The sequence below is a fragment of the Amborella trichopoda genome, chromosome 9 (assembly GCF_054954075.1).
Source record: "Amborella trichopoda isolate Santa Cruz 75 chromosome 9, AtrichopodaSantaCruz75HAP2 v2.0, whole genome shotgun sequence".
Classification (NCBI taxonomy): Eukaryota; Viridiplantae; Streptophyta; class Magnoliopsida; order Amborellales; family Amborellaceae; genus Amborella; species Amborella trichopoda.
In genome coordinates, this window is record NC_142344.1 from 47008826 (window position 1) to 47080914 (window position 72089).

Consider the following 72089-nt stretch of genomic DNA (forward strand, 5'->3'; position numbering starts at 1 on the left):
AAATGCTTAAATAGTAGAATGACATAATGTATAATTTTAACTCACGAGCTCTAGAGATCAAGTCACGAGCTATTGCTAGATCCCATGATACTGGTGTACTAGAAACATTGTAAGGTGTATCTATTCAAGAAAGCCTCTAATCCAATTTGACATGTATATCCAAAGTGTCATCACGTGACACCAAGCTAAAATTAATATGCCGGGATTAAAGCTCCACATCGCTTAGGCTCACCTTCTATTCAATATTAGCCACCCACATCGTGCGATGCCAATATATATTGAGTATTTATGAAGCTCCATGCCTTTTTTTCCCCCTCCGAAAAAATAATTTTTGAAATGGCTTTTTCAAATAAGTTTTAATTTAAAGCTCCAAAAAAAAGCTCAAATCTCTCAAATCCACTGCCCATTCAATCGTACAATCTAGATTTGATTATGGCAACAATATTGGAGGATTTTTTAGGCCTCCAACAAGAAACATATATTGTTTTTGGAAATGAAGAGACTGACATGGAATCATTATAGGTTCCTCACCCACCTCAAAAGTGATTTTTTTAAGGTGGGAATCAAGTCCATTTATCCCAGGGATGCTTGCAAATGTTGGTAATCATGTGGATAAGACCAAGAAAACACACGAAAACACAAAGCAATGGGGAACAAACAATTACAAGAAAAAGCAAAAGATCACAACATACAGCATGAAATGAAGAATATTTAGGTTGTCATATAAAGAAAATCAACAAAATTAGGGCAGTGGTGACTCTTGCATTAGGTAGTGGGCGCACATGAATGCACTTTATTTTGTTGGGGTGCTTTTAAACTTCGAATATCGGCTCTTCATTATACCCAGTTGGCGATTCTGATAAAGACTGGTCAATTCTCTAGGGTCAAAAAAATTGAAATATAATACGGGTGTGGTTTCTGTAACATTGCAACCTTAAACAATCCAATTAAGAAGCACCTTCAAATTTTATCATAATTTTAAAGTAAAGAATCTTTAGGATTATCTTAAAATCTATTTTCATCTCTAATTATAAAATTTTAGACTCAAAAAATGTTTTAAATCAAGTAGAAATCTTGAAAATGGACGGTCTAGATAATGTGTTTCAAGATGCACTATTTATAAGAATCAAAATCATTTTTTTATTTATAATCATACATCTCGTGCTGAGATGACCAATTAGAGAGTTTTTCAACATTAAAACAACATTTTTCGATGGATTTTTTAGGTGCATGTGTAATTTTTGCATTTAAGGTTGCAACCTTATATAAACTTTTTCCATATAATATTGGGCGAATTATTCAGTCCGCCTAATTTGTGTTGGTGTTGGTGTTTCTGGATTCAAATCATCTGATTTTCTGATAGAAACAGGTGAATTTCCTTGTTTGCAACTATCAGGAACCCGAGTCCTAGTCTACTCAGGCAATTTCCGCATCAGGTTGTCGAGAACCACTGTTCAAGCGTATCATTGGCACGTGGCAATCGCCTCACGTCCAAATGTACGACGAAAAAAAAAAATTAGATAATTCACAGTAAAAAATCTAAAAAAATTATCATCCTATTAAGCAAAAAACTGTTTTGTTTTCCTTAACAATGTTCAGGTTCCTTGTTGGAAGCCCCCTATAGAAGCCCATTCCAATGTATCCATGCTTTCATAACTCAAATCATAAAACAAATAATAATCCCACTATTTTGATTAACCCTCGCAATGACCATGTTATTGTATTTTCTTGTATGAATGCTAAAAAAAACACAAATTTGGCCCTTTCAATCATGCCCAACCTCATATTTTGTGCTACATCAACTCAATATAGCTACTTCTTAAAAGATTCAACTCACAAAACCATTAAAAATCACAATGCTAAATTATTTACCCTAAGAATCACTACTTTACTTCTATGTTCTTAGGAATGTATTAAAAAAACACAAATTTGCCCATTTTAAGCATTGCCCAACCTAACATTTTAGTCCTAATGAGGCCCACAAACTAACCAATCAGACCCATATCCATAATTACAAACTTTGAAACATGAATCCCTGCATTTGAAGCACAATTGAAACTGAACCAGATCAAGAATGAGCCTCGTAAACCTTCAAAGTTAATAGCCTCAAATCATCCTTTAAACTCAACCATTTGACTCAAATCACCACTCATTTGAAAGCTATTTTTCTCCTCTTTCCATTGATCAAAGGACCACTTCCTGACTTCATTTGTAGAGAGAGAAATTTGCAGGCAAAGTGAAATGGGAAACACACCCTAATAGGCCTCTCTCTCTCTCTACTGGTCAAAGCGTTTCTAGAGAGAGAGACAATACAAGCAAGAGGGTACCCAAAAATACAAAAAAATTGATTGGGACCGTTGTGATGACGTTTGATCGACGGTTGGTATCCAAAGCGGAAATCGCATCGATCCGGGTGATCGAAAACCAACCAATAAGAGCGCACCGTTTCATCGCCTCTGAGTACTTAAACCCCCGCACCCAGAAGCCCAAATCGTGCAAGCGAAAAGCCTCTTCCTCTCTCTCTCTCTCTACGAGTTTCTTCCAAACTTATCAGTCGTTTCTCTCTCGAAGCTTTGTATCTCTCTCTAAAATTTCGTCTGCAAAAATGGCGTCGGTTGAGAACCCTGAGCCTGAGGTAGACATGGCTGCCTCCTCGGAAGCTCCCATGGAGGTTGCAGTCGTGGCTGAGAAGCCAGCTTCGAAACCCGTGAAAGAGAAGAAGGTGAAGGTCCCTAAGGAGAAGAAGCCCAAGACTACTGCTGCTCATCCACCTTATTTCCAGGTAGCTTTAATGGCGTGTTATTAAATGGAGGTTTTGATTCGATCAGTTTTATGATTCTCGTGTTTTGAATTGCTCCCTTTCTCTCTCTTTTCCTTGATTTGAGGGGTTAGTGATTTCATTTTAACACAGCACTTCTGTGAATAAGGGCTTTGAAACTGTTTTAGGGTTTTAGATCGTTTGAATTAGATGATTTTCCAGCTCTCTGTCTCTCTTTCTCTGATTGTGGCTTCTTTTTGTTATTCTCCTCTCACTCTCTCTCTCTGCCTTCTCTGTCTATTTCCTTCCTGTTATGAATCTGTTTCTTCATTGTTTCCATTAATTAGTTGCAAACATTCTGCCTGATCAATTTGTGAACACTTATATTTTTTTGCGTGTGAAGTTACTGTTATCATTGTTTTTCTTCTATTTTATGCTCATACAATTCTCTATATGCATATATATCATATCATGATTTACAGGTTTAATTTGGTCCTCTTTTTTTTTTTTTTTTTTCCCCTTTCAATTCTGAATTTTTAAGGGTTTGTTTTCCTATAATTTTGATAATCACTCATTCTCTTTGGACATCTTTCTGATTGATCAGATGATCATGGAAGCTATCCTGGCATTGAAAGAGAAGGGAGGGTCTAGCCCTTATGCCATTGCAAAGTTCATGGAGGAGAAACACAAGGCTGTGCTCCCAGGTAATTTCAAGAAAATGCTTGCCCTTCAGCTCAAGAACCACGCTGCAAAAGGGAAGCGCGTTAAGGTGAAAGCCTTTTATAAGCTTGTTGAAGAGGTGAAGAAAGAAGCTCCTGCAAAGAAACCCACAAAGAAGCCTGTAACTATTGCTTCAAAGAAGCCCAAGGCCCCTAAGGCCCAAAAGAAGTCTGCAGCCTCTGCTCCTAAAGCTTCTTCGAAGCCATTGAAGAAAAAGACCACATCTGTTAAGAAATCCCCAGCAACTAAGAGGGCAGCACCTGCTAAGCCAAAGCAACCAAAGTCCATTAAGTCTGTGAAGTCACCTGTGGCGAAGAAGGCGAGGAAGGTGGCTTAGGCAGTGAGAAGTTGATAGTGCCATGGCTGAGTCTTGTAATATTTGATCTGTAAATTCTTCTTCTTGACGTAGGAGCTTGTTTCTTTCTTCCCCTGTTCTGTAGGCTGGCTCGTCGGATAATGGTGGAAGTTTTTTTGATGGATTGTAGATCCTATATGTCCATGTTTCGATCTAGCAATAGCTATGCCAATAGAAAAAAAACTATTAGCACTGTTCGTTAAAAAAAAAAAAAAATTTAGAACTGTTAATCGACGTAACTGATGGCGCTTTCTCCGTTGATTCATTCTCTCTTCCTTCTCTCTCCATTAGTTCCTTCTCTCTCCATTAGTTCCTTCTCTCTTCCTTCTCTCTCCATTAGTTCCTTCTCTCTTCCTTCTCTCTCCATTACTTCCTTCTCTCTTCCTTCTCTCTCCATTACTTCCTTCTCTCTTCCTTCTCTCTCCATTACTTCCTTCTCTCTTCCTTCTCTCTTCCTTCTCTCTCCATTACTTCCTTCTCTCTTCCTTCTCTCTCCATTAGTTCCTTCTCTCTTCCTTCTCTCTCCATTAGTTCCTTCTCTTTTCCTTCTCTCTCCATTAGTTCCTTCTCTCTTCCTTCTCTCTCCATTAGTTCCTTCTCTCTTCCTTCTCTCTCCATTAGTTCCTTCTCTCTTCCTTCTCTCTCCATTAGTTCCTTCTCTCTTCCTTCTCTCTCCATTAGTTCCTTCTCTCTTCCTTCTCTCTCCATTAGTTCCTTCTCTCTCATTCATGCTTTGCTTTTGCGTTCACGTCTCTCTTCTTTTTGGGTATTCTGAATCTCTCTTTGCAAGGTTCCGTTTCCTCCCTTCTTTCGGTTTCGGTTGCAGGTTGCGATCGCCCACTCTTCAACTTCGCTATTCTTATAGAATGATCCCTCTTTCCGTTTCGGTTGATGGTTTCGAACGCCACTCTTCTCTCTCTATTCTTAGAAAAAGATGCAGTTGCTTAGGAAAGGAGCATCTTTTTTTTCTTTCGTGGGGAATAAGTATTTTTATATGAATATTTGCGGTTTATTGTATTCTGCGTCCTACGATTTTCTCTCTGATAGAGTGGATGGATGATGCGAAAGATGGGTGTCATGTTTTGAATGGGCATTGCCTACTTTCTCAACGTCCAATGCACATTTCCTTCCAAATACTTTTATTCTTATACTATTCTAAAAAATTGTAACCCAAACCAACCTATGTTATATGTGGCTGTGAAAATTTAATTTAATCTAACTTATGTTATACGGTACTTTCAATACTGTAAAATCATCCACGTTACTTTAACATTTTAAGTTTGGTAAAAATTAATTTATGTTTTACGGTATTTGAAATATTGTAATTTTTTTTATTTATATTTATTTATTTCATATCTCATTCATTTTATGCTTAGAGTAATTACACTATGAGACCTACCAACATTTTATGTTTGAGACATTACACTATGAGAGTATGATCTCAAAGGATCATCATTAAATTTTAATGTAGATTTTTAGAAAAGTTATGTGATATAGATCTATTAAATTTAAATATAGATATTTAAAAGAGTTAATGACATGGGTGTGTGACTTCCCACATCTACCTTAATAGGATTTTAAAGGAGCATCATTAAATTTTATAGATCTTTATAAAAGTTATGACATGGGTGTGTGATTTGGGTTGATGGGTTTATTGATACTTTTTTTAAAATTTAATGGTGATCTTTTAGGGATTTATTTGTATTGGGTATGGGAGGGTTTTATAGTATTATTACTTTTTATGTTTATATCTTTTTTCTCTCTTTTATTTTTTTAATAGGTATTTTTTTTCTCTTTAATTTTTTTTAATATTTATTTTTATTTTTCGCTTTATTTTTTTTTCTCTTCTTTCTTTCGCTAACTCTCTTCGAAGAGATTTGTATAACAACATTTGTGTATTTTATTCTCTCCTATAAAAACTCCCTTCAACGCCATGATAAATCAAATTTGTATCACGTTGGAATAGCGTTTGTTGACGGGATGAAGTAAGTAAAGAGAGAGAGTTAAGGAGAGAAAGAAGAGATAAAAATAAAATAAAAAGAAAGAGTAGATAAATATTAAAAAAAATTAGAGAGAGAAAGAAGAGAAAAAAAAAATTATAGAGAAATAAAAGATAAATATTAAAAAAAAATTAAAGAGAGAAAGAAAAGATAAATATAAAAAGAATAATTATAGAGATGAAAGAGATAAATATAAGATCAGTTTTGTAGCACGTTGGAATAAAGTTGGTTGAAAAATTAAAGAGAGAGAAGGAGAGAAAGAAGAGGTAAACATAAAAAGAATTAGAGAAATGAAAGAGATAAATATGAGGAGAAAATAATTTATTGAATGTCATATAACATGATTTAGTTTTTATTGTACTTAAAATATTGTACTGTAATTGTATTTCACTATAAGAAGCTTGGTATTCTGCTTAAGCTGGATATGAAAAAAGCCTATGACCGAGTAGAATGGAGAATTATGTTAGAAATTTTAAAGGTTATGGGATTTGGCGATAGATAAAGGAGTTGGATTTTTTGATGTCTTTCTTATGCTTATTTTTCGGTGTTATTCAAGATGAGTCTCATTGGTTATTTCAATGCTTTTAGAGGTCTTCGACAAAGGGTACCCTCTTTCTCCCTTCTTATTCACTATCTACGCTGAATGCTTGAGTTTAATGTTAAGTTCGGTGGAGAGATTGGGTCACTTTGTGGGCTTTAAGCTTTCTGATTCTAGTATTGTTATTTCTCATTTGCAATACAAAGATGACCCTTTAATCTTTTGTAATGTTGACTCTCTTCAAGTTAAGAGCATTGTTAGATTTTTGAAAGTTTGTGAGGTCAAGCTTGGCCTTAAAATTAATTTTCACAAATCTTCCATGGTTGGAATTAATTGCTCAGAAGACATGGTAGTAAAATGGGGTGTAAGTTGGTTCTTTCTCTGTCATATATCTCGATTTACCTAACTCTGATTCAAGGCATTCCATTGAAGTTTGGGATAAAGTGCTTTAAAGTGTCCAATTCAAACTAGATCTTTTGAAGCACAAGTATCTGTCGTTGGGTGGGAGGGCAGTGTTGTTGAGATCTTGTTTGGCTAACCTTCCGGTTTATCAGATGTCATTGATTAATATGCTCGCTTCGCTCCCAAAAAAAATCAAAAAAATGATGCGAAACTTTCTTTGGGGTTCTAGTACTGAGATGAGGAAATTTCATTTACTACAAAAGGATAAAGTATGCACCCCAAATACGGAAGGTGGTTTGGGTATTCAAAATGTTAGAATGGCTAACCAAGCTTTGATGTGTAAATAGTGGTGGCATAGTCTCTATTTACAAGACCATCTTTGGTACCAAGTTTTATTGTCTAAGTATGGGATGAATAGATATGATGTATGGCTTGGGGGTGGAAGAGGCAAGGAGACATCTCATGTGTGGAGCGCAATATTTAATTCTAGACCAATGATTTCGGGTTACTTTAGATGAAACTTAGGTTATGATGATCATATTTTCTTTTGGCATCATAAATGGATTGGGGAATACCCGTTGAAGTTTGTCTTCCCTACGTTATTTGAGATTGTTACTAGACCTAATTTGAAAGTCAGTAAGGCTGTAGATAGAAGGGGTCAACTTATTTCGTGGAATATTTTTTTGGCCTATAGCCGTTTGAATAATATTTTATTTTTCCAAAGGTGTGCATTGATGGAGATGTTGAATAAGGCCTATATTTCATAGAATGCCGAGGACGAGATGATATGGGAGATAAAAAGTGATGGTGTCTTTTCCATCAAATCGTGTTATAATATTCTTTTTCACGACCATTGGAGATGGTCTTATCCTCATATTGCTCAAATTTGGAAATGGGCGATCCCCTATAAAGTTCAAGTCTTTATTTGGTTGGCTTCTCTTAATAAGGGTTTGGGCCATTGACAATTTGATCAAAAGGGGGAAAAGTTCTGTGAAATGTGTGCTTCTTTTGCAAATCTGATGGTGAAACTAGTACGCATCGATTTATCTATTGTTCTTTCTCAATCTGTGGAGGGGATAGTTTCACAATTTGCTCTATCTCATCTGCCTAAGACGGATAAGGTTATTTGGAAGATAGCTAAAGGTGTCATCGTTTGGGAGGTTTGGAAGAAAAGAAATAGAATGACCTTTGATGGAAATTCTATGCCTTTTGATAGAATAATTTATATCATAATACTTTCTATTTGGTCGTGGCTATTAGTGACAAAAGAGAGATGGGGTATCTCTAAGGTAGATGTCATGGTTAATCTCAATAATCTTTTCCATCTTGGTTTTGTTAGTAGTAGACCGAGATGCATTTGGCTAGCACCTTGTGTTGGAAGTTTGAAGCTCAATTTCGATAGAAGCGCTTTCGGTAACCTTGGTTTAGTTGGGATTGGTGGTGTGTTCCGTGACTGTTTTGGAAACATTTTATTTACCTATGTAGGTCCGATAGGGTCATACAACCGCTAACTTTCCCAAGCTTAGTGCTTTGCTAATTTGGTTGAAGATCTTCATAGATTGGAATCTTGGTAATACGTGCTGAGATTGGAGGGGACTCTTTGAAAGCAATTAGATGATGTAATAAGGAGCTAAAAATTCATTGGGAATTTCGGTCGTTATAGTTGCAGATTATGGGTCTAGTAGCTTCTCTGTCAGTCTCATTTTTCCATGTTTACCGTGAAGCGAACAATGTGGCTAATGTTTTGACTAAAGGTGGTGCCTCTTTACCTTTGCTCATTATCTCTAATGATGTAATTTTCTTTTTGTAGTTATTAATAAAAGGAAACATTTGTCCAAAAAAAAGTATTCGAGATTTTATTTTGGACTTTAAGCTAAAACATTGGCATATTATTAATAACCCAATTCCAAATCTAATGGTCAATGATAATTGTAACTTCCGTACGTCAAAAATAAATTGTTACGTATATTGTGTATATTACCTTTTTGTTATCTAGTCGGGACAACATTTTAGAGAGTATGAGAGATAAAAACGGTCTAAACGACCCCCCATTATAGGTGTAGTTTCTGCTAATTGGGCCTCCAATGATTCCAAATGTAGGGAGATGGCCGGGGGGTGGGGGGGGGATTCGTAGCGTGTACAGATAGGTTTCAAATTTTAATGCTAGTAAACAAACCATGGAATTCAATTAAACATTATTATAAAAGTCAGATTTGTATAAGGTGTTGAAGTAAGGTGCACTTCAAAATTATGCTGAAAAATTTGGTGCCACAAAGCTTTGTAGTGATATGAAAATCTATTGGTGCCCCCAATTTATAAAATTCAAAGTTCTAAAAATGGTAATGATCTAGCACATTTATAAATACTTGAAAATCTTGATGATAGATGGTCTACATAATGTGTTAGAAGATGAACTATTTTTAGAATTAGAAATCTTTTTTTTTTTTTTTTATGTTTATGAATCTTGAGGTCGAGATGATCCATTTAAGTGTGTTTTCTAACATAGAAATAACCTTCTCAAGTTGGTTTTTTAAGTGCACCTTACTCATACAACATAAAGTTAACACCTCATATAGACTTTTTTTATAATTAATTATACGGAGCATCATCAGCTGCAATGTGCTTATTCCGTCTAAAAAGTGAGACATCGAATCAAGTAAAGATAGGCATATGAAATACAATATGAATACAAACAATATTGCAAGGAACAAATGCTTTGTCATAGTATTGACAATGTTGATGATCCAATTTGACATGCTCTTCTTGAAACCAGTCCATTGATGCGAATTGGGAAGTGCGGGTTGAGGAGCTTTAGGGAGGTATCGGTATTCGCCAAGTACCCTCTTTTTTTTTTTTTTTTTCATTTTTTGAGCTTATTTAATGTTTTTTTAGGTATTTTAAACATGCACTTCTTATCTTTGGGCTTCCCCAACAAAATAGCCGTCGATTTCAAAGCGAGATTGAATCCTTCTCTCGAGGTAAGTGACTTTGCGTTCCCCTGATTTTTTATTTCAGCGGTTTATCAAGCTTAAGCTCATCGAAGGTCCAAAGGAGTGCCCGAGTGGTATTTTAAATATTTTTTAGATGGGAAATTATCACAAATATACTTTAATTTTTACCTATTTAGAAAAAAAAACCCCAACTTTCATAAACCTTGTCCACACCTTTTTTTTTTTTTTCAATTATGGTCTAATATTACAGTACCTTAAATACCGTAAAACCTAAACCCTACGGCATTTTAAATTACAGTACTTTAAATACCGTAAAATCTAAACCATATTATATGCCATTTTAACTACTGTATGGATATACATTAGATACATGTGAATATGGATATCTATCTATCAATATGGATATCTATCTATAGAGACATATATTGATAAGGTTATTGGTGTTCATATCTCTTGATTATAATAAGATTTGGTATTTATCTGATGTATTTATCAGCCAAATACCATCAGTTATGGATAGATACCACCTAAATAAGCTAGGTATCTATCTCTAGAGATATATATTGATAAGGTTATTAGTGATCTCTTGACTATGATAAGATTCGGTATTTATTTGATATATTAACCACCAGTTAAGGATAAATACCATCAGTTATGGATAAATACCACCCAAATATGCTATGTATTTATATGATAGTTAAAGTACCGTATAATATGGCATACTTTTTATGTATTGAAAGTAGCGTAATATTAAATCAAGTGATTACTAGACAAAAATTAAGCTATATTTGTGATAATTTTCTAGATCTTCGATTTGGATCAATTTGGATTTGGGTTTTGAAACATTACTCGAAAGTATGTTGCCTTATGATGACCACTAACACGCGAAAAAGTTCAAGCATTTGCCTTGGGGCATTGGGAGGCTAATACAATTAAATGCATTTTAGTTTCGAAGAAATAATTGATGTAACTTCAATTTATTGTGTTTCTTTGTGCCGGATAATCTTGAGAGAGAGAAAAGGGAAAAAGAAAAAGACGAGAGAGGAAACATGAGAGAGGGAGACGTGCTAGACAAAAGAGATTTATGTGAGGTTCTCAACTAGTTACCATTTATATATTATTAAAAAAAGAAAATTATTTCATGCACGGCTGGACCGCATGACTACATATGCGGTCCAAAAAGTGTATAGCATTCATCTTAAATATGGATGTAAGTAGGTGTTCTATCTAAAAATAATGGAAACTAATGGTCCAAATGTTTTCTTACTAATATTATTGTTTCTAGTTTTTAAAAGGTTTATTTTTTCATATTCATGATCTCTATGATAGAAATTACATGTCCTTAAAAATTAAGTCCAAAAATCCATCTTAAAAATAGATTTATTAATGGGCCCGCATGTCTACATATGCGGGCTTGACTGCATAGAAACCGGGTCGTCAAAAAAATATGCAAGGGAAAAACTACTCATACAAAATATGAAAGGACACTTGGATCCTACAAATTAGATAAAAGGAATTTCAATACTCCCCTTCAAGCTAGAGCGTAAATTACACCTATGCCCCGCTTAGAACAAATTATTTCGACCATATTACGACCAAGGCCTTTGGTGAAGATGTAGCCCTTTTGATCCTTAGATTTTGCATTTGAAGTAGACACCGACTTACTTGCAATTTTTTCATGGATAAAACGACAGTCTACTTCAATGTGCTTGGTCCTTTCATGAGACGCTGAATTACTGGTGATATTTTATTATTACAATACATCGTCATAGGTCCAACAACAACAAACCCCATCACCTGCATTAGTGTTTTTAGCTACACCAATTCACATGGAGTATATGCCATTGCTCTATTTTCATCATTTGCACTAAATCTAGCCATAACGTCTTGTTTCTTGCTTCTCCAAGTTACCAAATTTCCACCAATAAATGTATAATAACTTGTGACAGACTACCTAGCCAATGGTGAACCTGCCCAATCAGCATATGAGTAACTTTCAATGGCTAAATGATTATTTGGCTTGTAAATCAAACCTTGATCTAGGACTCCCTTTATATACCTTAAAATTCTACAAACAACATCTCAGTGACGAATCCTCCAACCATATGCATAAACCGACTCGCAACACTTAACTGCAAAAGCAATATCATGCCTCCTAATGGTAAGATAAATCGGCTTTCCTGCCAATCTTCTGTACCTTCTTGGATCCCCAATCAATTGCCCCCTGATGATGCAATAATTTTGTATTTCCATCCATAAGCGTATCCATTGGTGCAACATCCAACATTCTAGTTTCTATCAACAAATCAGTCACATTTGTTTTTGGAAATTAATGTCATGCTTTGACCTGGTTGTTTCAATTTCGAGAAAATACCTTAGCTCATCTAAATCCTTTGTAGGAACATATTGTTTTAGATGTTTTTTCAAATGACTTATTCCTTCTTCATCATTGACAGTAAAAACACTATCACCAACAAATACACTTAAAACAATTATTTTACAGCCTTGTTTTCAAAACAACATTGAATTATCTACATGATTATGTCAAAATCCATATGCTATAATAATTTAACCGAATTTTCAAACAAACAATGCACATGGGACTATTTTAGGTTAGATTCGCTTCGGGGTCTTCTCCAGTTTGGTTAGAAAAATTAAACATCTCGGTGCTTTGGCCGATTCGGGAGCAGACTTCGGATTTTTTAATATAATATAAATAAATAAGATATTTACATGTAAAAATATATATAAATAATGGAAAAATTAAAAATAAAAATATAAAAAAAAACCTTTTATTTTGATATTCCTTTGCTTGGGCTGAAGCTTCAGTCGAATCTGCCCGAAGCACACTTGAAAATGACAGAAGTAGTCCGAATTTGGCCAAAGCAATGGGACCAATATATAAAAATAATGAAAAACTTAAAAATAAAAATTTCAAAAAAATAAAAAAAGTACTTTTATATAGATATATCTTTGTTTGGGCCGAAGAGGCCAAAGCTTTGGCTAAATCTTCCTGAAATAGATTCAAATCTAACCGAAGCGGCCCAAAGCAGCCCGAATCTGACCGAAGCGACAACACCAGGCTTCGCTTCGCTTTAGTTTAGGCCCAAAATCCGAAATCTTCGGCCTCTTCAGCCGAAGCGAAGTGAATTTGATGACACTGGTTTTGAGCTATAAGTGACTTTCTTTAACTTGTACACTATATCTGACTTCTACTGAGCAATATACCCAGTGGTTGCTCCATGTACACCTCGTCTTATACATCACCATGGAGAAAAACACTCTTCACATTAAGTTGCAACAATGGCCATCCCTTATTGGCAGCCACATATATAATTACTTGAGCTGAATTAAGTTTAGCAATAGGGGCAAATATTTCAGAGTAGTCAATGCCAAATATCTGCGTGTATCCCTTAGCTATCAATCTCATTTGTAATCTTTCTACAATGCCATCAGGTTGATATTTGAATACATAAACGCATCAACACCCAATGAACCCTTTTTCCAGTTGTTAACTCAGTGACTTCCCATGTGTCATTTGAATTTAGTGTATTCATCTCTTCTTCCATCGCCCTCTTTCACCAGTAGAAGAAACTATTTCTTGATGAGTATGAGGAATGGAAATAGATGAAATGACTAAAGCAAAACTTTAGTATGATGGAGAAATTTGTAAATGTAACAAAACATACAATCGGATGCTGAGTACAAGACCTAATACCTTTAATCAGCACAAGAAGGAAGTGGATTAGTAGACAAAGATGATGATTGAGTGGAAGGCTAAGTTGGTGGGGAATTTCCACCCTACATTTTTGTTCTAGAGTAAACCTTTATAGGCCGCTCCTGAGGAATATCATGACCTGTAGATGTACTAGATTCAATGGAGTCAGGTAAATGGGTTGAAAAGATCAACAAGAATACGTAAAGCAGGATAAAAAATATTTTATCAAGTACACGACTCCCTTTTAAAAAATGAGTGTTTTCAAACAAAGTAACACCGTCACAAACAAATTTCTTTTATTGATTAAGATGATAACAAATCTGGAAGTGTGAATACCTGAGAAAGACATACTTAATAGCTTGAGGTTCTAGCTTATCATTACCAATACCTAACATACAAACAAAGAAAACACACCCAAACACTCGAGTAGAAACAACAAACACTGAAACATCAAGAAAGAGAGTTGATTGTGGTATTTTTAATTTAAAATTGAAGAGGGCATATAATTAATTTAATAGCATGAATTCAACAAGGCATCTTCGTAATGAACCTTTGGAACATGCATTTTTATGAGCAAAGAACGGGTTACTTCAAGTAAGTGTTTATTTTTTTCTTTAAGCAATGCCATTTTGTTTGAGTATGTGAACAAGAGGTTAGGGGTAAAATCCTATTGTGAGCAAAATAATTATAAAATTCTCCAGAAAGATACTCTTTAGTATGATCAGAATATAAAAGTACGCACATTATTACTGAAGCAATGATTTCATGCAACCGTTGTATAGTAATGCAATAACCTTAAAAAACCATCTTATGACCATTTGTTTGATCCAAATTTTGAAATATACACGGTTTTCATTCTAATGAACAATCACAAAAAAAGAAAAAATTGAGAACACAACCTAGAAAATTTTTTTTTAACCCAATTAACATTGGCCGTTCATTTTGCTGTGATGCTTAGATCTAGGCATTAGAATGATTTTTTCATTTCCAATTTTTTGGATGGCTTTATTATCATTAGATGAATGATGTTAAAAAAAGAAAAAAATGATTTTGAGTTTATAAAGGCTAAGATCTTGAAATTTACAAAATGAATGGTTTTGGAGGGGACTCATTTTGACCGTATCTAGGGTTCAAATTGAATTTTTTTTTTTTGGGGCATTGATTATTGAGATGAAGAGAGTGTGTGCGCAAAATTTGAGGTCATACAAATACCACAAACATGATTTTCTAGAAGTGTCGTTCCATTATACTATGATACAAATGTTGCAATGGATCATTGCTCATTACTGAATTTAGTTTGGATCTTTTTGTAAAACAATTTATAATGGAGAAAATCTTGTATCTCTCATTGATTAAAAGGTGCAGTTTGCATACAGATGCATCCATAGGTGTAGACGTAAGGGGCACCTTCAAATTTTAACATGGTAAATAATTTTGATGTAAAATGTTCTTAGGATTATCTCAAAATCTATTTTTATATCTAATTATAAAATTTTAAATTTCAAAAATGATTAAAATCAAGTAGATCTATAAACATATGAAAATCTTGAAAATGGACGGTGTAAATAATATGTTATAAAATGCACTATTTCTGAGACTTAAAATCTTTTTATTTTTCATAGTCATATATCTCGATGTTGAGATGATCAATCAATGGGTTTTTCAACATTAAAACTACCTTTTTTGATGGATTTTTTTGGGGCATCCGTAGTTCTACATTATAGGGTAGCATCCTTTTATAAAATTTTTCCTTGATCAGATAAACTTTGTACTCTAGCTAAATCTCATACATTAGAATGAACCATGTAAATGGAATAGGTTTCCATTGTCAATTCTGGGACAAAATGACACCCTATGATGCTATCTCAATTGAAAAGCTCCACACTCTAAAGCAGATATAGATTCCAAAGAAGGAACTACCTTCAAGTTATTGAGAGAAGGATGACCCAGCCGACAGTGCCTTACAAAAGGAGAATCACCACAGTGAAGAGCGACACCAATTAGGATGTGGTCCAAGTAATATAGGTCGTCTAACTCGTACCTGCCACCGCTTGTCCTCTTCATCTTTAGATCCTAACAGACAAGAAGAATGATAAAAGGTTACAGAGCAATGAAGAGCTTTGGTTAATTTTCTCACATATTATAAACTGAAAGGGAACTTTGGAATGTATAATATAGTTAACAAAGAAAGGGAAGTATACATAAATGTACCCTGCCCTGACACATTTGACATTGATCCATCAACAATGGTAACAAAAAAAATTAGGAGTACACTTATTTAGATATACAAAAATAGATGATTAATTAGTCATGTAATCAGAGGCTCCTCAATCAATAACTTAGGAAGCAAATTTCTCCAAGGAAAGAAGTATAGAAGTACCTGAATTAACAAGGGTGGTAGTAGAAGAAGAGGGAACTATTAGACTGTTGGACTTGTTTAACAAGACTATAATATTCTTCTTTGGAAAGCACAATAGAGTCACTTGCAAAATTTGATTGTTGTTGGTGATCACTGGCTCCATTCAGATAAAGGTCATCACTCTTAGATGTGTAAGTAGCCGGGTTTGTCCAAGGAGGCTTACAAACCTTGTCCCAACACTTAACAATCGTATGATTCCTACGCCTACAATTCGTACACTTGTGAGTTCCTCCTTGCAACCATCACCTCGACCTCGTCCTTTTCCTGAATCACGAGCATGTCCTCGACCTCTACCTCCAACATCTCTCACTACAAGTCTATTCAAGGTTGTTCCATCATTAAAACTTGAGTCATACGTTGAATGCATGTGTAAACATTTGTGAGAGATGGGAGTTCACTGTTTGCCAAGATTTGTCAACATACAAAATGGTACTTAGGATTAAGGCCAGAAAAAAATTTAGCAACCCTAAACTCTTCATGATGCCTCTTTTGTAAATCTAGATCACCAAATATAGGCCGATATAGATTCAACTCCTCCCACATACCACTGAGGGTACTGTAATACTCATTCACACTCATTACTCTTTTGCAATTGAAACATTTCTCAAACAACTCATATACCCAACAGAGATTGTATTTGATAAATATGTTTCTTTCAAAGTGTCCTACATTTGTTTTAGCTGTATCAAGAAACATCACATTGGCACTTACTTGGAGTTCCATACTATACTCCACAAGCATATCATGATTATATAAATCTTCAACCGCCACTCTTCATATCGACTACCAGATCTACTACGCTTGTCCTCAACCAAGTATTTCAGTTTCTCCTTACACTAAGGGCTACTTTGACAAATTGAGCCCATACAACCTAACTAGAGTCATATCATTTTACCTAGGTGATTTGTATCCCACAATTTAGGGAAGACTAAGGATTCCATATTTAATTTCCTTATCCACGAATATATAAATAAAGGGAAACGAGGGCAACTAGGATCGGCACTACTCACAAGCCTAGTACAATGTTAGAAACCACATAAAGAGGAGATAGACATTTATCATTCAGATCCGGCTACGCTCTCACACTCGAACAAATTCTTGAAGCACCACATTAAACACATCTATGCATAGACACGTAGCCATCATTGAAACAAAGTCACAACCTCTTTGTAGATCTTGATCCCTAAAGAGAAAACACAGACACAACAATATTGCCATGCTAATAGTAGATCTACATGACCCTCTGCACACAAAACCCTGTGAAACAACCTTAGCATTTAGATGGAATAGTCCTAGGATACCCCTTGACAAGATCAACATCAAAGGGCTAGGGATTACTTTTTTTTTCTTTTTTTTAAAGGAAATGGGAAGATGAAAGTTTAAGGTTGAAGAAAAAGGGAAGATGGAAGTTCATGGTTTAGATAACGGGAAAGATGGAATTTTAGGATTTAGAGAAAAGGAAATATGAAAGTTTAGGGTTTAGAGAAAGGGCAAGATGAAAGTTTAAGGTTTAAAGAAAAAGGAATATGAAAGATCAAATCTGCTCTGATACCATGTTAGAGAAACTAGAGAGAGAAGAGAGAGATAAAAGACGTGAGAGGGAGAGAGAAGACAGTGACATGAGGTTCTTGACTGACCCATCACGAACATATTAAACCACTTATATATTATTTAAAAAATGATTGCATACAAAGAGACTATTTACGTTTAATACAAACAAGTCACAATTACTTATAACCATCCGATGTGCAATCCGATAGCTTGGGTGTGCCACAAAGTTCGAGAAAATTTCTTTTGAAGTTTTAACTTGATCAATAGAATAAATGTAACTACCCAAGTTCATATCCAAAGGTCAATGTCAATTGTAACTATCTTGTACCAAAGGTAAATGGTATCATTATATACTTTTTCATTTAAAAAAAAAAATGTGAGAAGGGAAACTGCCCATGCAAAATATAAAAGGACACTTATATCATAGAACTTGGATAAAAGGATAACACTTCCTCGAATTAGATGGAGTGAAGGAGAAAAAACTCCCACTGAAACTTGTTACTCAAAAGGGAAAATTAACAGTTCAATTGCCTTGCCACAAAAATGGAAGATGCAATAAAACTCTTTCAAAACTAAAAAATCAGAGTAGCTGATATTTGTTTTCTTTTCCCAAATGGTGCCTCTATTCTACTTTATTTGATATATCATCTCCTCATTTGTTTCATCACTAATCCTTTGATTATGTTTACTTAATTCATAATTTGGCCAAATTTTATAGCTCTTTTATGATGTTCAACCTTATTTTCATATGCTTGTATATGAGATATCAATAGGTAATATTACCTTTTCTTTCCTGTGTTAACCAATATCAACTTGGGGCTGCTTATTACCTAGGGTTGTAGTTTTGAGGTCGTGGGAGACATCTTGGGTGCATATTGAAGGATGCTCCATATGTGCATTAATGTGAGACAAGTTTGAGGAAATGTAACTCATTAATACTTTGATTGAAACTGTTACAAAGTGTAACAAAAGCATGTGGGACAGAATTAAAACATAATAGCCACAAGTGCCAAAATCATTTACAGAATAAGGAGCTTATTCGAGAAAGAAAATGTGATGCAACAGTAAATATGATGTAACAATTAATACAAGAAATCTACCATACGTTGAAGAAACTGTGATTATTTTGGTAAGGAAATTATTAGATAGATTGGAAATGTCCATCCGGTGCACGACTCTTCCGTTGCTTAGTTCTCACTATGCTCAACGTGCCAACCCCCGAGTTTGTAGAACAAAGCCTTGCCATTTCATAACCAATAGGAAGTCTCCACAACTAACATGACTCCACTCCGTACCAACGAGTTGATGTTCCTTTTAGAAGGGCACAATCAAAGTACAGTGTCGAACAAGTAGGTATAACCTTGTTAATGGTTGATCAAGTTTGATCTTTTGGTTAAGTAACCTCAAAAGTTTTAGAATAGCCAGGTATATCATGCGGCGTACAAAAGGAATTTCCGTTTGTTCACTAAACAGGGCTTCAAAAGACACGTGTATAAATATACATAAATGGGTGAGGTTTGTGTAAGGTGCTTAACTTATACTGGAGAAATAAGGCAGACCTCAAAATTTTGCTTAAAAATGTATTTCCAAAGTAGAAAATCTTATGTTAGCTTGAAAATCTATTTTATGTCTGTTTTTTTCTTTAAAGGCAATCTATTTTATGTTTGTTATGAAATTTAAAAATTGTTGTGAATCAAGAAGATCTATTTACACTTCAAAATCTTGAAAATAAATGGTCCAAATAATTTGCTACGAGATGCACTATTTTTAAAACTTCAAATTCATTTATTTTTTCATATCTACCTATCTCAAGGTCGAGATGATGGATTGGATGGTCTCCAATATCGAAACACTCTTTTAAAGGATTTTTGAGATTCACCTACTTGTATAGTATATATACTTTTAATTTGCTCAAACAATCTGTTGAAAACCTGAATATATAGGCTTCAGAATTGGGCTGCTTAAAAACGATGTATGCTTATGAAAGAATACTCCATAACGAGGAATATAATGAACATGAATGGAAACTAATATAAAAGGTAAAGGTTTATATAAGGTTAACCTTAAAAATATAGAATTAAGGAGTAACTCTAAAATTCTTCGAAAAATGTTCTTTTGATGTTTAAAAAAAAAAATATTGGAACAGCATCTTGACATCAAGATGTATAGATATGGAGAAAAAAAAGAGATTTCAAGTGCTAAAAGAAGTACATCTTACAATAAATTATTTCGACCATCTATTTTCAAGATTTTCATAAGTTTATAGATCTACTTGTGATTTGAACCATTTTTGGAGTTTAATACCAATAGATCCTCATGCCATCCTAAGAATTTTCAATACCAAAATTGCATACAAAATGTGGAGATGTACCTACCTTTGCTTGTTTAAGGTTGCAACCTTATGTAAACCACACCCAATATAAAATAGGTAAGAGAATAATCAGCTTACAAATATATATGGAGCACATTCAGATATATCCATGGTCAGTCCATCAATAAATTGAATTAGTTTTATTGATTGAAGGATTGTCTGAACTTAGTGGAACACATAATATACTTGGAGTAAATTGTCTGAACTTGGTGGAACACATAATATACTTGGAGAAAACTGTCTGAACTTAGTGGAACACATAATATACTTGGAGTAAATTGGACAACAATCTTTGAATGATAACTGTAATAAAAAAAAGGACTCAAAGGCCTTGTCAAATACAAGGCTAGGGTACTACAATGGCCTCAAGGCAAAAAACTTAAAAAAGATACAAAAAGGTGCCTACATACTCAACATATTTACAGCTCTATCCTCACAAATACAGGTGCCATGTAAAATGTGCAGTATACTAGATCCCCATCGTAAACTCGATAACGAGTTAAAAAGCACGCGTTTTGTCCATGTAGATCAAATCTAAAACAATAATAAGATATGTTGACTATCAAAAAAAAAAGTCCATATAATATGTTAGCAGTTAGTTTGTAGACATGTGAGGAGGCATTATATCTAGTTGTATGCCACTGGTAACCAAAGTGGCAATCCACCTCAATGTGGTTTGTCCATTGATAATAAAAAGAGATTCCATAAACCATCATATTATCACAATAAAGAGGTGTTAGGCAGGTAAAAAGCAAGCCTTTTTTTTTGGAGGGAGAAAGAGAGAGAGAGAGAGAGATTCATCAGAACTAGATTGCACTGTATGAAATTTGAATCCAAATGTACCATAGAACACCAGTAAGAAGGACCAAATTTCAATTGATCAAAGATGTTACAATACATTTGAATTTGGGAACTTCTTGGGCTTTTATATTATTAAGGGATTGTATACAATGAGACTATTTACTTTTGATACAAGGTGGTCACAATTACTTACCACCATCCGATGTGAAATTTGATAGCTTGGATATGTCACAAAGTTCAAGAAATTGTTTTTTGAAGTTTGAGCTTGGTCAATGAAATAATTGCAACCATCCAATTTCACATCCAATGGTCAAGATTAATGTCAACACCTTGTACCAAAAGTAAATGGTCTCATTCTAGACTTTCCCTATTATAAACCCTCTTGGACGCGTGGCTTATCTCATATCGGTGAGATACTCCGACTACCTCCCAATTGGTAATTGGAGAATGGAAGAACTTGCGCTCAATCTCTATTTTATGAGCTAGGGATGGGAGTATGCTATCGCACTTCTCTAGGCAAATGCAATCCTTTTGGAGGGCGTTTGTTCGACACAACCCAAGGAATTTGGGATTATTGAAAGTTCCCGGTGCCTAGGATTAGAGTCTTGAACCTTCTTTTATCCTAATTCGAGAAGGTTAGAGGTTTCTCTCTCCAAAACATAGAGTCTCTCTCTCTCAAGGTCACTAAGCTTGCAATACAAGACATCTCAAACTAAATGTTTCTAACCAGCTTTTCCAACCCCTAAAATGGTTGAGCCTTGGGGTATTTATAGAGTTTAGATCATATTAGGGTGGAAAATTAAAATTTAACCCAGTCTTTTATCTAAAGGGCCAGTTAGTTATGGTTTTCAAGGGGAAATATTAGTGCTTTGCCCTTGGAAACTTGAGACCACCTTCCACAATCATTTTGCCCCCCTGTGTTAGATTTTCATGGATTGATGGTCATTTCTCTCCATAGATCTCTGGAGAATTGAGTTGAGGTTCTTTTGCCTCAAGTTTCATAAAAAAACTCCTCATTTCCGTGAAGGTATGAATCTTTGGTTTACCAAATATCGTTACGCAACAGAATTTGTTTTGGGTTGCGCATTTGGGCTTCAATCTGCTATGCGATCTTGCAAATAATCCTATAAATGGTCATATTGATGTTTAGGGGGATTGAGTGAGGAGCTTACAAATTTTCAGCTCCATTGACCATGTGATTCAAGAAATTGATGTAGAGGCAGCCCAAGGTCATGCTGTCAGCAATCAGTAGTGGCCCCTTTGAGCCCTTGATTTGATCTCAATCTGGTATTGATCCATGTATGGAACCCCATTGATATATATATATATATGGATGGGTAGGGGATTGAGTGTAGAACAATCGCCCTGAATTTCAGCTCATTCACTGTGTGTTTTCGAGAGATACGATCGAAACAAGCTCCAGAGGTCATGCTGTCTGCAATCAGCAATGACTCCTTTAGAACCCTTGCTTTCATCTTCATTCTAGTATTAATATATGGATGAAAAGGGTATTAAGTGTAGAACAATCCATCCAAATTTCATCTCATTCAGCACAGGGTTTGGGAGTGAGAGCCAAATTAGTCCCCAAAGGTCATTCCGTATGGTGCTAGCTTTGGGCCTGGAATCCTCACTGGTGACATTTGAGAACACACTCGCAACATCTTTTCCTCAATTCCTTCAAAATCCCTATCAAACAGCATCCGATGGTCCTTAAATTTTGAACATGGTGTTTCCAGGGTCTGATCTATGATTCCACAACGCTTCATCTCAATCTGACATTGTTTTCAGGGTCTGATCTACTAAATTCAACCCTCTTTTTGGGCCACCTGCAGCATGAGTTGTCGCGGCAGCTCTAGAATTTTGAAACCATGTATCTCAGGCATCTGATATTGAAATTCCCTGATACTGGGAAGGTGACTTGGAGGTATCCTAGATCAACATTCTGAGCTCTTTTGGCCGAGGTTTGACTCATCTCCCTTATCCATTGTTCATGGGACAGTTCAGTATGTCCCAAACATACGGTTATTGACTGAGAGGTTCCTTTTCACCTTTTATGACGACCTTCTTGGTTTCATCTCAAGCTGAGACCATTTTGATGGTCTTCAACAGGTTCTAACAGTTTCTATGTATATGATACCACCTGCCAAATCAACCATGCGAATCTGTAGTTGTTGGTTACGCTCGTTTGAATTCCCAGATATTCCTGCCCTTTAAGGGTTTGTTCGGTCTGATGTCCATTCCCAAATTGTTGGAATGAGGCAGCCAAATGATAGTCCAGTCTGCTGCTCCATAGATGATTTAGCCTGGGTTGATACCATCTTAGATATTTTCATATAGAATACATCCAAACATGCCCGTGCATGAAGGGGCTTGGCTTCCAGAGACAATCCAATAAAGCTTTATGAACATTTTACAGAACTCTCTCCATTTTCCACCAAGTGTTGCTGGGAAACATATACGTGCAATGAATTATCACATTCCTGAGTTTGAGGAACATCTCTTAGTTTTACAAGAATCCAACAAAACACAAAATTGATTTAAGGAAACCAAATGCTCTAAATCGCATTCATCTAGACTCAGATAAACTTCAAATCACCTCCAAAATGCCCTATCTTAATAACAAGAACAAAAACCCTTAAGGGTCGTTTGGGTACCTGGAAATCTATTACATGACAATAGATTACAAGGAAATATGACATTTCCACTGTTTTGATACACTTTAATAGTAAGGAAATGGAAAAAGATTTCCCGAGATTACCTGAGATTTCCCTAAAAATAACGAGGGGTGAAAAATCTATAACGCGCTTGATAGGTAATCTTTGGGAAATCTTTTGCGCGCAGCTCTCTCTGCCTTTTCCCCCGCTTAAAAAAATGCCAACATGCCATTTTCACTCTCTCAAACTCGTCGGAGGAACTTACCAAAGCGACGCTTCTCTCTTCATTGATAAGCTCTACTCTCTCCTCTTCTTGAGCCATAATAATTGGTTTGCATAGGTACTCCCTCCATCTCTAAGCCCGCCCCCTCTCTCTCTTGAGCCCTAATACCTAGTTTGCATAAGGCACTCCCTCTCTTTTTAAGTCCCTCTTTCTCTCATCAGGACTTTTCCCTTGCAGCTGCTAACCTGAAGAGAGAGAAGCAGGAGAGTCCTGGTAAGCCCTACACAATCATAATAAAAAATTTCACACAACATAATCCTCATGAGAGATTAGTAAAAACTCAATTGAAATAAGATACCTCTTTAGTCTCCTCCAATGCCTCAAAATTTTCTACTGCAATTACCAAACCTTCTAGTTTACGAATCAAACTTCTTCCCATTTTTTAACTTGTACAATAAAGATTTTCAATTTGGTATCATAAATTTATTGTTTATTTGATATCATATAGAGAGACATTTGAAAGACTTCTATAAATAATAAATAAAAGTAAAGCTTATCACAATAAAATCATGTTATTTCAATCAAATTATTCCAATGACTTATCATGTTGAAACCAAAGTTTAATCATGTTAGAAGACATGTGATTCCATGTAAGTGCCAAAGGCATGCAAAATAAGTAGGAAATTGTGTCATCATGACTTTAGAATGGTACAAGTTATTATTAGAAAACATTTTTGGAATAGTGATGATGTTATTATTAAAAAATCTTTTTGGAATGGTGTGATGAAGACTTTAATTCCGCATTTCAGTGGAATTTTGTAATAAAAAAAGAAAGAAATGATAGTTTATATGCAAGTGCTGGTAAAATAATGGTAATGCATTTCCCATATTTCTTCCAGACATAGCCAAACAGTAGCAATGTATCCATTTGCAAGTAATGTATTACGCCAGTAATATATTTCACAGACAATATATTTTCAGGTATCCAAACGACCCCTTAAGAACTTGGATAATTGTATTGTCCAGATGCGGAAGAATATCACAAGGAAGAAAATCCAATAATCTATTGATTGAAAAATTAAAAAGGAAGACTACAAGCTAAGTTTCAATGGCTCTGCACTCCTTAAACCAGAAAAATATCTCAAAACTCAAGTCTTTGTTCTCAATTCTCTAAATAGACCCCAATTTATAAAAAACAACCTTACTTAGAGCCCAAGAAATCCTAATTCTAATGAGAGTTGAAACCTTTATTAAAATAAAATTCGTAATAACCACTAGCCCCTGATAAAACAAATAATCCCACAAGCACTCTAACTACTTCTCTAAAAAATATCATACATCGAATCTCCTAAGAGATCTTGTTGTTCATCTAAGCATGCAATGAAGATTAGTTGTGAATCCCAATCTACAACCTAATAATTTTGGATAGAACTTTCGTTAAAATTAGGAATGTCCACCTTCAAATAGAAAACCCTCGTCATGTCCCCTACATCTAGTTCTTCTATCACTTTCCTCTTCACTCGACTCCTCACGCAAAGCACAGGTAAAAAGGGTTGTACTCAACATCTGCTTGGGCTGAAAGATCACTGCCTTGCCCATGATTGATGCCTGTGAGTTATTGTGCAAGCTGCTGAACCTACCTCTTGAGATTCGCAATTATCTTCATCTCTGGCATCTTGGGAGAGCCCTACAAGAGCTCCCCTTCCATGAACCCTTCTTGCTGCCATAGATTCACAAAATTACATACCTACGCAGAAAATAAGCATGCCTTATGTTGGATTTATGGCCTTTAAAGGCCTAGCGAGCTTGTAAAACCAATGCTTTATAGTGGAATATGCCCTTCAGTGGGAGTGTGTGTTGACTAACTATGGGTTGGGCGGTTTATGGCCCTGGTTATGTCCAAAACTCTTACCCCCGGGGATGTGGCACTACCGAAAAGGGTTTGCAATGGGTCATCCCTTGTTGAGGTTGGAGAGATGCTTAGGGATGATGTTTGTAGACCAGGAGAACTGTATGGTCTCCTATATGCGGTTGTTGGTATCTAAGAGGAATCAAAGCCTCAACAAACTTCTGCATGGCATGTACACATGACAGCCGCATTACTGGGAAGCAGTCCTACAAAGGGACACCTGTACATGTGCATAGAGAGAGCCCCTTTTGCATTGCAATGACGCACTGGACTTTCTCTGAAAGGGGGAGACATTCTAGGATCATAGTTCCACTATTTATTGACCAACTTTGACAAGTCAATCATAAGCCCTTGCATTGAGATTGTGGGTCTTTGTTGGGTTGGATGAGAAAACAATAGTGAATCATGATTCTTGGATCAAGTGGAGTGACCTTGTTGTCGCTAAGTTTTTAACCCATTGGTGCCAATCCACTTTTAAATATTTTATTTTTGTTATTAGAAATGTTTTTGTGATTTTTACAAAAAAAATTTAGAATTTAAAATTTTATTTCTGCTATAAATTCATTAAAAAGGGTATTTTCAAAATTTTCAGAACTAGGAAGGGAACATGTGGGAACCAAGGATCCAACCCCCACATGTGTGTGCCACCCATGAGTCAGACGTGTGGCTTTGTAGGGCCTACATATACATAGGGTGGCACACCCACTCATTCTATTTTTACATGCCACTTTTACTTGAAAGTTTAGTTAATTGAGCAATCTTTTAAAATTAAATAGATTTCTTTCCTATTCAAGTGGAAGTTATGTTTTTGACTAAAAAAAAAAATTTATCTTTGACTTCCTATAGATTTTGCAAGATGTAGATAATACGAAAAATGGTTATAATTCAATTTTAAATAGAAGTTGGACTTGGGTCAAATTATAAGGGGACAAGGTTCCTAATTTCTACCAAAAAATCATGATGGCTGATTTGCGGGATGGATGGCTCAGATTTATCTCTCACCCCACATATTTCCTAAGATCCTATTGGTCAAGCTTGGTAAATAAGATAAGGCATACCTAGAAAAAACCCTATTCCAAGTGGGAGCAAGATCCCTTTCTATTTAAACACTATTTGAACCTCTCTCTCAAATCATGACATACCTCTCTCACTCATGCCAAGAAAAAAATCTCTTTCTTCCACGCCCCCATATTTCTCTCTCAAATTTTAAATCATGCTTCTCTCCCCTTTGCTCTAAAGGGTCACGCCACCCAAAAGAAATAAAAAAACGAGGTGGCACTCTTAAACCCTAGGTTAGAAGTATGCTGTTTTTTTAAAGGAAAGGAGAGGTACAGCCAGCCAAGAGATAAATAAACCCTCAAGCCGAGCCCTAAGTTGATCATATAGGGTTGTTACAAACCCTAGTAGATTCCTATACTCTCAAAAGCCCTAGATTGAAAGGTATTGCCTAAAAATCTTTCCTATATCAAAAATTCTAGAGGATCTAAAGGATTCGTATCATTGACTAGGCAATTGGGTGTGGCTTTATCAAGACTTGTGGGGGTGACTCCAGGCATCATCTAGCAAGTCTTCCCAGTTGATTTAATTATTTTTCAGTCATATTTTATATTTTTTTTATGAATTTTCAGGAACATATTTTGTACCTAAAATTATAGTGGAAGATTGGTTATTGCTCCTGGATCGTGTTTATTTATTTTGGCATTAAAAATAAAGATCCTAGGTTGTATTTAGGGTTTTAATTTTGATTTACAGCAGTGTATAGTGGCCCATGCAAGTGGAATTTATATATACTGAATGAAAGAAAAGAAATTATTTTGAATTTACTACCTTGAGTTTGACATAGCCACTCCTTTCATTGGTATCAGAGCCTTTATATTTTACTGCCATAGTCTAAGTTTTATTAGTTTTTGTAGTCTAGAAATATGACATCAAAAGATTTTTGGGATGGGAAGAACCATGCTAGTTGGAAGAGAAAAATAGGCTATGTCCTTTTCGAAGAAGGACTTAGCCAGACGTTCACTAACAAACAGCCACCTGCACCACGAGGCAATGTTTATGAAAAGCAATCCACAAGGGATGCTTATGCTCAGTAGGAGCGCAAAAGTATTCTAGCAAAGCATGTTCTACTTATGGCCATGGATGACACCTATGGTCTCGAGTATGAGGCCTTGAAGACTACAAAGGAGCTTCATGAACAACTTGAGGGCTGATTATGCTACTCCTGTCACTAAAAACAATAGCTATGAAACTATATTCAAATTTGAAGATGAAAGAAGGAGGTAAATTAACTGAACATATACAACAGTTCAGAGCTTTAATTCGCGAACTCAAGGCTGCACAAATTAAGCCAGATGAAAATATGCAAATCTGCCAGGTGTTAAATTCTATGCCAAGCTCATGGGAAAGCTTCATTTCAGGCCTTACCACAAGAGAGTGCACACGGAAGTTGGACGAGATAATCACCACACTTAAAGTCGAAGAAGAAAAGAGATTGACTTGCAATACTTCAACCTTGAATGACTCTGTAAATCTGGTAAACCTTAAACCCAACTCCGGTTCATGCAAGAAGAAAAGGCGCAAGGGAAAGAATAAAAATGAAACAAATAAGAACCAAAAGAGGAATAATGGACCTAAGAAATCAAAGGATTTAAAGAATACCAGTGCTATAACTGCAACAAATTTGGGGACATTGCGAAGTATTATAAAGCACCCAAGAATACGAATCCCAAGGGCGATAGGGAGCATGCTTATGTGGTCCTTGAGACCATGCTAACTGACCTTAAAGTAGGGTCATGGTGTTTTGACTCAGGGTCCACTACCCATGTGTTAAATACCAAGGATGGGTATAGAAATTTTAAGCACGTTGCCCCGGAGGATCAGTATATCTATATGGGCGGGAATCAAAAGACTGAAATTTTGGGTATTGGAGATTTCGTCCTTCAACTTGCGAATGGCAAAAGAATGGTCCTAAAGCACACTCTTTATGCTCTTGAGATAAGGAAGAGTTTGATTTCGGTCGCTAGATTGGCTAAGCCAGGCTACTTCACCATTTTTATAGGTAATAAGGTGGAGGTGAAATATGGTAATGAATTGGTCATTAATGGTCATCTTGTAGATGGTTACCTTTCATTTGCAATAAAGAATTTAATTTCTTATGTATCATGTTATAATAATAATGATGGCACATGAGACTAGCACACACAAATCCCAAAAGGATGGTGAGATTAAAGAGAAAAGGCTTATTAAAAATTCTAAATGGAGACTTAACCAAAGTCTGTAAATCATGTGTTCAGTGAAAGCTAGTCAAGAAATCCTTTGTGAAAGCTCAAAGAGCTACCGGAATATTAGAAGTTATCCATAGTGATATTTATGGACCTATGAATGTGGACGTTAAGGGCCGCATGAGGTACTTTATTACTTCTATTGATGATCACTCCCATTTTGACCATGTCTATCTGCTAATTGAAAATTCTGAAGCCCTAGATTGTTTCAAAGAGTATAAAGCCGAGGTAGAAACCCAAATAAACCAGAAAATTAAAGTCCTTAGATCTGATAGGGGTGAAGAATATTCCTCACGACTATCAAAAGAATTGCGTACTGACCATGATATTATACATCAGTATACTATGCCATACACTCCTCAGCAGAATGGGGTAGTTGAGAGATGGAATCGGAACTTAATGGAAATGGTGAAGATCATGATGGGTCATGCTAAACTCTCTCTAGTTTTTTGAGGAGAAGCTGTTTTGACAGCTAACTATATCCTTAATCGGGCTCTCACTAAAGCGGTCCCACTAACTCCTCATGAGATTTTTACTGGTCGTGCTCCATCCCTTAATCATGTCTTAATACCCCATCAAAAGAAGACGAAATTAGATCCTAAAAATGTTAAGTCCATCTTCATAGGATACCCACCACATGGTAAGGGATATTGTTTCTAGAATTCTGACACAAGGGTTGTCCTTGAGAGTGGGGATGCACCATTTCCTTGAAGAGCTCCTCGAGGGTCGTGCCACACAGAAAAAAGCCGAGTTTTATGAGATAGAGAATGACACGAGTCAGGCCCTAGATCCCAAACCACCTCGTCCCAAGAGAAGTAACCGAATTAGAAGAAACCTGAGTTCTTCATCTACCTAGGAGAATATTACGAGAGAATTGAAGAAGAATCCCTACATGAACCTTGTTCCTACCAAAAGTCATAACCTGTCATGAAAAGGCATAATGGGTAGAAGTCATGATTGATGAACTTAACTCGATCAAACAAAACAATATTTGGTAACTGGTGAAACTACCTCTTGATAGAAACCCATAAGCTGCAAGTCGATTATTTATAAGAAGAAATTGAACATTGGAAGGGAAGTTGAAGAAATACAAAGCCAGATTAGTTGCTAAAGAGTTTATCCAGAAAGAAGAAATAGATTATGATAAGACCTTCTCCCCTGTAGAAAAATTCCCCTCCATTAGGATCCTAATAGCCATAGCTCAGCTTTAAACACCATCAGATGGATGTTGAGACTACTTTTCTAAATAGGGAGCTAGAAGACGAAATTTATATGAAACAACCAGAGGGTTTCATAGGAAAGGGAAAGGAAAACTTAGTATGTAAACTCAATGAGTCTCTTTATGGCCTTAAACAAGCATCGAGGCAGGTGTACATTAAGTTTCAGGAGACCTTGTCATCTGTTGGTTTTGTGCCTAACCAGGAGGGTAACTGTATATATGTCAAGGTCAGTGCCAGTGACATTGTTTTCATCGCTCTATATGTAAATGACATGTTAATTGCCAGTAGTTCGATGAGTCTCATATTGGAGACAAAAGCTTTTTTGTCACACCACTTTGATATGAAGGATCTTGGAGAAGCATCATATGTATTGGGAATCAATATTACATGAAACATAAAAGGGAAAACTATTCAATTATCCCAAGAGACATATTGTAAGAGAATTCTTGAAAGATTTGAAATAGAAAATTGTTGGCCCATATTAACCCCCATTGATAAGAAGACCAAGCTAAGCCTAGTCATGTGTCCCACTACTCCAGAGGAAAAGGAAGCCATTTAGAGAACTCCATACAGAAGTGCAGTTGGGTCACTAATGTATACTATATCTGAGACAAGACCGGATTTATCTTTTGCTATGAGTTTAATTAGCAGGTTCAAGAGTAATCCGAGTATGAAGCACTAGAAGGCAGTTAAAAGAGTATTGCAATATTTGAAGGGAACAATTAGTTACACATTCACTTATGGAGGAGGCTCGAATATACAGATACAAGGATATTTAGATACGGACTATCAAGGGGATCCAGATGAGATGTTCATCCACATCCGGATATACCTTCACGCTTGCAGGTGGAGCGGTTTCTTGGTGCTCAAAGAATAGGATATTGTTCCACTCTCGATTATGGAGTCAGAGTATGTGGCATGTTATCTCGGGGCGAAATAGTCTTGTTGAAGAAGTTCCTTAATCAACTTAGATTTGATCCAGTGAAGTGCATGTGTGTTAAAATCTTATGCAACAACCAAACATTTGTGTGACAAAAGAGCCCAAGTTTCACAAGAGATTGAGGCAGATAAAATTATGCTACTACCACATTCGCAATGAGATCCAAGCAGGAGAGTTTGAGAATTCTTATCTCCCGACAGAGGCTATATCAGCAAATCTTTCACGAAAGAATTGTTGGCGAATGTTTTTGCCAAACATGTACATGGGATGGGCTTGAGAGAACTGAGAGGGAGTGATTGTATGCCCTTCAAAGGCCACATGAGAGATGTTGGGTTCTGTGGCCTTTAAAGCTTTAGAGAGTATGTAAAAATGATACTTTATAGTGGAATATACACTTCAGTGGAAATATAGGTGTTGACTGACTTGGGTTGGGCGGCTTATAGCCCTAGTTATGTCCAAAACCCTTACCTTTAAGCATGTGGCACTACTGAGAAGGGTTTGCAGCGGGTCATCCCTTGTTGAGGTAACAGAGATGCCCAAGGATGATGTTTATAGTCCAGAAGAACTATGTGGTCTCATATGTGTGGTTGTAGACTTCTGAGAGCAAGAACTAAAGCCTCAATAATGTCCACTATTTATTGACCACCTTTGACAAGCCAATCATGAGCCCTTGCATTGAGACTATGGGTTATGGATCTTTATTGGGTTGGATGAGAATAGTGGATCATGATTCTTGAATCAAATGGAGTGCCCTTATTGTCGCTAATTTTGACCCATTGGTACCAGTCCTCTTCTAAATATTTTATTTTTGGTATTAGAAATATATTTGTGATTTTTACAAATTGTTTTTAGAATTTTAGAAATTTATTTCTGCTGTAACTTCATTAAAGGGGGTATTTTCAAAATTTTCAAAACTAAAAAGGGCACATGTGGGACCAAGGATCCAGCCCCCATATGTGTGTGCTACCCATCAGTGGGATGTGTGGCCTTGTGGGGCCCACATATAGTCCATAGGGTGGCACCCCATTCATCTTGCTTTTATGTGCCAGTTTTAGTTGAAAGTTTAATTAGTTGGGGAATCTTTTAAAATTAAATAGATATGTTCCATATTCAAGTGGGAGTTTTGTTCTTTTTTACCAAAATAAAAATATTATCTTTGACATCCTATCGATTTTGGAAGATCTAGATAACTAAAAGTCGTTATAATTTAATTTTAAATAGAAGTTTGAATTGGATCAAATACAAGGGGATAAGGTTCCTAATTTCACCAAAAAATCATGATGGCTAATTTGTGGGATGGATGAATTCGATTTAATCTTTCCCACCCCTCAGATTTCTTAATATCGTAATGGTCAAGCTGGGTAAATAAAAATAAGGCATACCTAGAAAAAATCCTATTCCAAGTGGGAGAAAGATTTTTTTCTATTTAAACACTATTTGAACCTCTCTCTCAATCATGACATACCTCTCTCGCTCATGCCAAGAAAAAAAACATCTCTCTTTCCTCCATGACCTAATATTTTTCTCAAATTTTAAATCATGCCTCTCTCCCCTTTGCTCCACCCAAAAGAAAGAAAACAAGGTGGTACTCTTGAAACCCTAGGTTAGAACTTTGCTGTTTTCTTTTTACGGAAAGGAGAAGTACAGCCAGGCAAGAGAGAAATAACTCAAGCTTAGCCCTAATTTGATCTTATAGGGTTTCTACAAACCCTAAATAGGTTCTATGCTCTCAAAGGTCCTAGATTGTAAGGTATTGCCTAAAAAGCTTCCCTATCTCAGAAATTCCAGCAAGACCTAAAAGATTAAAAGTGCACCATCAAGCAGAGAATCGGGTGTGGGGTGTATCTAGCCATGTGGGGGTGACTCCAACCATCATTTAGTAAGTCTTCCCGGTTAATTTAATTATTTTTTAGCCATACTTTATATTTTTCTATGAATTTCCAGGAACATATTTTGTGCTTAAAATTGTAGTGGAAGATTGGTTATTGCTCCTGAATGGTGTTTATTTGTTTTGCTAGTAAAATAAATATCCTAGATTGTATTTAAGATTTTAATTTTGATTTACAACAGTGTATAGTGGCCCATGTAAGTGGAATTTAGGTATATTAAATGAAAGAAAGGAAAGTTTTTTTAATTTACCATCTTGAGTTCGACATAGCCGATCCTTTCACCTTAGGCTGAAGTCAGCAAGTTTAGGCTGAAATTAGTGAACTTTGGGCTGAAATCAACAATTTTTTGGCTGAAATCAGCAAATCCTAGTCTAAATTTCGCAAACCCTAAACTTGACCAAAGATTTATGCCCTTGCTGCTCAAGAAAGAAATTTGCAAGGAAGAAATCCAACGATCTATTAATTAGAAAATTAAACAGGAAGCCTACAATTCATTGGCTCTGCACTGGTTAAACCAAAAAAGATCCTAAAACTCAACTCTCTATTTTCAATTCTCTACATAGGCCCCTATTAATAATAAAAGACCTTACTTAGAGCCCAAGAAATCCTAATTCTAATAAAAATTGAAGCCCTAATTGAAACAAAATTCATAATGACATTTTTACCTCTGATAAAATAAATAATTCCATAAGATCTAAATACTTTTCTAAACAACTCCTAAAATAAATAAAAAAAGGAAAATATTACAAGCATTGATACCTGGGGCATTATTGACACCCAAGGCAGGTCTGATCCGAAAATACAACTAGCATGGACACCCAGGGCATGTATGACCCCATTTTACTTGCTTCTTGCTGGAGGGACCTGCTTTTTCTCCTTTCTTACAATCTAGGGCTTCATATACATATTTAATCCTTCATCTCCAGAAGAAAGGGCTTCTTTGGGCATAATTTGCTTGTTTTCCTTTCTCAAAGCTTCAAGAATTGAGTGCAGATTGTTCCACGTATAGTTGTTTGGGGTGTTGCTTTCACGTACACATAGCTTTACATGGGGCATAAAAAGACAGCTATTGGCATGGCAGTGGACAAATCCAATACCCCACATGCAATCATATGGCGTGTCCTTCTAAGGCTTCAAGAGACATATCTATATCTCTCTTGAAGCTCATCTTTCCATCAAAGGGCTTGTCTTGGATTTTTATGAACCAAAATATCCTCGAGCAAGTTTTGACTGAAGTCTCAGGCAGACATACCCTTCTGGTCAAATTTTGGTCATGATTCGCTCAAGAATACAAAGACTTCAGGTCATACCACTGTATGTGCCTATTGATTACCAGCATATGAAGATAATTTATCATTTCTATCATCAAAACATTATCAAAATCATCTATTTTGGAGTCCATGACTTTTCACTGCCAAGTATGAAACCATGACCTCAAAACCAATAGAATTAAGGCCCAAATCTCTCAGTATTTGACCATGATCCGGATCCTCTATGTATATTTGACATTCTTGATCACAAACATCAAGATTCAGAGTATATAAACTCCAAAATCAAGAGTTTGCGAGTTTAGTCAACCCCTGAGTTTTGACATAGGTCTTGATATACTCAGGTGCAAGATGGGTCTGGAATCAGATTTATCAAATAGTTTCATCTCCAAACTTTGTTGAAGGCCGTCATACATCATTTTTCATTGATTCCAGGGTTCAGCACCTCAAAACATCAGAAAACAGTGGGGTCCAATTTTTCACCGAGTTTTCTGGTTATGAGATTGTGCTTTGATTGAGATCTAAGAGTTGGGGTGGCAACGGGTCGGGTCCAACAGGACCCAGACCCAGACCCGAAATATGGATATTTACCCAGACCCGGAGCTGGACCCAAACAGGTCCAATATACATGTACCCATACCCAGACCCAGGACCCATACCCGCCCCTACCCATCGTGTTTGTGGGTGTGCTTTAGAGTGATAGAGATAGGTTACATTTGCTAAGCCACCATCTTTCAAACCAGAGTGCCCCCTCCATGGGACCTGTTATTTGGTGGCAGCCTCCATGATCTTTGAGCCTCCAAAAACACTATGATTTGGACAAAGCATCCTTGTAATCTATTAACCACTCACTAATCCTAACATTAACAACAACAATTAAGCAGACGGCAAAGGTAACGGCCTTCACAAACAACCTCATGGCCGCCTCTCTAAAGGGGCAAAACGCCCCAATTACTCTGCGGCCTTTTACAGTAACACAACATTTAGTGGATTTAGGGTTTTGTCCATACGCTCAAAAACCCTAAATCAGAGAATGTTGACAATACAAATCAATACCCATGGTATTTCCCTTTTGAGTGGAACGCACCATTTACAGTATTTCAAAACCCTAAATCCATTTAAAAATAATACATAAAAGGAAATACCAAAGATTCAGTCACAAAACCCTAAATCTTAGGAGAGACCACATATCAGAGGGGAAACCCTTGCTCGATTCGGAAATGAAGCCCTCTCATCTCTGATCCTCTGGAAAGGGAGCTTCCTGATCAAAAGCTTTGTGCTCTTCTAGTACTTCCTAATTTCTCTGAGAGCAATGGTTCCAGGCCTGAACCTGTGAAAAACCTAGCTCTGAAACTGTCGGTCTCTCTTTCCCTCTATAAGGAGCGTCCTCTCTCTCTCACCCTCTCTCTTAAAATGGAGGAGAATAAAAACTTAAAACTAACGGGTTTGGGTAAGTAACAGGTAAGTTAAGTAGGAATTAGAACTAACGGGTCCGAGTCAAGTACGGGGCGGGTTCACCGATACGCGTACCCGTAGCCGAAATTTGTTGGGTACACATTGTAGGACCTTGACCCTACCCGCAGGTCCAAATGCTGGACCCATAATCGGACCTGTGTCGGGTATTCTCGACGAGTCTGGGTTGAGTTTGGGTCCATTGCCACCCCTTTCTAGGAGGCTTAAGACTTGAACGTGTCCAAAACTCATCATCTTTGGTCATTTTTCTCCAATTTCATGTTGATCTTAGGACTCTTATGCCTTGAATCTGATAGAATGCAGTCAAGTTATAGTTTTGAATGAGGTTTCAGCATCATTTATAAGTTTCAACCAAGGTCTTGGCTTGTTTGTATGCTTGACAAATTCAAAATTCAAGCATTTCTAGAATATAGGTCATGCACCCCATTGTAGCTGAATCTAGGGCTTTGTGCCCTAAAACTACCTTGAAAAGCTAATATGCAGTTTTCACCGTGATTTCAGGCTATCCAGCCAGCCTTTGACCTGAGTCTTGACTATTTCAAGCCAGTAATAGACTCAGAGTTCAAGCATGTTTTATATGTAGGCATATCATCCCATTTTTAACTGAATATGAGGCTTTGAGCCACAAAATCAGCTTGAACAAGCCTCGTAAACTTTTGACAGTGGTCTCAAGTTGTAGAGCAAAACTTTGAGTGAGGTCTTGATCAGTTAGGCCCTTAACAGTTCAAAATTCAATGATTTTGGGTCTTCCAGTCCTCATTCCTTTTAAGCTGAATCTAGCATTTTGTGCCCTAAAAAGTCTGAGGAAGGTCCCAAACCTTTTGACTGCAGTCTCATGTTTGCAGGCTGGACGGAGGTCTGGACCAATCCAAGGAATTGGCTTTCACATGTTCCTTGACCATTTTCAAGTCTAATTCAAGGCCTGACACCCAAATATGATCTCAAAGAGGTCCTAAGAAGGTTTGGCCACAGTTTACAACTGTCACACTGCATTTGGACTGTGGCCTCAGCCAACTTACTCCCTTAACGAGCCTGGAACTTGAGCTTACCTTTGGGTCCTTCAAACCCTTCTAAGCTGATTTTAGGGCTTCTTCTTGCCTTAATACTAGCTCAAACGCGACCCAAAAGAAATTGGCCAATGTCTTTACCTGTCAAATTAGGCTCTTACCTTGGTCTGAGTCAGTTCAGGTCTTTAACAGTCCAGAAACTTAATCATTGTATATCTAGGTATTCAACCCTTATGCAGTCATTATTAGGGCTTCATGCCATGAAACTGGCTCAAACACGGATCATGGAGTTTTAACTGCCTTCATGACCTATCGGGCCATATTTGAACCACGATCTCAACTGATCCTAGGTATTTTGGCACTATACTGAGATTTTAATCCACTTAGCTGCAAGCATACGTTCCCTCAACCTCTTCCATTGCCTTAGTCTAAGAAGGTTGAGGACCTTAAACTTCCCTTAAACCATCCTAAGCCCGGGTAAAAAGGGTGGATTGTGTTAGGTAGGCAGCCAACATAAAACTTTGCCAAAACTTATAATGAATCCAGAAAAGGATTTATGATCTCATTAAGAATATTGCCCTTAATATAGCAGAATGGCAAACCACGATTTGCGTAGCTGATCCCAATTAGTTGGGCAAAGGCTCTGATGATGATGATGAACTTCTTCTACTACCCTTATGGGTCTGATAGAACTAATTTCATGAGATTGACCATGTTTGTTAGTGCCTTAAGAGTTGTTGAAACTTTCACCTTGGTATGGCCTGTATGATCTAGGCCCGACCCTTGGTCTGTTACATTTAAGTTCTTTTCAGATCTTAAATGATTCAAAAAGTCTAAGATGATGGGAATAGCAAGCAGTAGATCCATCTATTCTTAAAGTGTTCGTGGATAGTTGGGGGTGCAAGGCTGATAATCTCCCATCCACTTATCTCGGACTACCCCTTTACATTGGTAAACCCAAGAAGCGATGGTGGTCGCACATTATTGACAAGGTTGACCGTAAACTCGCACGTTGGAATGTCCAGTTTCTATCCCCGGCAGGGAGGGTAACTCTTATTAAAGCTACCTTGGCAAACATCCCCGTTTATCAAATGTCCACCTTCCATAAGCCTGTGGCGATGAGCTCTCGGATCGAACAATTAATTCGCAGGTGCTCCTGGTCAAGAGAGGCAGCGAATCGAAAATTCCACCTCATCTCTTGGGGTAAAAATTATGCCAACCTAAAAGGTTGGGGGGACGTGGGATTAGGAACTTGATAAATCATAACGTGGCGTTACTTGGGAAGTGGTGGTGGCGTTTGGCAACCCAAAGGGATCAGTTATGGATTGATATCCTTAAGCCACAAATATCGCATCCCCTCATCCCCTTGGGTACCTGAATGCAATTCAAACAATAGATCGTCTGGAATTTGGAGATCTTTATGTTCTTCATTTCAGTTATTTAAAAGATGTATTTGGTTCCACCCAAGAGGTGGAAGTCGGGTTATGTTTTGGCATGACCTATGGCTCAATCAAGAACCTCTTAGGAAGAGGTACTACTCACTCGCTTGCTCACAAGAGGCCTCTGTCGCTGACGAGATGACAGCGGCTGGGTCCTCGCGATCTTGGAATCCAGTTTTCAGGCGTGTGCTTAACGAGACTGAGATTACTCACTCCTTGGACCTTGTGGCTACCCTGCAACTTTGTTTTATGGCCCCACAAGGAGTGGACCATATTATCTGGACCCCATGTTCCGAAGGTGCCTTCACAGTCTCCTCCTTTCACCAAAAACTTACCCAACCACCCACTTTCCCCCTCTCTCCCTCCTCTATCGTAGCCTAAGCATGGTCCTCGTTTACCACTCCCAAGATTCAGGTTTTCATGTGGCTAACTCTTTCCCAAAGGGCACGGGCACTCATGATTGATCAGCTTCAAAGAAGAGGAATCCCCATAACAAATCAATGCGTACTTTGCCTTGCCAATGAGGAGACAAATGGCCACATATTCTTGCATTGTCCGTTTACCTTTAAGATTTCAAGAGAACTTCTTCGACTCTTCAATGTTTCAGCGACTGCACCCATTATCCCTACTTCCTTACAACATTTCCCCTGGCCTAAGGCAGGTATTTTACTGTGGAAATCTGCGGTGGCAGCCTCTATTTGGGCAATATGGATAGAGCGAAACAACAGGATATTTCAGGGAGAGCACTCCAGTAATACAATACCTTTGTTAGGCTTAAATCTTCGGTTGTCTTCAGGCCACAAACCAGAAGCGTTGTAAAGGGGTTCCTCCTTTCGCCTTTTACCAGGATTGGACTGCTACCGTCCAGTATAGCAGTAAGCGCCTACCTCGGGCATCAAATTAGAGACCATCTGACCCGGGTCACTTCAAGCTTAACTTCGACAGTTGCTCTTTTGGAAATCCCAGACCCACTGGAATTGGAGCCATTCTCAAGGACCACTCTGGCTCTACTATCGCCTCCATTTCTAAAAACATCGGCCATGCCTATTCTATGGAGGCGAAGGCTACAGCATTACTAGAAGACATCCTTCTTTCAGGATAGAGTCTATTATTGATAGAGGGAGATTCATGGGATACTAATTCTTCTCCCCTGCCTTGTGTCTTAACTCATATTTTTTATGAGATTAACCACCTTTGCAGGGATATGCGTGCCTCATGGAGTTATATATGGCGGGTAGCAAACCAGGTAGCACACACTCGCTAAGGAGACAGCGGCCCAAGACAGTTTATAGGTCCATTTTTTGGGATCGGCGGTTGCTTTGGTCCATATCATTGTAACTTTTAAAAAGATGGCTTTTTTATTCTACTCTCTCACCCCCCTTTTCAGAAGGGCTTTTTGTACTTAGAGCTTTCCTCCTTGTGGATAACCTATTCTCTCATGTCTGGTTGTAGTCTTTTTACTCTCTAATTAAAGGTTAACTTTCTCAAAGAGAAAAACCACCCAAACATAAACAAGCACATAAGGGTTTGGGGAAGAATCTTAGTTTCGAGAGCAAGCATGGCTCCCATATCATGCAAATTGTGGTTGTAATATTCAAAATTGAACAAAAATGTTCAGGGACTCTGCCATAATTGAAATTACCATGATTTTAGAAGTAAATTTAAAAAATGGTACTGAAAAAATAAAAAACATGGGGGGGAGGTATGTTGTTCAATCATAAGGTAGTTACGTTACCAAAAGGTGAATGAACAACAAAGAAAGAAACTGAATTTACGATAGAATGGGCAAATGGAATAATCAAAATACGAATGGACAGAAAGAAGAGCATGTTAAAAGCATTTTTAAAGTTCGAGGTCTGAGAATAAGGGTTATGGAAACTTAAGAAACGTGTTCTAATAAACAAGGCAGACCATCAATGGTTGAAAGAAGAAGGAACTTAGAACTTTAAGAAAGGAGACGAGGCTAGCTCCATCTAATGGTTAAAAACTCACCAGTCAAACTCAATTCAATATGAAATTTTTGCATGCCCAGGGGAAGCTTCTGAATGGGTCTTCGTCGTCTTCCTAGGCGTTTCCACCCCCCTTTCGTCCTCCTCACCTCCAGCGCCCCTGCTTCTCTCTCCGCCCCTCTGATTGGAACCAAATTTACGCCCTCTACCCACTCTATGCTCTCGCGTAACCATTTCTCTCGTCCCACAGCCCTTTCCCTTCTTTTGGTTTAGATAGATCTCATACTTCCATGGCTGAGAAACCTTCTAAGCTTTCTTTCTCTCAAGACATCATTTCTGGTAATAAGCACCATGTCCCCCTCACTTGCCTCTTCTTCACCTGTCAAGGTCTCCACCCCTTCTCCTTTCCTCCCTTGCATCATCTCTACTTCTTCGGAGGAGGCTAAGCAACACGTTCTCCAGCTCTCGGCTTGTTTGGTGGCCACGTTCCAGCCCAAGCGAGATGACTTCAGAGGTATAGAGAAATGGGCTAAGAGCACCTGGGGGAGCCTAATCTTACCTGCAGATCAAGAGGCGACTACCTCTTCTCCTTCCCCTCCTCAGCCCTTGCTTAGCATGTCCTGAAAGTATTCCAGTCCTCAGCATTCAAAGGTGCTTCCTGCAACCTTAGATCGTGGTCTCCCTCAGAAGGGTCTTTTAGGAAGTAGCGTATCTAGCTCACCATCGAGCACATCCCCCTCCACACATGGTCCCCCTCTACTTTCAGGAAAGTGGCAGAGGTATGCGGTGACCTCGTCTCGATTCACTAGAAAGGGCGCTTGGACCAATAAGCAGGTTGATGTAGCGCTAGCCTCCATAGGCGGCTTCCGCCAGCATTTCAAGAAAATTCCTCGATAGCAGAATACCCTGTTATTGGGACCCAAAAAAAAAAAGATCGTTCACAGGCAAGAAACTGTCAAACCAGGTTAAGCAAACCTGGTGAGGCTGCAAACAACGCCGCTCGTACATCCAATAGGGTGTAGACTTTAAAATCATCCCGCCATATGTCCAACGAGGTGTAGATGTTAAAATCATCCCTCAAGATCCCTCACAGGCAAGAAACTGTCAAATCAGGTCAATACCTACCCACAGCAACCAGGGTAGAGCCTTTCAAGGCCGCCTCGCCAAAATCCCTCCCTGGCTGGAGAAGACATTTGAGACAGGCCAACAAAAAGCCCCGACTGGACTCTGCAGGATGGGGCCCACAGAGGTACCCTACATGTCAAAGCAAACCTAGTGTAGCAGCAACCAACGCTGCAAATAGGTCCGACAAAGGTGAAGACTTTAAAAGCATCTTGTACGTCCAACAAGGGTGAGGACTTTAAACACATCCCCCAAAAATTCTCCACGTCTGGGTCCACAACAAGGCCTCCAGCTGTCTAAGGACCTTGGTCACCCCTCCGAGAAGCAGCTTTGCACAAGTGTCCCTGTGGCGTTCATGTGATCCGGTGACGAGGAAGAAAATTAAAGTCGAATGACCAATTTTGATTCCGAATGTTACCCTTCTCAATTCTCTCAAAGCACAACATTCGGCAGGACAAGTTGTTTGAGGGTATTTTCCATCACTTGTATCCCCGGTGCGAATGAAAGAGCAGTTCGCAACCTAGATCCGCAGGTACCAGAACACTTGTGGACAACGGAAGTCGTAGGACAATAAGCCCCGATCAAGAATTGAAATTTCCAAAAGTCTCAAAATGGCCCAAGAAGGTTCAAGATCGTGCCTAAAGGTCTCTTAAGAACACCTGCCAAGTTTCATCGCGATCCGACAAGTTTAAGACTGTGCAAGCGACAAAACAGTTTCGGGAAATTCTGCCACTTGTCGAAAATGGACCCTGAACTACAGCACCATTATCAAGAGCGTCAAATGATCTCCAGACCATCGCCGTTGGATTCAAAATATTCGAAAACCCCCGAGTACCAATTTTCGACACATTCGAGCGCTTCTAGAGCAAAGTATGGCCAAATTACCCAAAATGGATAGGTCTTATACTATTACGGTGCACCTTCGGTGAACCAGTTTCCATTAATGGTTAATGGAAATGGTGCTTCAAAATTTCGACGGCAAACTTTCCATGGCTATATCTTCCTCATCCCAGGTCGGATCGAGCCCAAATTTTGGGAACATGTTCATCTCGTCCACCTAGTCGATTTGATATGCGGTATGCACGATGACACGACTCGAGCAGAGAGAAGTTCGCCGGAAAGTTCCAAAAGTAGCAGGGAATTTCCAGCAGCATGTCCCCTCAATCGCACAGCCACATCACGACGCTCGCGTGTCGGATCGGCCCAAAATCAGACCCATTACGAGCACAAGTTCAGAGGCTTCATCTGAGCCGAACCTCGCACGTGATGGACGGTCAGATTCGACACACAATGAGTCCGAAGTTGCTGCCATTCTAGGCCACCGAAAACCAAACTTTGGCAAAAGTTTTCCAATTTGGAAAACGGTCATTCGGGCATCAAATCGAGCCGTTTTTTTTGCAAAGCGATCGTGACAACATGCTTGTCATGCTACGACGAAGAAATCAGCAAAAAACACTGACGAGCTGAATCCTAAATCTGAAGTCACGTTTTTCCATGTTTTTGCCGCGTTATGATCATGGACCGAGAGTCCGATCCATGGCTCGAAATAGGTAACAAAACGATCATCTTCCTAAGCCGATCAAGAAAAGAATAATCTTTTGGTCAAATGAAGACCGGAAAGACCCCGAACGGACTCCAGAAGATCGTGAAGATTGAATCGCCATTACAGGGACTGATTCGAAATTTCACGGATTGTTGGTGCAGGGCACAATCGTCATTTCACCCCATTTTCTTGGAATTTATTTAATTCATTTACTTGTTAATTTTCATCAATTAGGTTAGAATTTGGGCATCCACCCATGTTTGGACTTAAAATCTATATAAGCACGTACTCTCTTCATGTAAAGGATCCTTCCTCAATCAATAAAATTTGGACTTTTTGCTCGAGTCTTAAGTCACGGTTTGGAGAGAGAGAGGAGAGAGAAAATCTGGGAAGGTACCCTTAGGCTTCAAAGGTAACTTTCTCTCTGCTCTCCTCTCCTCTCTCTCTTTCTCTCTTCTCTCCCTCTCTTCTTTCTCTCTCTTCTTTTCTTTCCCTCTCTTCTTCGTTCCTTTCTCTCTTCTTTCTTTTCTCTCTCTTCTTTTTTCCTTTCTCTTCTTCTTTCTTTTCTCTCTTCTTCCTTTATTTCTCTTTCTTCTTTTCTCTCTTCTTCCTTTATTTCTCTCTCTTCTTTTCTCTCTTCTTTTCTCTCTTCTTTCCTTTCTCTCTCTCCTCTCTTTTGTCCCGCATGACAGTGTACACCGCCAAGCGCAACCTTCTCTCTCTCCCCTCTTCTCTCTTGCTTCTGTCCCGCATGGCAGTGCACACTGCCAAGCGCAACCTTCTCTCTCTTCCCTCTTCCCTCTTTCTTCTGTTCCACACGACGATGCCCACTGCCGAGCGCGACCTTCTCTCTCTCCCCTCTTCTCTTTCTTCTGTTTCGCACGACAGTGCACACTGTCAAACATGACCTTCTCTCTCTTCCCTCCTCTCTTTCTTATGTTCCGCACGACAGTGCACACTGTCAAGCGCGACCTCTCTCTTCCCTCTTCTCTCTTCCGTTCTGCACAGCAGTGCACACTGTCGAGCGCGACCTTCTTTCTCTTCTCTCTTCTCTCTTCTCTCTTCCCTCTTCTCTCTGTTTTGTACGGTAGTGAACACTATCGAGTATGAACCTTCTTCTCTCTCTCTTACCTCTCTTCTCTCCCCCTTTCTGTCTTGCACGGCAGCACACACTGCCGGGCGTGATACTTCCATTCCTTCTCTTTCTTTAGGTGAAAATCAGATTAGCCTTCAAACTACCTTAGGGTTTATGTGGTTCTTTAGACTTAAAATCAATGTTTTAGGAATTCTCTTTAACGAGAATTTCAAGTGGGTGTCTACAAAACATAATAAAGAAATTTTTTTATGAGGTCTCTATTCCCCATGAATCAGTGATATTTTCCAATGTTGTCAGAATTTATTTTTATATTTCAGGTTTTCAACTATATGAAAGTTCACACCCGCACACAAACATAAATGAGAAAATATGGAAAGTTTCATATTTTCCTAAATATTATGCGTACATCTGGTCCCCTTGTGTTTTTTTAATTTTTCCAATTTGCCACTTGGTCTGATGTTATCAACATCGGGCTGGTTTAATTTTAAAATACACACTAAGGTCCCTACCCCTTTTCTTTCTTTACTGTAAAATACACACTAAGGTCCCTCGTCAAGAAGGAGTCGTAAAGTTGTCAAATCGACACGGACTCAGTCATGTTATTTTCCGTTTTCCTTTGAGTACACAAGCACGTGTGCACTCACCCTATGACAAGGTGGGGTCCTCAAACCCACTTGTCTGTACTCTAATGTGTGTGTGTGGTCGCAGGTAAGAAGAAACAGGTCAAAGGGGACGATTCAGAACCAGCCACAGGCCAAGGGGCATTCCACATGATTTAAGAGGGTGGCCATCCAAGCCAACCCGAGCATGTCATGGACCCACGTGAGGTAAAGTCCCACCTCACGACCTAAATTCCTCTCTCGTCGGTTGATATTCCTGCCCGTGTCCTTACGCGGTTCCCCAGAGAGCGATCTCAGATCCCGGATCCACTCGAACCCAGAACCACGCCACCAGGTCATCCCGACCCAGAGGGCCAGATCGAGGCACCTAACCACGTTCCTCTCAGCTCCATGTGTCTTCTCCTAGAGGTGTTGGACACTAGCCTCATCCCCTCAAGTGTCTGGCTGGAAATCGATAACGGCTTCTTTCAGGTCTTTCTCTCATGGTCGGAAGCCTCACCCCCCTCATTCTTCAATCAGGCGGCCTCTTCACAGCCTACTGGTCCCTCCTCCTCCACCTCCTGGATCACTGTATCACGCAAGCACCGCCACTCGAGGAGGCGCCGCCCACAGTAGCCAGCATCTCTTCCTTCAGACTTGGTTTCGGCTTCCCTTAGGGCTTGTAGCCAGCCAAGATCCTCACAACGGGCCCATCTTTAGGCCCGTAGTTAGAATTAACGAGCAATACCTGGTTTCCCCCCCTCAAGTTGACCCAGTTGTTGAAGGACGGTTACAACAGTTACGGCCCGCCTCTGTTCACACTTCTTCTTCGCAGTGCAGGCCTGGCAAAGAGCCGTGCGTAGACTTTGCTCTGGTTCAATCGGGTCACCACACTCTACTTGGCCCATCCTCTGTTGCGTACCGTGTCCCTTCGCCGGCCTCTGACAACGCATTTAATTCCTCTGACCCTCTGCTCAAGGAGGATGACACGTCGCCAAGGGCGTGGCCCTTAGCCGTCAACGTGCTGCCCGTGGAAGCTCCCCCAGTACAACTACCGCCCTCTACCCCATCGTTGCCTCTACCTACCCCTTCACACCTGGCGCCTCTGGAGGCTACCCCCCACCCCCCCCCCCCCCCCCCCCCCGTTCATATGTCACTCCTGCTCCCCTCCCTCGAATCCCTCCCGCCGTCGACCTTACCTACCCCATCTCCTCTGGCTTCCCCCGTGATCCCCCCCTGCCCTTCCATCTTAGCCAGTGGTGACATGTGTATTGGCACCCTGCCGCCCTCGCCTACCCCCCCACCATACATTTGTCGCTTCCACTCCCCTCCCTCGTATCCCTCCCGTCGTCGCCCTTACATACCCCGTCCCATCTGGCATCCCCTGTGATCTCCCCCTACCTTTCCATCTTGACCAGTGGTGACACATATACTGGCACCCTGCTTCATGATTTCCCTTCGCACCCTCCTCTTTCCTCTCGTTCGTCTCTTCTCCTCCCTCCCTTTGTAGCAGCCTCGATCTCCACTGCGGCCTTTATTTGTTTTGTCCCCTCGTCTTCACTCTCATTTTGATGCAGAACTGATTCTCCCTACCCACTCTCGCCCATGAACGACTCTTCCACCTCTTTCGATACCACTTTTATGCCTCCCCTGACCTCTATTACCCTAACCCTGAACCCGCCAACCTTTTCCCCTTTTCCCCTCACCTGGTCCATCTCAATAGGGTCAGGACAATCCGCTTCCATCCTTCTCCTCTTTACCCTTGGCTCACCTGCACTTGGGTCCACACTAACTCCGACCACTTCCTCTCCTACCTTCCCCTTCCCCCCCACGGTCTCTCGTCACCTCTCCAACCTGTCTGGATCCTCTCTTTTTGCCCCCCCTGCTCCCTCCCATCCTCTGACTTTTTCGACCCAGTGCCCTTTGCCCCTCTTTCCTTCCCCCATGGTGGCTTCTCGCTCGACCTCCCCTCCCCTTCTTTCTGCTAGCGGTCCCCTGCCTTCTCCCCTTTTCTTCCCGTCTCCCGTTTCTCTCAACCCGTCCCCTTCCACTCCTCCTCTTGACGAACCCTATCGTACCCTGCCTCTGGACCTTTACCCCATAGACTTGGTGTAGCGGTTAGGCCCATCTCTCCCCTCTCAAAAAGACCTTGATTCTATCATCTCTCCCTCTTTAGCGGAGGACACAGCCAAGGGGGTCGACGGGGATGGGATCGACAACGAGTCAACGAGAATGAAAGAGATCTACCGCATTATGGGTTTCCAATATGACGGTCTTGAAGGCCTAGCACACCGTTTTTCCTCCAAGCGGATGCCCAAAGCCATCTTAAGGTGAGCTCTAGAGGACAAAGAGAACTCTTTAACTTGTTCTCCTTTGTCTCCTATGAGGATTCCCCCCTCGCTCTCTCTCCTTCCTTGACCTCCTCCTCTCTGAGGATATCACCAAGACTTACTCTTTCATCCCTCCCCTCTCCCCAAACAATGAAGATTTTATCTTGGAACATAAGAGGACTGGGTCACTCTGCAAAGAGGAACGCAGACAAGGATGTAACCTCGAGACACCTCCCGGCTATCCTGGCTCTTTCTGAAACCAAGCTCCTTGCACCCACTCTCTCTCAAATCCGTCAAGTCTGGGGTAGACCCTGCCAATGGGTCGCGCTACCTGCTCTAGGGGCATTAGGAGGGATCTGGGTGATCTGGAATCCCTCGGAACATTCCCTGGTCTCCTCCCATTTAGGGGAATTCTCTGTTTCTCTCTTCCTGTCTCACATTTCTGATGACCTCCATTGGAAAGTTTCAGCTATCTACGGCCCCTGCTCACCGGCTCTGCACCCTCGTCTCTGGTCCGAACTTGATCTGGTTGCCTCCCTTCCTCATCATATCTGGTGTCTTGGAGGAGACTTCAATATTACCAGATGGTCTTCTGAGAGAAACTCTAACTCTTCCATTTCTCAAGGAATGAATGATTTCTCAGATTTCATGTCTCGGCAGGAACTTCTTGATGTACCTCTTCAAGGTTGCAGGTTCACTTGGTCCAACCACTCTCCTCAACCCTCCTTGTCCAAACTCGCCCGATTCCTTTTCTCGGTGGACTGGGAGGAAACTTTCCCAAGTTCCCACGCTATGGCTCTGGCCAAGCCACTTCCGACCACTACCCTATTCTCCTTGATACCCAAGCCCTCCGCAGAGGCCCCAAACCCTTTCGTTTTGAATTAGCCTGGCTAGAAGAAAAGTCTATCCTTTCACTCATTCTTGCCCTGTGGAACTCTTTCTCAAGTCAAGTCTTGGGTAGGGCAGGTTTCCGACTCCAAACCAAAATCCAAAGGCTTAAAGCTGCCTTGAAGATTTGGAGTAAATCCATCTCTGGGAATTACTGACAAACTAAGGCCTCCCTCCTCGAATTTATTCAAGCTCGTGATAGGGCAGAGGAATCAAGACCATTGATAGAAGCTGAATTCGACTCAAGGAGTCAGTTGAAGTCGGATTACCACTCCACCCTCAAAAAAGAGGAATTGTATTGGTTCCAGAGATCTAGTAAATTGGCTAAAAGCTAGAGACCTCAATACCCAGTTCTTCCACCGGATAGCAAATTGCCGCAGGAGAGACAACACTATCTCGACCATTAAAGTGAATAACTCTTACCTGGTTCAGCCTGATGACAAAGAACAGCCTTTTATCTCTTACTTCCAAGCCCTTTACACCACCCCTGTTGTCCCCAGACCTGCAATGGCGGACTTGGATTTCCTATCTCTAACGGACGCACAGGCCATGTGGCTTGAGCATCCATTCCTGGAAGAGGAAATTCATAAAGCCCTACATGATTTAGCTGGAGACAAAGCCCCTGGTCCTGACGGATTCCCCATAGCCCCATGCAAATTATTCTGGGATACTTTTCGCTCAGACTTCTTGAGTTTCTTCGAAGAATTCTTCCACTGGGGAATTCTACATAAGGCTATTAACGCCACCTTTATAGCTCTGGTACCAAAGGTGGAAGAGGCCGAGGAGCTCAAGGACTTTCAGCCAATTAGTCTATTGAATTCCTCTTACAAAATCCTGGCCAAAGTCTTGGCTTCAAGGCTGCAGCAGGTCCTCCCTTCCATCATCTCCCAATCCCAATCTGCCTTCATCAAAGACAGACAAATCCTAGATGGAGTGTTACTAGCCCATGAATGCATTCACTCCAGGCACTTGTCAAAAAAGTCGGGACTCAATTTCAAAATTGATTGGGAGAAAGCCTACAACCATGTAGACTGGACCCTCCTGGATGAGACCATGAGAAGAATGGGTTTTAGAGATCGGAGAAGGAAATGGACGACAGGTTGTCTCTGTAACCCATTCTTTTCCATTCTCATCAATGACTCCCCTAAAGGTTTCTTTCCCTCCACTAGGGGGCTGCGCCAAGGGGACCCTCTTTCCCCCTTCCTCTTCACAATTACGGCTGAAGCCTTTAGCCGGTCCATCTCCTGCCTCTTCCAGGCAGGCCTTCTCTTGGGTTTCCAAACCTCTTGTCGAGGCCCTATAGTGTCACATCTACAGTATGCAAATGACACATTAGTCTTCTTTATGCCTCTGCACAAGAAGTTGAAAATTTGAGATTGCATCTCTAGTGCTTCCAAGAGGCCATTGGTTTCAAAGTTAATATGGAAAAATCTACAATGATGGGGGTCCTCATATCCACTGCTGACATTAAGGATTTGATTTCGACATGGGAATGCTTAGTGGACGAACTCCCCACTGTGTATCTTGGTTTGCCCCTAGGCCCTGGCGAACCCAAAATGGGCACTAAGGTTGACCGGTGCCTAGGGGGTTGGAAAGGCAGATACCTTTCGCAGGGAGGTTGTTCCACCCTAATAAAAGCAACTCTAGCCAATGCTCTGGTCTACCTTATGTCATTCTTCCAAAGGCCAATCTCTGTGGCAAACCGGTAGGATCAACTAATGAGAAATTCTCAATGGTCGGGCCAAGTGGAGCAATCTAAGTTCACCTAATCTCTTGGGATAAAGTCTGCCTACCAAACCAGCAGGGGGGCCTAGGAATCAAGATACTTAGAAAACATAATCAGGCCTTCCTAGGTAAATGGTGGTGGCACCTCGCAACCCAGACGGACTCCCTTTAGGTTCAAGTCTTTTGCCACAAATACAAGATCGCCGAGGGTACATGGGTGCCAAAGAAGAGAAATATCAACAAGGCCTCAAGAGCGTGGAAATCTTTCACGCCCTCCCTCTCCTTCTTCAGGAATTCATTTGTTTCCACTCAAGGGAGAACACAAGAGTGCGCTTTTGGTCCGATACCTGGCTTGGACACACTCCCATTAGGGAACTGTACCCTTCCCTCTACTCCATTACCTCGAACAAAGAAGCAACAGTCGCTGAAGCAATGACAGTGGTGGGAAACTGAAGGGAGTGGAACCCTTCCTTCAAAAGGAATCTCTCAGATGAGGAAGTCTCACACTTCCATTCTCTCTCCACTACTCTTCAAAACTCTTTCATTCCCACCCATGGGACGGATCAGTTGGTTTGGTCTCTCACTCCTTCTAGTACTTTCAGGATGGCATCTCTCTACAAAAGACTTATACAACTACCCACTTTCCCTCTTAATCCCCCTTCGGTGTTATCAAAGGTGTGGTGCACTATCGCACCTCCCAAAGTGAAGTGTTTCAACTGGATAGCAGGATCTCAGAGGGCCCTTACGGTGGATCAGCTTCAAAAAAGAGGAATTCCAATTCCCAACAGATGTGCCCTATGTCTCTGTGAAGAAGAATCTAACCCACATATTTTCCTCCATTGCAACATGGCTCACGGCCTTTAGGGTCAAATGTTGCAGCTCTGTGGAGTCCAATGGGTCATGGCAGCATCTGTCAAGCATTTGTTATCTCTTTACCCCGTCCTTCACTGGCCAAAGGCAGGAAGAACAATTTGGAAAGCTGCAGTGGCAGCTATTATTTGGACAATCTGGAATGAGAGGAATTCTAAGATTTTACAAGGAAAACCTACCGAAAGTCCAGCCTTGTTCCATAAAGTTACATCCTTAGTAACTTTCTGGGCTTCCAATCACCGCATCTTTGCAGGATTCCCCGCTAATACTTTCCTCTACAACTGGAAAAATATTATGCTCCACCGTCCTCGCAGGGCCCAAAGACCCCATGAATGGCCAACCCCCACCCGAGGTACCATTAAACTAAACTTCAACAAGCGCTCCTTGGGGAACCCTGGCAATGCCGGAGTGGGAGGAGTGTTCAAGGACCACCGCCGGGCAATTTTGTTTATGTACTCCGAATACCTGGGCATCCAAGACTCTCAGCATGTTGAGGCAATGGCCCTTCTTTTGAGGCTGAAAAGCTTCAATTTGTCCTGGGGGCAAAATTTTACTATGGAAGGGGACGCCAGTAACATCATTTCTTGGGCTTTAGGGGGCTCCTCCCCTCTCTGGTATTTTGCTCCCATTTTTTATGAGATCGCTGACATTTGTTGGGATATGGACGTCTCTTGGACGTATATCTTGAGGACGTCAAACAACTTGGCAGATCTTCTGGCAAAGGATGAGGCCAGAGCTCACACTGAAGCCACAAAAGGATAAAGAAGCAGCAGCTCTCGGCCACCTAATTTTGACATATATCACACAATTTTTGTACAAAGGGGCAATTTTATAAGCCTATTTTTTGTAATATCATTGTATATCTTGTACCGTCAAGGGCTGTACTCTTAATTTTTTGTATAGGGTTGATTGACAACCTCGTACGAGGTGTCCCATTGGGTTAGGGAGACTCGATTTAAATACCTATGCATAAACTTTCTTAATGAAACAGTTTAACTTTTATCAAAAAATAATAATAATCCCCCGATTACATTTAGAAGGGCAGGTGCCAAGGTTTTCCCTTAGAAAAAAAAGTTTTCTACAAACTCAGGTAAATCTACAAAAGACTCATAAAGGCTATTATAGGAGTCCGCTGGGTCCTGAGCCCAGGCCAAGCCGTACCTATCTTGTCTGAAACTTAACCAAGTCTTATTAAAAGACAAATGCATTTTGTTATGAATATCCAAGTTTTCTGAGATAAGACTCCATGGTTCGAATCCACTTGGGACACAGCAAATTCCAAGTCTTATTAACAAATGCATTTTGTTATGAATATCCAAGTTTTCTGAGATAAGACTCCAGGGTTTGAGTCCACTTGGGATGCAGCTAATTCTGAGCAGAGTCTAAAATTTTTAAATGTTGGCTCAATCAGAAAAGGAAACTCCATGAAATGAAACCAAAATACAAAATAAAGTTTGAAGAGAAACAAAGGATCAGTATAAAAAAAGTGAAATCTCTTGTTTTCAAAAAAGAATATCCAGAAATAAGATGACCGATCTTCAATTTTCTGCAACAGTGATATGTTTTGAATCTCATGTTTTGGATATAACATCTAAAAAGAATCTCAAGATTGGTCACTGTTGTGAAATCAGAAAGCCTCATTGTTGTTTACACCTTTACCAAAGTTTGTAACTGATTGATCATTTTTATGGGAAGACAGATTACATTATTGCCCTGATACAATGTTAGGATGTTGGTGTTGATGATGCTAAGATTTACGAACTGGCACTAAGATTTATGGTTCTTAACTAACGGTACTTTGTCTTGAAACATATATACATTTACAAGCAGTTTGAATACATTTACAAAGCTAGGTCGAAAAATATAAAAACTTCATGTGAAAACTACAGTGAAATAATTAATTATGATAAGTGACCAATTACAAGGAAAGAATGATGGATACTTTTGAGTATATCCACAGACAAACATGAATAACTGCATGTACGATAGCTAGCAAATAAGACTAATAGACCAAGATGGTGGGTGGCTTGATATGATAAAACTTTTAAAGGGAGAATTACTACCATTGTTGGAATCCACAGACTATGATAAATAATTACAGAAATATTGAAGCCAGATGATCCATGAGAATGAGTATTCTGTTCCTCAATAAAATAAAAATAGGAAATAAAGGAAAATAAGTAAACTAACAATCAGGTACAAAAGTACTAATGATCCTTTGGCAATCACAAAAGCTTTAAGGTAAAAAAGAAAACACAAGAGGTGGACATAGTATAACTTTGTCAATTCTTTCGCAATAAACATAGCCACCATCCCTAAACAATGCTGTAGTAATTTTCTTCTGATGGGCCTTCTAGGTAGCTGTGCAAATAGCCTAGGCATACTCAAAAAACACCCTCCCTTAAAGAAAAATAGCTTCCTGATATATCCCTAGACAAACAGACCATATCAAGTCACAAGGCAATCCCTCAACATGTATGCATATTTATGACATCTCATTTTGTAAATGGAAAGGCACCACCAATCCCTAAGTGTTTGTAACAGGAAAAAACAATTACTGATGGATCTGCTCACAGTTATTCTAAATAACCAAATGATGAACAGCTCAATTTCTCTTCCATCCTTACTTCAGCCATTAGACCAATGACGATATGCCATTTAAATAGTGGTGAGCAGCTCTAAAGGGGGTAAGAAAATGTAATGGTTCGAGAGATGGGAAAGGAGAAAACAACACTTGAATATAAACCTTTAGTCTGGACTGAGCTTCTTAGGCTGATGAGTAGCATCTTGTTCAATGCTTGACTGGCTAAGGATGAATGTGCCCAAAACCATAAGGAAAGCACCCGCAAACCACTGCAAAATTATGGAACTTGCATCATATAAAAGAAAGCAATAAAATAAGAACATTCGACTCTTTTTGTATAAGAATGTAATCTAAAGATATAATGGGACTTTTTCACTTGGAGAGCAGCTGGTTAACCTGGGAAGACAATTGTTCCTCGAAAAACAAGTAGCCTGCAAAACCCGAAGAGAGAAAGTTCGTAGCAAAGTTTACGACTGTAGCTTGTAATGATGAAAGAGCTTTGAGGCTATTGACATAACTGGCCCACATGATCACATTGAAAAAAACAACCAAGGCATATTTGACACACTGCCATCTCCAGTCGAGCTGTAACAAGTCTGAATATTAAGTATAGCTCACAAAAAATAATAGAGAAAAACAGAAGTTTAATGAAGTTCACAAGACAGACATTGTGAGTCATCACTAAATAGATAGAACCCTGAGTTACCCAACAAAACCAAGAAACTGTTGATATGTTCAATAATCAAGGCGAAGAAGATACCAGGATGCTACTTTTGTCTTTATGAAAATAGTCTTTCAAATACTATGCCAGCTGATGTACATCATATGTGGAGAAAACATGCATTAAAGAAGGCTCATAATTTAAAGGTCAAATTAAAACTATGGATTTACGACAAATATATTAGACGATCAGAAATATAGGTTCCTCGCATATTTCCATAGGTAGGAGATAAACCCTTGTTCCTTTTCCCATGGTAATGATTCTTTCTGTTTATAACTACATAACCTCAAAACTTCAAAAAACCCAAGCACAATTCCCACCACCCCAAACTCTCTACCGAAAGATGAACCCAGGACAATTAGATTTCTTTTATAAACCATTAATTTAGTCAGGTAGAAGACATGGTTTTAAGTATGATTGAAGGTCAAACAAAATGAATCTGATAGTATCCACATCAACCATGAAATATAAAAAAAAAAAAGGTGCATGAATTCCCAAATATCTCAATGGAGTATTATAACAGCAGCAGAAACATAACAAAACTCTTAAGCTTAGATTAGTGACAGAGCTGAATTTCTACAACAACCTCTAATATGATTTCTACAGAATAGCAAACCAGACTCTAGTTCAAGGCTTTAGAGACAAATGTGGGTTAAGCAACCATAAAACCTTCCATTAGTGGCAATTACAGAACTAACAACAGCCAATTCAATTTTAGCAGTACTAGATCAAAGTCATCGAACTTGGCATCGTTTATTCAATAATGGTTAGAAACTCAGAGCAACTACATTTTGGAAATCGTTGCAGCCCTTCCGGTTCCCGTTATATTGGGAATCGGCCGACTCTCTCCTTGAACCGGCCGGCTCTCTGACAGAACCGGCATGTCTTATCAAGAATCGGCCAGTTCTGTCAAAACAAAACCGGTCTAAAACGGTCGCCTTTTTTTTCAGAAATTAGTGCAATTTAAAAAAAAATTAAAAAGAACAAGAGCAGTCCATCCCTTTTTTTTTTTGGAAGTCGTGTAATCACTAACATCACCCCACATGTACCTCCCAATCCTATGTGAGAATAGCCAAGCAACTTGCACACGTGGCTAACGCGTACACTCAAGTGTATGCCTAAGGCTTTTATAAAGCCTTTGGCTTCGTGAAATCCCCAATGTGGGTCTCTTTTTTTTTTGCTCCTTACTTCTTACACCATGCACTATTTACCACAATCTAATTACACGCTTAACTATGTATCCCTTCTCCTCAAAGTTAACCATAGTTATATATTGCATGTACTATAAAACTCTCTCTCTCTCTCCCCTCCAACTTGGCCTCTCTCTCTCTACAAAGATTGTTACATTAATAATTCTACTAAAATTAGTTTAATTAAATTCTCTCAACTAGGTACTACAAACAAATAATTCCACAAAAATTCTCTTTCTACTAACAACCTCTTCCATTAAATTTGTTCCACATAGCTTCTTTCAAAAATCAAAATTCCTAATTTAATACAATAATAAAATAAATAAATTGAGTTAGAGATATTCATTTGAATGTAATAGACAACAAACACTCAACATGATATAGGTTCTCAGTATTTACATATTTTCTTCTCTCTCCCTATCTTAACTCCTGTTGTCTGAGCACCCAATTTGTGGGATTGCCGTCTTTAGGATTAGAAAGAAATGTAATTTTTTACTCTTTTAATGCAGCTAACCTTTTTCTCAAAAAAATAATAAAATAATGAAAAACGCAATTGCCACTATTTCTTTAAGAAACCTAAAAACCGAGATTTTTGAGGAATTAAAGTGCTTTTTAACAAAAAAATAGGCCGAAACCGATTTTGGGGTGGCCGATCCAGGTCACCAATCCGTTTTTTTTAACCTTGCATTGGATGATGATTGTTGGAAACGCAACAATCACTTGCCTTGTGAACAGTCACAATAACAGCCGCTATTCACTCTTTAAAAGGGGATTTTTACTCCTCTTTGAACAACCTTTTTACTAATTCGAAATCTCTTTCTATCTCAATATTCTTTTACAGTCTTTACCTCTCTGAAAACAAAAAAACGAGCCACTTTCTCTCTAAATTCAGGTAACTCTTGTACTAAGTAAACTTGCCTACACTATGCAAATTTAGGCGAGTATTATTAGTGATTTTTTGTTTACAAATATCCCTAGGACTGATTTTTCCAGGTTAATTTTGCTCATTGTTATTCCATAGTAAGGGGACAAATTACAGTCTTGAGAGAGCACATAGCATGGCAGTACATGCTACACCGAGTGGAGTATTACCCATTGGATGAAATGTAAAATCTTGTAATTTTAAGTTTGTGTGCCCTTAGAGTGAGAGTGGTTTTATGGCCGATGATTTTGGCTAGCTGTTTGTACTAGTTGTCCATGGTACTCAACTACTTCGTCACAGAGTGAGCACCTAGTTGTTGCCATCCCCTGGCGTAAATCCTAGGAGGACTGATTTTGCATCCTCTCATCTCCTGCTTTTCTACCTCCTCTGTGGTATACTCATCCACAGGTACCTATAGTACACTCATCTGCAGGTAATCCCCCTTATATAAATAAAAAACAAAAAAATCCAAAAGGGCTCTATCTATCTATCTCTCTAATATTTCCTCCAAGAAATCTCAAAACAGATTTGCCTTTCTCATCTCCTTTTAATCTCTCCTTCTTTCTCTCTCATCAAAAGAAAATCATGAAATCAGTCATTGTTTTTGTTATCTCTTCCTCTATTTTTATTTGTTGCTGAGAAAGTTATTGGCTAAATTTTTGCTTATTGTCTCTCTTTATGATCTCTTGCACCCTCTCCCCTCAATTGGTAGGGAAAAAAAATTAAAATTGAAATGGTAACATATATTTCAACCATTATATCAATATCCGACAACTAAGAGTATAACCTAAACTACTGTTCATTTTTTAGGTACAACCTTTTAATTGATTTATCCTATATATATAAGGTTGACACCTTATAATGTAGAATTAAGGTGCACCTCAAAAATCCATACGTAAAGGCTATTTTAACGTTGGAAACCATTTAATTGATCATCTCGACATTGATGCAAAGAAAAAAATAAAAAAAAATTATTATTATTAGTTTTTTGAGTTTATCTTTTAACGCAATAATAGGAGGTGTGCAAGGATAATTAGGTGGGTATATTTTGATCAATTGGTTGGTTAGTTTATTAATGTAAATAGGATAAGGTTAAATCTAATGGGAGTTTTATCTTTTCAACAATAAGAAGGCTTTTGAAAAAACGTGGCTATGAAGCAAATCTTTTTAGTACGTGACGTTAAGAGACAGGGATGAGAGAGAAAATAGGTTAAAAGAGAGAAAATAGGAAGGAGAGATAAAATAAAAAAGTGTTTATCTTCTTTTCAGTCTATTTAAAGGGAGATAACCCTGCATTGTAAATCAATGAAAGTGAATTAGTTGAATACAATTTGGTCTAATGAAGATATTGTTTTCGGTGGATTCCCTTGCAGACCTTTGAGAGAAGGTATATTCTCTCAATCTTTTTTTGTTATTTTTTCTGGTTTTATTTTCTCCCTGCATCAATTGGTATCAGTGCAAGTCAGATCCAGAGAGCAAGTTAGATCCATAAGCAAAATTAGATCCAGAGATATCCAATTGTTTTGCAAGCTAATCCTGCTCCTGCTATGGATGATCATTGGATACAGGCCATAGAAAATTTGACTAAAGCCCTATAGGATTTTCGAACTGAATTATGTGAGAAGAATTAGGAGATGAGGATGCAACGGTTGGATCATAGATTCTAGCGGTTAGAGAACAATCTTCATCACGAAGAAGGTGCTCGCAGCCACATCCATCTTGTGGCAGTAATTCCATGACAAACCCAGAGTGTTAATTTCAAGCGCAACGAAGAAATTTATAGGCCAAATCCGTGTCCAGTAAAGCGACCATGAGATTTTAGTATTAAAATCAATCTCCCAAAATTTCATGGTCAAGGGTGTTCATCGATTTCATAAGGTGCATCTTAGGAGCTGGACCCATTCTTAGTTAGAAATAATCATAATCAGCCCAAGCTTGTATTCAACAATTACTCTTGGAACACAGTCACAGGCAAAGAGTCTTACATTAGTCTTAAAGAAATTGAAGAAGAGGTGCCGAGACGCATGGTGAGATTACATCACCAATTAGCAGATGGTTATTGGCTTCAAGCTCGAGGTTAAGCTTCTCCCAACCCCGGGAGAATGATGCAGAGAAAAAAATGAAAATAAATTATTATTATTAGTTTTTTTGAGTTTATCTTTTAGCTCAAGCTCGAGGTTAAGCTTCTCCCAACCCCGGGAGAATGATGCAGAGAAAAAAATGAAAATAAATTATTATTATTAGTATTTTTGAGTTTATCTTTTAACTCAAGAATATGAGGTGGACAAGGATAATTAGGTGGGTATATTTTGTGTGTGAATTAATATTGATCAATTGGTTGGTTAGTTTATGAACATAAATAGGATAAGGTTAAATCTAAGGGGAGTTTTATCTTTTCAACAATAGGAAGGCTTTGGATAAAACATGGCTATGAAGCAAATCTTTTTAGTACGTGACATTAAGAGATAGGGATGAGAGAGAAAATAGGTTAAGAGAGAGAAAATAAAGAGGAGAGAAAATGGAACAGTGTTTATCTTCTTTTTAGTCTATTTAGAGGGAGATATCCCTTCATTGTAAATCGGTGAAAGTGAATGAGTTGAATAGAATTTGGTATCGTGAAGAGATTGTTTTGGGGTGGATTCGCTTGTAGCCCTTTGAGAGAGGGTATATTCATTTTTTTTGTTATTTTATTGGACATCAACACATATGGATATGGGAAAAAAAAAAATTCTATGTCCCAAAAATAGTACATCATGCAACACATTATCTAGACCGTCCACTATCAAGATTTCCATGTGTTTATATATCTACTTGATTTGAACCATTCTAGGAATTTAAAATTGTATAATTAGAGATAAATTAGATTCTCATGCCATCCAAAAAATCTGAAAATGAAACAAATAGAAGATCAAATCAACAATTCTTGTTGAATTTTTCAAAATGAAACAAACAGAATATAGAATCATGGAGAATACCATGAGAATTTAGTGACTTGGGATTGCACACCTAAGGGGAATAAATTCAACAAGAAAATAAAAATAATCTATAAAGTTCATCCTTGTACTAATATAGCAAAAGCTCCTCTGTCAAAGCATGAATCGAACATAAATACTTCAAGCCCAATATGAAAAAAGTCATATAAAAGCAATAAAGAAAACCATACCAAGACAGATACGATAACCTAAAGAGGAAAAAGGAAAAAGCGATGGAGACCTGAGAATGAAAGGATTTAGCAGCAATGGCGGCCATGGCCGCGTTGAGCCCTGCGGAGAATGCCCATCCTACCCCTCTTCCTGACATTGACGAGGGATGACAATGAACTCTGTTGAGTATTGAGTGGAAAGACACTACTCAGACCCTCTCGATGTTGCTGCTGCAACATTATTCTGTCTGCTGCTTATTACCTTCGACACCCTGCCATTGTTTATTGGGGCGTTTTGCAGCCGGAAGCTCGAATTAAAATGGGGAATTTTCAGTTCTGGAATCGATTACTTTGCAATCGCAAATACGGTTTCCGGGGCGTTTACATTGTCAAATTGAATATTTTGGACATTATAGAAGTATTTAGGAAAAATTATGTATATATCCATTATAGTAGGTGATATTACAGAACTGCCTATTAATTTTTGTTATTATTATATTTTTGTTATTATTATTATTACATGTCATAATACAAATTTAAAAAAACATATAATTTTACCCTTTTTAATCAATGGATTTTTTGATGGTTTAACAACCCAAATCAAGCCAATTTTGGTTTTTGAAAAACCAAAAATTCAAAACTTTCAATTGTTGAAGAACTGCTTCAAGAACCAAAATTTTTGATGGTTTAACAACTGAAATCAGGCCAAGTTTGGTTTTTGAAAAATCAAAAATTCAAAACTTTCAGTTGTTGATGAACTGCTTCAAGAACCAAAATTTTTTTCATAGGTACTCTACATATTTTTGTAGGTACTCTGTGTATTTTCTCTCTATGGATTTTCCCTTTTTCAGTTGTGGAACAACTAAATTCAATGGATTTTCTGTTGTTCAACCACCACTGAAATCCTCTATACCTTTCTTTCACCCATGCTTTACTTGTCTTTTCCATTTAAACTCTTCTTGATGTTTATCCACATAGATTAGTCATTATAGAAAGATAATGGATAAACATAAGAAAAAGTTTAAACCTGAAGGTATTTAAACTTTTCTCGATGTTTATCGAGGTAGATTAGTCATTGTAGAGAGATAATGGATAAACATAAAGAAAAGATTAAAATGATAAACATAAGGAAAAGTTTAAACGGATAAACATAAAGAAAAATTTAGACCCTAAGGTAAAGAGAGAGAGAATAGATAAACATAGAAAGAGTTTAAACCCACCCAATCTATAGAGAGAGAAAATAGATAAACATAGGGGAGAGTTTATGAAACCCTAAGGTAGAGAGAGAGAATGGATAAACATAAAAAGGGTTTAAACCCACCCAATCTAAGGTAGATAGAGAAAATAGATAAACATAGAGGAGAGTTTATGAAAGAAAGACCTATGTGATCTTTTATTGGGGAATGCATTTTATTTTATTTTTTTCTTCACCCCTTTCTTTTGGCAAAAGATCACTTACATGTGGTTTTTATTATAATAAGATAAATTTCAAAATAAAATCAACATAACAATAAAACCAATATCTTAACAACTTGATGCCATTGAAACAATTATGCACTATGATTGAGAATAAAAAATAAGATATCAAGAAACAAAAGGAAGAGTGCCGGAGGTTACGTCAACTGGGCTTATTACACCCGACACTTAGTCACCACCATCCGATGGCATGGGATCAACGATCTAGCTTCAATCTCAAACCGAGAAAGCAAATTTCGACCAAGCCACACCAATGGAACATGAACCCTTTTGATCACAAACTTAAACCCTAAGTGAATTCTCTTAGCAACCTAATTTGAGAGAGATGAATTCTCTTTTTGCTAAACCCTAAAACCCTTAGCTATAAATCTATATTTTAGAGATAGGAGAGAGAACTCTATAACTTAAACCCTTAGGTTCTTTTACAATGTGGGAGAGAGAGATCACATATGAGAGAGAAAAACTTTCTTAAGAGAGAGAGATAGAAAAATAAGGTGTGTAGAGAATTTGGGTAGAAACAATATATTTTTTTATAGGATTAAACAAGATTAGGGTTTCTTAGATTTTCCTTGGCTTGCTTATTCTTGTGAGATTGAACATAGATCGTCGATCAAGGGTGACTTGTGGGGTGAGAAATCTGAGCCGTCCATTCCGTAGATGGGCCATCAACATTATGGAAGGTGCATGGACCATTATCCCCATTTTCTTAACCATTTTCCCATCAATAGAAATTAGATAAATTAAATCTAATTAAAATATTATGCATTCCATAATCTTTCACAAAATATTATAAAGATATATCGAGTCAATATACACTTTCAATATTTAGTCAAAATATTCCATATCTTATTTGACCACATGCGAGCATATTATTCCAAAACATGAAATAACTTAAATTCCAAGAAAGAATCCAACGGGTGGGGCGTGCCACCCATGTGTGGCACATGTAGGCCCCGCCCACTTGACACATAGCGGACCCATGTGCACTATGGGCCCCTCCATGATATTTTATATAATTTTAAATTATCAAAAAAAACTCTAAAACATTATTTGAATTTTATAATTTGATAAAATCGATATCTTCAATTTTATAAGTCCAAAAAAATTATAAAATATCAAATGACTTATAAAAATTCAAATCATAATTCTAAAATAATTTCTATCATAAAACAAAAATTGAATTAATTTGATGGGAAATGGATCCATATGGTTAAGGAATTTAATCTGCAATCATGGGGCACTCCACCTTCAACTGTGGACTACAGACCACACTTGCCTTATCAAACCCATCCAATGTTTCCATGAACCACAATCCAAGCACGGGCTCATTAACGAGTCACCAAAGTCTGGCAGATGAGCCAAGGGGTCACAATCTCAATCCGTGGATTACAGGTCCTCCCCTAGAGACAAGTTAAGGTCATCAATACCTTATGCGACCACAACTCTATGGCAGTTAGGGGTATCTCTCCACATGCATACGTTTGACCTTAAAAGGTGGATTTCTGGCTTTACCTAATGATCTATCGGTATACATGCAATGTGATGGTACGTGGATGAGGTTTTGGCCCCTGTCTCTGTAGGCCACCTTTACACATAAGAGTCACGCAGTCCCTCAGCTCACTCATCTGGGCATGTTCTCTGACCTCATTAAGGGCTAACCCATAAACCCTCATCAATTTGTTCTTCATGCCCAGGTAACATGAGTTTTTCCCAACCAACTGTCCTAGATCGTTAAGTACAAATCGGTATCAGCAAACCATCGTTTGCTTAGTATGGTCCACGAGAGACCACACTCCCACTGAATTCATGTTCCACTATATCATTTCAATTTACAAGCACTCATAAAGCCTTTATAGGCCACATAAACCCAACAATTTAAAGGTAGAGAAGAGTTTAAACCTAGCCAATGTTTATCCATTCTCTCTTTGTACCTTACATTAGGTTTAAACACTTCCTTACCTTTTAAACGCTGCCCTATGTTTATACATTTTCTCTCCTACGCTTACCCATTCTCTCTCTATACTTTATATTGAGTGGGTTTAAACTCTTCCCTATGTTTATCTCTTCTCTCTCTTATGTTTATCCATTCTCTCTATACCTTAGGGTTTAAACTCTTCCCTATGCTTATTCAGGATTTCGGTTGTTGAACAACCGAAAATCCATTCAATTCGGTTGTTGAACAACCGAAAAAAGGAAAATCTAGAGAATACGCACAATACCTAAGAGAAAAAAATTATGTTCTTGAAGAACCGAAAAAAATTTCGGTTCTTCAATCACCGAAAATTTTTAAATTTTCAGTTTTTGAGAAAAACAGAAATTAGCCTGATTTCGGTTGTTGACCAACCAAGAATCCATTGAATTCGGTTGTTCAACAACCGAAAAAGGGTAAAATTATCTTTTTTTTTAACTTTCGTTATGACATGAAAAAAAGGACAAATAGGTAATAATGAAAACTATTCGATAGTTTCGTAATAACGCAAACTATAACGGATATGTACGTAATTTGCCCAAATATTTAATTAAGTCGAGATTCATAGATATGGAAAAATAAATAAAATAAAGGGAAAATATCCTCATACTCCCTATTATTTGTTTTCATATCTCAATAGACCCAAAGATTAAAAATATATCTCCTAACCCTTTGACTAACTTTATCCTCTTTTAACTAAAAAAAAAAATGCTCATTCTAAACCCTTACTCTCTTTGAGTGACAAATTTCTCTCTCTCTAATATTTACCCTTTTTGTTTATCTAACGGGGGAGAGAAAGTGAGAGACACATGAGAAGAGAGTAGGAAAATAGGTAGAGAGAGATTTAGGAGAAAATTACATAAAAAGAGAGAAAATATGGTGTTTAGAAAGGATATGTCTTTTTTATATTTTTTTGGAGCAAAAAAATAGGTTTAAAGGGGATAAAGTTAGTTTAGGGGGTTAAAAGATATAAAACTTAGAATTTTTTTGACCCAAGCTATATTTTAAAACCTTAGGTCTATTGAGATATAAAACTTAAAAATGAGGGGTATGGAGATATTTTCCCAAAAATAAATATCAAATCTTAAAAATATTACATCTTAAAACACATTATCTCAACTATTTATTTTCAAAATTTTATGTATTTATGAATCTACTTGATTTGAACTATTTTTAGAATTTTATATTTTATAATTAGAGATAAATGTAGATTCTCTGGCCGTCCTATGAATTTTCAACACTAAGACGCCTTCTTATGACAAAATTTGGAGGTGCATCTTACTTTGACTGTTTAAGATTGCAACCTGCAAACCACACCCTTGTGTAAAATTGAGAAGGCTATTTAGTGTGTAAACATCAGTTGGTTTAACCTAAGAATTTTAGATGATGGAAATATCAAATGAGTTAGTTTAAAATTTTGCTAAAACTTATTCTACTCCTATGGTAGTAAAATGTCTATTTACTCCCTTGGATAAAACTCCACCTAGAATTTAATTTATGACCCCAATTTTTTGGGGTGTAACTTTTTCAACCCACCACAATAAAAAAATTTCCTTATTATACTCTCTATGCACATGAAAAAAAAAAAGAAGGAAAAATTATAAAAAAAACCCCTAAGACTACACTTTCTATGCAACTTACCCCAACCTAACTCATTATCTCACTTTTTTCCCCAAAACGAACTTTCTATGCAAATAACCCCCCAAGGGAAAAAGTTCTTTTTTTTTTTACAAAAATGCCCTTCCCCGTACAAAAAAATCAATTTGGCCAGATTTGATATTGACTATTGGACCCCAGTAGCACATTGCCACAGTGCATCATCGCATTGCCAAACCAAAATTGAATATTGTCGGACCGCCCTTTGCAATTACTGGATCTCAGTGACTCAGGAGTTCTACAGCCGGACCGCTGTAACTCCAGAACATGTATTGTCAGACCGTCCTTTATAACTACCGGAGCACTTTGACTTTAAAACTTGTACTGTCAGACCGCCCTTTGCAACTGCCGGAGAGCTGTGACTCCAGAACATGTACTGTTGGACCTCCCTTTGCAACTGTTGGAGCGTTGTGACTCACATAAGTTCTACTGTCGGACTGACCTTTGCAACCGTGGAGCGTTGTGACTCCAGAATATGTACTGCCGAATCGCCCTTTTCAACTGCTAAAGCCCAATGACTCATAAGTTCTACTGCCGGATAGCCCTTTGTAATTGTTGGAGCATTGTGACTCCATAACATGTACTGTCGGACTGCCCTTTAGAACTGTAGGAGAGTTGTGACTCCAGAACATGTATTATCGGACCGCCCTTTGCAACTACCGAAGCATTGTGACTCCATAACATGTATTGCCGGACTGCCCTTTGAAACTGTGAAGCGATGTGACTCCAAAACATGTATTGCAGGAGCGCTCTTTGCAACTGTCGGAGCATTGTAACTCAGAAGTTCTACTGTCAGATCGCTGTTTGCAACTGCCGAAGAGTTGTGACTCCAAAACATGTACTGTCGGACCGCCCTCATAGATTGTCAAACCCTTTTCTCTCTTTGTCCCTCAACCTCTATTTTTTTTTTCTTTTTGCTTTTGGGTGGTGTTACATGTTAACTAATAATAAGGAGAACTGGAGTTACATGTTACTTTTAGGTGGTGGTGACATTGTTTTCAAGTGGCAGATGAATTTGATGGCTAAATCTGTTTGGATAAATGGTTCAAATATGTATGCAATGTAGATGTAATTTGATTCTCACATCGCAAAGTCATTCATGGTGGAAATTCTGCATTAATCCAGTGTTCCTATATTGAAAACAAATATAATTTTGGACAATCTATATCAATCAGTATACTGGGACTCGGTCGAGTCCATTCGACTCAACCAAGGGCCTTGTACCTTAGTTGAGAGGTTTTTCTATACATTGATATCAATACTTCATAACTTATCCCAATGTAAGGACCAAGTTTTCCCGACCATGGAAAAATGCCCGACAGAAGGGTCTGATTGTGTAGATGAAGCACGCGGCAGTGAAGATAGAGAAAGGGGCAATGCCGTTGGGAGAAGAGAGAGAGGTAACGCCGCACGCGTGAAGGGAGGAACGCTACGTGAGAACAAAGAAAGGGGCAATGCCGTTTGAGGCACCACCGTACATGGCAACGCCATGTGTAACACTGTCGTGCATAGATAGTGAATGCCACTTGCTAAGTGCATGCAGCCACACATGCCACTTGCCCAGTTGTATGTGTAGTGTTTGCCACTTGTCACCTCTTGGACTGCCACCTCCCCACCAGGAGAGACTTAAGCATCTCCCTCTCCCACATGCCATTCACTTCACCCTCTCTCTCTCTAGAGCCTTTCAACTTGGAGCCTCTTTTGTTAGCTATTGTTCATCATTGAAGAGCCTTGTTAGAAGCTTGAACGAGGAGATTGTGGGAGAAGATTTGGAGACAAAGTGCACCTAAGGTAAGTAGATCATCTACCTTGTAGGTCCTTAAGCATGGATTGGACATGAATCAAGCATGATAATTTGCATTAGTGGCATGATTAATGGATGCATATGCACACCGTTGCACTGTAAATTCTAGCAATTTAGCTTGCCTTTGCATGACTAAAATGAGTATAAAATCTTCCTTGTTTTTCACGAAAAGTCTGTGATTATGTGTTTTTTTTGTGTATCTAATAGAAAATGAGAAAGGTTTATGTTAAGAATTAGCATAATTAGAAGCTAATTAATTGTCATGTTGAGTGATGATGTGACTGTGCTGTAATTTCCAAGAAGGTTCTACATTTTTGTAATCTACTTTTGGCCTATCAAATGAGGTCCAATTGACCTCAAACTACTGCCATTGGAAAGATATATGTGTCTACTAAAATGTTCATGTTTGAATCTTGCTCAAATTATTTATGCATGAAGAGTTAATCTTTAAAATGTGCAAGTAGTACACTGTTGACAAATTTAGTAAAAGTGCAGAACTGATGTCTTTGTTATCACGATTTTGATTGACCAAATGGGGTCTGTTTTCTTCTAAACTACTTCCATTTGAAATATTTATGAATATGCTTGAAATTACATGTTCAACACATTTCGAATTTTTTTCTTAAATTGAGAGTTATATAATTATTTGTGGAGATATATCATTGTGGAGAGATTTCGTAAAATCAGAACCATTACTTAGGTTGTCATGAACTTTCGAATGATCAAATGAAGTCCAAATGTTCTCAAGCTGCCCTTATTTGAAAGATACATAAATTTACTCGAATTTTGGTTTTGGAAGAACTTTAAAATGTTTTATGGATTGAAAGTTATAATGGTGCTAAGTAGGACATGTCATTGTCCCAACTGCACAGCAGGTTTCAGATAAGTGCCTCCTTTCTAGTAAGCTTTTGAAGGGCCAAACGGGACCCAAACACTTTCAAACCACCCCCATTTGAAAGATATGCGTATATAGTGAAAAATTGGTTTTTGAATCATTTTTTAATTCCAAATGAATCAAGCATTATGACCCTATTTATGGTTGGACATTATTGTTTGAAATTGTAGAAAAATATGACACTGTGATACTGAAAATATGACACTGTGATACTGAAAAATATGACACTGTGATACAGAAAATATGATACTGTGATACGGTAACACTAATTAATATATGTGATTATGTTATATTAAGACTGTTATATGTGCCCTGACCGCTACACAATGGGTCCTCCATTGGTAGTGGCCACTCTGATTCTGTAATATTAAGACTACTATATGTGCTCTGACTGCTACGTAATGGGTCCTTTATTGGTAGTGGCTACTTTGATTCTATTAAATTAAAACTTTTATATGTGCCCTGACAGCAACGTAATGGGTTCTCCATTGGTCGTAGTTACTCTGATTATGTTATATTAAGACTGTTATATGTGTCCTAACAGCTACGCAATGGGTCCTCCATTGGTAGTTGGATTTGTGATTCTGCTATACTGAAAACTAATATCTGTGATATGACCACTACGCAATGGGTCCCCCATTGATAGGTAGGTATATTGTACCTTGACTCCTATAATGGGAGTGGAGTCGAGGAGTGACTGTGAATAACATGGAGGGTCGCGCCCCCAAATTGTCACGGGCACTACGCATTGGACCCTCCAATGGTAGTGTAACGCCCCCCGCCTAAAGGCGTAAGGAGAGGGTTGTGTCTTGTAAGGCCATAGTCTATCAAAAACCCCAAAACACGCTGGGGATTGTGTGCATGAGTAAGGACATTATGAAATGGGACCTTCATTTTGTTATTGTCCTCCCTCTTAAATGAAGGTAGAAGTCCCAAGTTACAGGATTAGCTTAGCCTAATCGATGTGGCTTCTACTTCGAGAGTAAACACTTATGTTTTTTGTCTATCTGAATTAGATATTATGTATGAGTATCTAACTGGAACTGTGATAAGTAACGATGTAATTGCTATCTCAAGAAATATTCGATGCTCTAGTATTTGAACATTACTCTCTTTATACTGCTAGTGTTTATATTATGATGCATGGCTCCACTCTGTGATACCAGTATGATCTCTGATGAATCGTAGACTATGTTATTATGTATCTGCATGTAGACGGGAATACAAGGGTAGTGATCTACTTATTGAGCTTATAGCTCACTCCGCTTACTTTCATATATGTAGAGTGATAGCACTTGACTGTGGGAGTCGAGCAGCAGAGCAGTGGCAACAGATATTTGAAGGTTCAGACTTGTCAGGGATCCCTTTCTGCATAGTGGGTGTCTGGTAGCGAGGCCACTGTGTTCTTTTGTTGTAATGTACTGTAAAGTCAAGCTTGTAAGCCTTGAACTATATTGTAAAGAATCTTAGAGTTTGAATGAAAATTTAATGGCTTTAATTTATTCAGTTTATAGTGCCTGATGTATGAGTTTTATTTAATTTTTGTGGTTTGCTTTGATTCCACCTTTCTAACACGTGTTGAACCACTTCCGCTTGAGTGACATTTGCAACCTCCGATCTCAATCCTGCACTCTGTCGCCCTCCGGTAGGGGTCAGGGGGTGGGGTCATGACACCCAAGGTATTACAGTATCCAAAAAAAATGTTGCGAGAGTGGCCCTATGAAATAACCAAATTGACCTTGCTTTAGATGTAGTTTTCAATGACACTTGTTCTTGTTATGGGTCAATACAATAGCAATAACATAGAATATAATTTGTAGTCTCAATAGGATACTTGCAGTCTCAGCAGGATACTTGAAACAATATCCTTCTAATAAAATGATATGCCATTCTCCATCAAGTTTTATCCTTCTAATAAAATGATATGCCATTCTCCATCAAGTTTTGTTGCACAACCTATAGCAACTAAGATCACCACACTAAGAAATTTAAGAAATGACAATAACGAATCCCTATGAACCCTTATGTTAAGTCACAATGGAATGGCAGCTCCTTTTTCTCATTCTAGCTTCTTCATCATTTCTATTTGAGGAAGGAATAGATTTAACCATTTAACAATTTTTCCTAGATTAGTATGTCAATCAAATCATATTTCAAAGAAAAAATTGTATGAAGCTAAACATTGAAATGCATACCAACCATATCCTTGATTTAACATCTATTTCGAACATTCATACGAAATCAAAAAATACATATCAAACTCAACATCAAAATATATATCAATGTAGACACCGGTTTTAAATCTGGCAAATTCTAAAGTTTTCTTAACCCTTAGGACCACATTATCTTAGTAGACTCAATTTAATTACCCCAAAGCTATCCAAATCTTATCTCAATTTGAAGTAGAGCCCAAGAGCTTTCCAACCGTTAAAGAATCGTCTGAATCGGACCTACGGATACAAATATATAACAAATAAAAATTTAGTCCATGTGAGACCCAACTATCGGGCTGCGGGCCGGGTTATAACAGGCCTGACATGCCCAGATGCGGACTGATGATGCAGTCAATGCATTTGATGACACAGTAAACGCGTTTTATTTAATTAGATAAGGATAAAACATTAAGATAAATCCAAAAAATTCCAAAAAAAACTCCAAAAAATTTAAAAAAAATCACCAATTGAATCTTATAAATACCCCCTCTCCCTGATCCAAAGGGAGAGAGAAAAAAAGACCAAAAAAGCTTTAGAAATTCCCGAAATTTGAAAAATTACCCAAAATAGGAAAAACCCTTAGAAAATTCCTAAAAATTTAGGAAAATTCTCAAAAAATTTAGGAAAATTCTCAAAAAATTAGAAAAAATCTCAGAATTCATATTCAACTTATGGAGATCATAAAACCCTTAGAAAACCAAAGAGGCCTAGAAAGACCGACAGCTTTAGATTGAAAACCTTAGCCTCCTAAAGTTCTAACCCCCAAGATTGATAAAACCTAGACCTAGGGCACAAAAACCCTAGATCAAAACTATAACTAGGTCACAACAACCCTAGATCTAACCATTTACATAAGAGATCTACTTGTCAACATCCGAATCAAAGAAGTAAAGATGACCGGTTCTGATATGGGCGAGCCCTCGAAGGCTAGGGAATCCCGGGCCATCCGGCCCAGTTTGGTATTATTTCTTCCTCTCTCTTTCTTCTTCATTTTACTATTTTTCTTATTTTTTTTATTTCTAATTTGTTAACTTGTCTTAAAAATCGTATTTTAATGCTCTGGATCATGCTGGCTTTGCCACAGATCTGAGAGTAGATCTGCTCGTTTCCGAGCAAATCTGGCTTTATATCTAAATTCGACCTGTCTCACTTTTTCTACCGCTTTATTTACATCTATTTAATTAGTTTAAGGTATTAAAACTCGAGAGATCTTCATCGAAAGATCTGTTAGATTTTCATCATAAACTGTTTGGCGCCCATCGTGGGGCCATTTCGAGCTTGATCCAAGCTTCACAATACGATTTTTATTTATTGTTTTTCACTGTTTTCAGTCACAAAAGGTCCCAAAAGTCGGTTGTGACCAGAATACCCTGCTTTTTTTGGGCGACACTCCCAGTGTGGCCCAAATTCAAAGGTCTCAGAAACCTTTGTAGCTTTGTGGATCTGTTCTAGGGACTCTTTTGTGATTGCGAAAAAAAAATCAGATCAAAATAAAAATTTTAAAAATACAAAAAAAATATTTTTCAATTCAATATGGGTTTTTCTATTTTTATTTTAATTTATTTCATCATAAATATTTTTATTTCATGCTTCTTCTAAGTTTAAAGTAGTCTTATTTCATCTAGATTAACAAGATAAAAATATAAAATAATAATAAATTTTTGGGCGACACCAGTGTAGTGCCACCTAGGCGACACCACCTATGTCACCCAACAGCAAGTGTCCTAGAAAAATTCTGGAACCCCATAGGACTATTCCAGAGACTTTTGGCTCCCTGTTGACCAATTTTTTACCTAAAATAAAAAATTTAAAAGTATAAAAAAAAATATTTTACTTCAAATAGATCTGTTATGTTTCTGCCCTCTTGATTTTATTTTAATTTGTTAATTTTGACTGAAATCATATTTTTCTTGCTTTCATCATGCTTAGTTTAACTGTGTTTCATCAAAATTAAAAAAAAAAAAAATACATTAGGGTTGCTTACCCCTCCAAATCTAGACCCACTCTTGGTCCGAGCCGAGACTCGTACATCATCTAGTCTAGATCTTAATCTAGATTCTAGCATAGGTCAAAGCTTAAGAGTTGCCTCTAGACTAGGCTTACCTTAGTTCAAGGTTTTAACCAAAATCCATTGAGTCTAGTAAGTATAGGTTCCAGTCTAGTTTTAGCCTAGGTCCTAGCTAAGGTTTTTGCCCCTAATGTTAGGCTAGGTTTGCCCTAAGTCGTCAAGTTTAGATCTTACCTAAGTCTAGATTTTAAAACTCAGCCAAAAGCAATTACAATGTCAGTTACTCAAGGCGACCATGATGACTGCTCCACGACAAACTCTAAGCCTAACCTACCCAAACCTAGGGACCAGTATGCTGCAATCCCTTGGAGTTATCGACAGACCTCAGGACAATCCATTATCCAATGCCCAATCCTTCAACTAGAGGTAGAGTCCCAAGCATCCACTCCTAATCCTAAGATCTATGTGGCCCAAAAAACCTTGAATAGTTAGGGAGTCTGACCAGGCGTCGTCCTGCATGGGATTTTAGGCAACCAAAGTAGAAGTCAAGTGAGGGAAGAAATTCATGCTACATCTAAAGCCAATTCCCGTAACTTGAATCAAGATAATTATGAGGTGCAGCGATCTCAAAACCAAGACTCACCTAAGTATAGGGGATTTAATCCAACCTCGAGCCACCAAGATAATTCTGAGGTGCAGCAATCTCAAAACCAAGACTCACATAAGTCTAGGGGATCTAATCCAACCTCGAGCCACCATAGTACAGCTCATGATGTGCTGAACACTGCATGAAGCAAAGGTGTCGACTCAAACCGACCCTTAGGCGAGATAGGCATCCAAGCTACCCTCAAAAGTCTAGTTGACCTAGGTTACACTGTTCATGCCCCAGCTTACGGGTCGATCCCAAACCAAGTTAGTGGTATAGGTCAACCCTTAGCACAACCGATTCTTCAATCGGTCCCTCTGGCTCATCCGGTCCAACAAATCGTGCAATTTTCGCAACTGGTGGCAACACCTATGGGTCAGTATGCCCCTCAGGTACCAATGTATCAAACCACCCCCGGTGACTGTGGCTCATCAATCTCATGCCCATGTAAGCTAACTTATACCCCAAGTTTCAACTTATCAGTCTACGCTTGGGAACCCACCGACCAGTGGGCCTACTGCTATGCCAAATACTCAACAAGAGGCAACTTAAAAGCAATGCAAGATATGATTGTAAGAATAGGCATGCATGAAATTCTACCCCCGAAGGCCTATGTTCATGAGACCCTTTGAGGCATGGAAGACCTTCCCTTGAGATTTGTCGTCTCAGAATTTAGAAACAAGTTCAATGCGAAGAGGATCCAGATACTCATGATACCTCCTCTCCGTTCGAGCTTTGCGAGACAGGCCTAACCAACTGAAGGCCATCTTTTCACAAACATTGATCGGTGAAGCCTTAAACTGGCATCGGAGAACAATGTTTGCTCGACCACACATCACTCCAAACGAAATGTT

General features: G+C 38.4%; 2 protein-coding genes across 16 annotated transcripts; one reads left to right on the plus strand and one right to left on the minus strand.

The window, feature by feature from the left end:
- Positions 1 to 2493: 2493 nt before the first annotated feature.
- On the plus strand, positions 2494 to 3906 carry HIS1-3 (histone H1-3). 2 transcript variants are annotated; one of them, XM_006852932.4, is made up of 2 exons: positions 2494 to 2782; positions 3363 to 3906. In XM_006852932.4, exons 1-2 carry the CDS (start codon positions 2606 to 2608, stop codon positions 3813 to 3815), a joined length of 630 nt encoding a protein of 209 aa, XP_006852994.4. In that variant the 5' UTR covers positions 2494 to 2605; the 3' UTR covers positions 3816 to 3906. The 2 variants fall into 2 exon arrangements, with proteins under 2 accessions (XP_006852994.4, XP_088702582.1); XM_088846456.1 differs by having other exon boundaries at positions 2652 to 2782; positions 3376 to 3906.
- A 9108-nt stretch (positions 3907 to 13014) lies between these two features.
- Positions 13015 to 59340, minus strand: LOC18428719 (cell growth defect protein). Of its 14 annotated transcripts, none has more exons than XR_016040499.1 (7): positions 58640 to 59337; positions 52990 to 53178; positions 52756 to 52862; positions 23504 to 23706; positions 15363 to 15515; positions 13443 to 13581; positions 13015 to 13299 (listed from the first exon to the last, which is right to left on the minus strand). XR_016040499.1 is itself a non-coding variant. In XM_088846457.1 (4 exons), exons 1-3 carry the CDS (start codon positions 58724 to 58726, stop codon positions 52758 to 52760), a joined length of 381 nt encoding a protein of 126 aa, XP_088702583.1. In that variant the 5' UTR covers positions 58727 to 59340; the 3' UTR covers positions 15177 to 15515; positions 52756 to 52757. The 14 variants fall into 14 exon arrangements, 2 of the variants coding, with proteins under 2 accessions (XP_088702583.1, XP_088702584.1); XR_016040506.1 differs by having other exon boundaries at positions 52990 to 53024; positions 58640 to 58974; XR_016040500.1 differs by lacking the exon at positions 23504 to 23706.
- Positions 59341 to 72089: the final 12749 nt, after the last annotated feature.

Bases quoted from the DNA above. Each gene is read 5' to 3' on its own strand.
- LOC18428719 (XM_088846457.1), bottom strand. From the start codon at position 58,726: ATGTCAGGAAGAGGGGTAGGATGGGCATTCTCCGCAGGGCTCAACGCG. The intron at 53,179-58,639 runs GTCTCCATCGCT...GACTTGTTACAG, and splicing joins CTAAATCCTTTCATTCTCAG to CTCGACTGGAGATGGCAGTG. The intron at 52,863-52,989 runs GTTAACCAGCTG...ATAATTTTGCAG, and splicing joins AGGAACAATTGTCTTCCCAG to TGGTTTGCGGGTGCTTTCCT.
- HIS1-3 (XM_006852932.4), top strand. From the start codon at position 2,606: ATGGCGTCGGTTGAGAACCCTGAGCCTGAGGTAGACATGGCTGCCTCC. The intron at 2,783-3,362 runs GTAGCTTTAATG...CTGATTGATCAG, and splicing joins CTCATCCACCTTATTTCCAG to ATGATCATGGAAGCTATCCT.